General features: G+C 34.1%; 5 protein-coding genes and 1 long non-coding RNA gene across 32 annotated transcripts in view; 4 read left to right on the forward strand and 2 right to left on the reverse strand.

Annotated features, from left to right (window-relative positions):
* Positions 1-22,347: 22,347 nt before the first annotated feature.
* LOC107954598 (ethylene-responsive transcription factor ERF096) lies at positions 22,348-23,056 on the forward strand. The gene has a single exon (XM_016890202.2). It carries the CDS (start codon positions 22,348-22,350, stop codon positions 22,804-22,806), a length of 459 nt encoding a protein of 152 aa, XP_016745691.2. The 3' UTR covers positions 22,807-23,056.
* A 223-nt stretch (positions 23,057-23,279) lies between these two features.
* Positions 23,280-24,244, reverse strand: LOC107954599 (ethylene-responsive transcription factor ERF098). The gene has a single exon (XM_016890203.2). It carries the CDS (start codon positions 23,786-23,788, stop codon positions 23,381-23,383), a length of 408 nt encoding a protein of 135 aa, XP_016745692.1. The 5' UTR covers positions 23,789-24,244; the 3' UTR covers positions 23,280-23,380.
* An 11,382-nt stretch (positions 24,245-35,626) lies between these two features.
* Positions 35,627-36,808, forward strand: LOC107954600 (uncharacterized). The gene is made up of 2 exons (XR_001699614.2): positions 35,627-36,167; positions 36,473-36,808. It is a non-coding gene; the product is annotated as an uncharacterized lncRNA (long non-coding RNA).
* Positions 36,809-39,832: 3,024 nt separating this feature from the next.
* LOC107954601 (uncharacterized) lies at positions 39,833-49,250 on the forward strand. 22 transcript variants are annotated; one of them, XR_005915868.1, is made up of 6 exons: positions 39,833-40,317; positions 40,426-41,351; positions 41,440-41,551; positions 46,909-46,977; positions 47,085-48,080; positions 49,013-49,250. XR_005915868.1 is itself a non-coding variant. In XM_041096908.1 (6 exons), exons 2-5 carry the CDS (start codon positions 41,243-41,245, stop codon positions 47,362-47,364), a joined length of 555 nt encoding a protein of 184 aa, XP_040952842.1. In that variant the 5' UTR covers positions 39,833-40,317; positions 40,426-41,242; the 3' UTR covers positions 47,365-47,384; positions 47,465-47,746. The 22 variants fall into 22 exon arrangements, 13 of the variants coding, with proteins under 13 accessions (XP_040952842.1, XP_040952847.1, XP_040952841.1 ...); XR_005915870.1 differs by lacking the exon at positions 46,909-46,977 and having other exon boundaries at positions 47,308-47,384; positions 47,465-48,080; XM_041096908.1 differs by lacking the exon at positions 49,013-49,250 and having other exon boundaries at positions 46,701-46,977; positions 47,308-47,384; positions 47,465-47,746.
* Positions 49,251-50,850: 1,600 nt separating this feature from the next.
* LOC107956729 (ethylene-response factor C3) lies at positions 50,851-52,031 on the forward strand. The gene has a single exon (XM_016892280.2). The coding sequence runs from the start codon at positions 51,038-51,040 to the stop codon at positions 51,722-51,724; it is 687 nt and encodes a 228-aa protein (XP_016747769.1). The 5' UTR covers positions 50,851-51,037; the 3' UTR covers positions 51,725-52,031.
* A 17,785-nt stretch (positions 52,032-69,816) lies between these two features.
* The window catches only part of LOC107954602 (mRNA-decapping enzyme-like protein), a 3,153-nt gene continuing 880 nt past the window's right edge, over positions 69,817-72,089 (reverse strand). For 3 of the 6 annotated variants that reach the window (XM_016890208.2, XM_041096924.1, XM_016890209.2), the window contains exons 2-9: positions 71,995-72,089; positions 71,827-71,914; positions 71,667-71,731; positions 71,354-71,394; positions 71,212-71,261; positions 70,856-70,999; positions 70,643-70,699; positions 69,817-70,102 (exon numbers count right to left, since the gene is read on the reverse strand). The exon at positions 71,995-72,089 is cut by the window's right edge. In XM_016890208.2, coding sequence (XP_016745697.1) covers positions 69,894-70,102; positions 70,643-70,699; positions 70,856-70,999; positions 71,212-71,261; positions 71,354-71,394; positions 71,667-71,731; positions 71,827-71,914; positions 71,995-72,027 — 687 coding nt within the window. In that variant the 5' untranslated portion in view covers positions 72,028-72,089 and the 3' untranslated portion in view covers positions 69,817-69,893. Of the gene's footprint in view, positions 70,103-70,642; positions 70,700-70,855; positions 71,000-71,211; positions 71,274-71,353; positions 71,395-71,666; positions 71,732-71,826; positions 71,915-71,994 lie in introns of all 6 variants that reach the window. The other 3 variants (XM_041096922.1, XM_041096921.1, XM_041096923.1) reach the window with 1 other exon arrangement.

Consider the following 72,089-nt stretch of genomic DNA (forward strand, 5'->3'; position numbering starts at 1 on the left):
AAGGTGTTTGTTGCTATAAATGTCTAAGTGATAAATTATGCATAGAACTCATGAAAAAGTAAAAATTGGTAGTGAATCAGTTTTGAGACAGCAGTAGTGACATGATTTTGAAAAATCACCAAGGATAGTAGAAAATGAATTAGAAGGTTTATGAGATATATAATTAAATCTTGTTCAGTCTATTTTCATAGAAAAATAACGGCGCAGACAAAGGAATTATGTATTCTAAGATATTTGCATTTTAGTTAGACAAGGTCAAAGTGGTTTTCGGAATCCCCTGTTCTGACTTTGAAAAATAATTAAAAATTGTAAAAAAATATTTATGAGTTGTAATTTATATGTCTAGATTCCTTATTTAGTTTATTTTCTGTAGAAACAAGTGAAAACATCATATGAAGTACGTACAATTAGATAATTGAATTTTAGTGACGAGAGGTCAGGACAGTCAATTAGTGAAACAAGGGAGACTTTAACTAATAAACTGTACTAATTTAATGAACCAAAAATTCTGAAAAATTTATGGTAAAAATATATATGAGTCTAGTTTTAGAGAAAATTTACGGATCTAAATTTTTAGTTTCATATCTCGAGTTATAATTGATTTAGTGACTGCTGCGCAGGTGGACAGTCTTAGTATGAACAGTGAAATAACTTTTAAAAGTAAATTTTTATGCCCCGAACTTTTAAGTTAAGTCAAGTAACGCCTCATGCTCGAATCCGGAAACGGTCTCAGGAAAGGGGTGTTACAATATCATTTTATAATGGTGGATATTTGATTTTCATACAAGCCTATGGTAATGACTTTTCTTGTTTGACTATTGAGTGCTTATTCGTGAACCTTAAACACTTTGACTGATTTGAGTTAATCTTTAGTGAGGATGTCAATTCTTATAGATTTTGAATTAAAGGTAACTACTTAAATAAGGGGTGACACCTATGTTTTCGTATTTAAAAATCTTAGCTTGGATTGTTTAAAACTTTAGTGCTCTTTTGGTTGAATTGTCAATGCATGATTATTTGTGAATTATTTTGAGACATTATTGATGGGAATTACAAGTTGAGAAATATTAATTTTAATGTGAGTTGAGGATTTTGCTTAAGGATAAGCAAACGCTTAAGTGTAGGAATATTTGATAAGCTATAAAAGTAATATATTTTAATCCAATTCTTCATGCGTTTTTGGATGATTAATTATAAAAATTAGTAAATTTGATGCTTCTAATCCTTTAAATTCATGTTTCTATACTTAGGAGAGCATTTGCGAGTGAAATGAGCAAAAAACAAGCCAAAATTAGACAAATATAGCTATTTTCAGGATCCACATGGCCTGGGCATCTCCACACGGGCTGGCCACACGCCCATGTGTCAGCCCATGTCAATTTCTCACATTGCTTCCCAAGTATGCCAAAAAAAACCCAAATTTTAGGCTTTCTGAGCATTCTAAAGTCTATAAATACCAATTAGAAGAAGATCTAATGGGGAAATAGAGAAGATCGGAGAAAACACTCGAAGAACACCATCAGAATCAACTCGGAAGTGGATCTCCCTCAAGATCGAAGATCTCCATTTAATTTCTTTCGAAGTTTTATTGAGTTTCTCTATGTCTTGTGGTTATCCAAACTTTGAGATGTTTCTATTCAGGATTATGAACTAAATTCCCTAGATAACTAAGAAAGATGAAACCTATGACGAATCTTATTATTTGATTTCTGATTTATATGATAAATACTTGATTCTTGTTCTCAATTATGTATTCTTATTTCTTTTTTTAATATTTCTGGAATATCAATTCATGTTTAATGTGATTATTTCAGTGGAGAAAAAGTCCCTATTTAAGAGTAGTTCTAGCATAATTGAGTGGAGTTGCATGCAATCCTAGAAATAGGATGACATAAATCTACCAAATTAGAGTCAAATCTAATAGGGAAATACATAGATCGAGTTAATGCGATGATAAGGGTTTTAATTAGAAAGAGATTTCAATTAATCAACCTAGAGTCATTTGTTCTTCCTCTCGAAAGAGATATTAACATAATCTAGAGATTTCTACGGATCAAGACACAAGTGAATAAATCGTTTAATTCAGATTCATAATAATAGGTGAAATATAGGTGGATTCTTTCTTGGGTGTTGTCTATCTCATTGGTTATCTTTAATTATTTTCCTATTTCATTCTATGTACCGTTATTAGATAAATTAGTTAGTTTGACAGCTAGATAATAAGAAGACTGTAGTTATTAGTACTTTTAGTCCTCGTGGGTACGATATTCCCTACTCACCATAGCTATACTATTATTCGATAGGTGCGCTTACCTTTGTCGTATTTATAGTTAGTTTAATGACCATCAATTATAAAAACGATCCAATCTGCCCATGTGTTTTTATAAAAAGGTATGGATCAAACTTTGTGATAATTGCTATTTATGTTGATGATCTAAATATTATTGGAACTCCTGAAGAGCTTCAAAATGCAGTGGATTATTTAAAGAAAGAATTTGAAATGAAAGATCTTGGAAAAACAAAGTTTTGTCTTGGCTTGCAAATCGAGCATTTAAAAGATGGAATTTATGTCCATCAGTCAACTTATACGAAAAAGATCTTAAAGAAATTTTATATGGATAAAGCACATCCATTGAGTATCCCGATGGTTGTACGATCGTTAGATATGAATAAAGATCAATTTTTTCCTTGCGAGAATGATGAAGAGTTTCTTGGTCCTAAAGTACCATATTTAAGTGACATAGGAGCATTGATGTATCTTGCAAACAACACAAGACCTGATATAGCTTTTGCTGTAAACTTTTTAGCAAGATTTGGTTCTTCTCCAACACGTAGACATTGGAATGAAATTAAACATGTATTTAGATATCTCAGAGGGACCATTGATATGGGGTTATTTTATTCAAGTGATTCAAAATCCCTATTAATTGGTTATGCTGATGCTGGATATTTATCAGATCCACATAAAGGTCGATCTCAAACGGAATATTTATTTACATGTGGGGGTACTACCATATCATGACGTTCGACAAAGCAGGCATTAGCTACTACCTCTTCAAATCATGCTAAAATAATTGCAATGCATGAGGCAATCCGAGAGTGTGTTTGGCTAAGGTTATTAACCCAACATATCCAGAAGATATGTAATTTGCCTTTACAGGAAAATATGTCAACTATCTTATACGAAGATAATTCAGCATGTATAGCTCAATTAAAGGGTGGTTATATCAAAGGTGACAGAACGAAACATATTTCACCAAAATTATTCTTCACTCATGATCTTGAGAAGAAAGGTGACATAAAAGTTCAACAAATTCGTTCTAATGATAATTTAGCAGATCTTTTTACCAAGGCATTGCCAACTTCAACATTTGAAAGACTACGAAACAAGATTGGAATGCGTCGACTCAAAGATATAATGTGATGTTGTCATTAGGGGGAGTCTAAAACACGTTGTACTCTTTTCCTTTAACCAAGGTTTTGTCCTACTGGGTTTTCTTGGTAAAGGTTTTTAACGAGGTAACTTGTAATAGGAGATTGTGTACTTATTTTCCTTCATTAAGTTTTTATCCCATAGGGTTTTTTCTAATAAAGGTTTTAATGAGACACATTTTTCTTTAAAAGACATTCAAAGGGGAGTGTTGTAAATACATTAAATGGATGTCTATAACCCTTTTAGACATATTACAGTAATGAGATAAAACTAGAGGTGCTCATGGGCCGGGCGGCCCGGCCCGGCCCGACGGCCCGCCCGTAATATGGGAGGGTTTGGGTAAAAATATAGACCCGAAATATGGGCTTGGGCAAAAAAACGAGGCCCGTTTAGAAAACGGGCCGGGCCTCGGGCACCACTTTTTCGGCCCGGGCCCGGCCCGGCCTGGCCCGATATAATAAATATATTTATTTTTTTTAATTTTAAAATATTTTTTACATACTTTTTTTAATTTTTTTTAATTTTAAAATATTTTTAAAATACTTTTTTTAATTTTTTTTAATTTTAAAATATTTTTAAAATACTTTTTTTAAAATTTTTTAATTTTAAAATATTTTAAAATATTTTTAAAATACTTTTTTTAATTTTTAAAAATTTTTAAAATAAAACCGGGCCGGGCCCGGGCTTATGATTTTTTTCTCGGGCCGGGCCTAGGCAAAATCTTAGGCCCATATTTCGGGCCGGGCCGGGCCAGGGCCTAGGACTCGGGCCAAAATTTTTTATAGACCCGGCCCGAACCCGGCCCGGCCCGGCCCATGAGCACCTCTAGATAAAACTGTTCACTTCATTTATAATCAGGAGATGATCAAATGGAATAATTAAAAAAACTTAATACACATTTATTGATTGAATGTAATACATTTATTAATTGAATGTAAAGGAGCTTATAAATAGCACATTGTAATTGAAAATTAAACAATGATATTTTTCATCCACTTATTATTGTTGTTTTATTAATTTTTCTATAACAAAGATCATAAAAAATTATACATAAAAATATATTAAAAATTAAAAGATTAAACTAAATTAAGAAATAAACAAAAATTTCTTCATTTTTCCTTCTTCTCTCCGGAAAACCCTCAACTTTCTTAATCTTCTCTTCAGCAAATTGTTGTTGTAGCCGCCTTTATCTTCACTAGAAAACCCCTCTTCACCTCTTTCGATTCCTCCAAGCTCAAAGGTGAGAAACCTCTGGGTTGCTACTGCCGCCACTTACACCGCTGCTGTCCGATGAGCTTTTCCGTTACAACAGCCACTGGAGTCTTTCTCTTCTTCTCTTTAAAACTAAGAGCAATTCCATGGCTACCTGGGAAGCATTCAACACATCCTGTTCAAACGAACAAGTAAAGAATGGAATGGCAGTCGATTTGGATAAAAAGCAACATATGAATAGTCTCAACATTAACACAAAGTAACCACTGTAAAGATCAAGAAAATCCCAAAATGTAAGATAATAAAAAAACGTGAAAATATTGCATCTATTAGCTAAAATTGTATCAAAGAGCTTTATTTACAGTCTAATAAAACCCACTAAATACTAGAGAAGAAGAAAAATCCTATAAATCAAATAAACCTAAATTGCATTATTTTATCATAAAAATCAAAACCCAAAACCTAAAATCAAATAACGCAAATTGCATCATTTTAAAAAAAATCATCAAAGAGAGAAGAAAATAAAAAGCAAAACTCCAAAAACAACAAAGCCGAATAAATATAATGTTGAACACCGAAAACAAAATAGAAAACCCTAGAAGCATGAAAGGATCAACTATTCGAAAAAGGCAACGAAAACAACTTGAAAAGATATGAGATAGAAACGAGAAAGGAAAAAACAAAGAAAAGAAAAGAGAGGCCTTATGTATGTGTCATGGGTTGCGCGGAAGAATGAATAGCACATTTGGTTGATCCATTTTATTCGTGAGGGTCATATGGTCCTAGATGATTTGTAATATTAAAAGATATGATTCTATAAATCTTAAACATTTGATTTTGCAGAACTTTGAGAGCATTCACTCCAACTTCAGTGATTTTTGTTTTTCTGTAGTTTTTCTTTTTTAGTTTTTTCATCTTTTAAGTTGTTTCCATTTTGTATTGATGCTATGGAGGAATTCTGTTCTTGCTTAAATCCTTAATTATTGTGAGTTAGATTGACTTTAACAGTTTTAAAAACCAAATAAATCGTATAACGTCGCACGAATTGCAAGACTAAAAATCTAGTCCCGTAACATATGCACTTCCTAATCATTGTTCAAATTGAAGAGGGATATGAGGTGTTTTTTTTAATCTTTGTTTATTTTTTTATGATTTTAATAAAAAAGTCATTTTTTATATTTTATTTTTAATATATATTTTTAAAAAAATTAAATTATAATATCATTAACTGTTGATGGAATAAAAAATTGAGTACCAACTTAAAATAATATATATATATTAATGCGAAATTCGGTACTAGGCTCCAATTAATTTCCATGATCGTCATCAAGTGACATAAGGGATGGATGGTATAGGCATGATGATCAAAGATGTTGATGCAATCAAATTATCTCAGCCCCCGTTACGAAAAAGGATATATTTTTATATTGAAGTCGTGAGATAAGCCATCTGATATCACCCTGGACTTGAGGAAGATATTAGCCAGATTCAACACATCTTTATATCTATATTTTATTTTTATTTTTATTTCCCTTAGAAAGTGGTCCTTGTAATTTAATTATTCAAGTGGGACTTATAATTTAGTCAATTTTAAGATTTAATTAATGTATTTTAGCTACTTAGTTTAACATATCGAAATTTCAAATTTGCAAATTGTATTAATTATTTCACGTGGCTTTGAATGATAAGCTCATTTATCCATATAAATCACCATTAAGACTTTTTTAATTAATAAATAAATTAGGTTGAAATAAGATAGTGTTATACAACAATAGTCACCAACCCGAAACCCAGATAAGATCTGGGTCACCTACTTGCGACCTGGTCAGGCCCCACCAGATGGATGTGTACGAGGCGTACAGCGAGAGGACAACCAAGGGAGCTTGTGGTATCAGCTCACACGAGTCGAGGGGACTTCGCAGTCTCAGCTCGCATACATTTAAGAAGTTCGTATGTAGGGGGCCACGAGATCTAGCACGCGACCCGAAACGGTACACGTGCCTAACATGCCCTATGCCTACTCAGAATGTCAGTACTATGAATAGTGGGGTCAAGTCATGAACAGTGGAGTCAAATCATAACAGTGATAATATGTATAAATACCCGAATGTTTCCTTTAATGAGACACACAGAAAATTACTCCATAATTTGTGCAGTGAACGTGAATGAATTTTCGATCATTATATTTCTTCAATTTCAAAGAAAAATGGCTCACCCAAATGAGAATTTCTCCTTCAAGCTTTTGGCTGGACAGGCTGGAGCATTGGGTTCTGGCAGTCAACCTAATGAAACAGATTTGTTTACTGGATGGTTCGCCGATGGACAGGAGAATCTCGGCAATGCGGCTCATCAGGGAGTTTTCGGTATATTGGATTTGAACATGTTTACTGGTTAGGGGTTACCACACCTTCCCAACCAAGAAGCATCATTACAACAAGTCCTCGCGCTTTAAGAGCAAATGAGGTTTATGAAGGATCAGATGGCTGCGCAAAAGGCACAGTTCGAGCAGGAGCAGACTTTTCAGCAGGACTTATTGAAACAGAATAAGGAGTTGAGGAGGAAGGTAAACTCCAACACTTCTGATTTTCATGACAATGTGAATGCTTAGGATGAAGCTCCGGGCATGCATGAAAGAGAGTGGCAAACTGATATGGACAAGTTGTGACGAGATGTAAGAGCGTTGCAACTCGAGTCTCAAGACATGGATTGATTGTTCTGTTTTAATAATCCATTGGCCCTTTAGATAGCAACGATGAGCTTGCCACGTGATTTTGAAGTCCCAGAGGACATGTTTGAGGGGAGAAGTGACCCGCGAGCACATTTGATGCAATACAATGATTACATGAACATACTGGGAGCATCAGATTCAGCAAAATGTAAGGTTTTTTCCATAACACTTAAAGGAAGTCCGAATAAATGGTATTTGTCCCTTCCCCAATGCTCAATTCAAAGCTTCTCTCAGTTAGGACAGATACTTTTAGGGGAGATTCATAGCCTATAGAACGATTATGAGCACGCCTATGACACTAATGTTGGTGAAACAGAAGTAGGGTGAGTCATTCATGGATTATGTGAAGTGATTTCATAAGGCGACTCTGAACACGAAGAATTTAAAGGACTAGTGGGCTATTGATGCTTTCATAATAAGGGTACAAAATGACCACATACAGTACTCATTTACTTTTAACAGAGGGCATCATGTGGCATTTTTCAGAGGAAGGACAGGCAATTTAAAAATTGAGAGGGACCTCACAGTAGGCAGGGTCCTCCTAACCAGTCATTACAAGTGAGAGGTGATAGGCAGCAAAGATATCAAGTGCAATGTGATTCTCCTAGGGCTCCCTAGAGATCTCAATCAGAGCATACGAGGAAATATATTCCCTGTGGAAGGTTCAAAGTCTATACTCCTTTGAATGCTACTCATACTTACATTTTGAAATAGGTAAAAAGTCTTGGAATTCTACCTAAGCCATCTCCAATGAGGCACGGCACAAGGAGATCCAACTCGAGAGATAGATGTGCCTTCGACAATGATGTTGGGCATAAGACTAAAGACTTTTTCACTCTGAAGGATGACATCGAGAAAGCATTGAGAAACAGCGAACTTATAGAGTTTGTTTATTAGAGTGTTTCCTAGTAGGGTCAGAGTTCACGTGGTGATCCTAAAGGTAAACAAAAGGATAGGGGTACCATCCGTGTGATAATTGGAACGGTTGAAAAATGGGTGAACTTTAGCACTAAGAGGAAGGTCCACCTCAAGGGTGTTATATCCTTCGGTTCGCCCAATAGGCCACGCCAGCAGGAAAGGTGAAAGGTGGACTTCATGGATAAGGATGAAGAGTTGATATGTGATGATGATGGTATCGGTCCTATAGTGGTGACTGCAACAATTGCTGGTTTTGAGGTAAAAAAGATTATTGTGAATAGTGGGAGCATAGTTGAGGTTCTAACCCGAGAGGCTTTTTAGAAAATGAGGTTAAAGGAGAAGGGATTGAAGAGGGCGAGCCCACTGTATGGTTTCGTGAACCACCCTGTCAAAGTAAAGGGCTCCATTACCTTGCTAGTGACTTTAGGAGATGGAGAGCACACTACCACAGAGTATGTCTAGTTTTTCGTAATGGATCATCTTATGGCTTATAATGCTATCTTTGAGTGCCCGATTATGAGTATGGCAAGGATGATAGTGGCTGCTTCCTGTATGAAAAATAAAATTTCCCACTAAAACTGGGATTGGGTAAATGCAATCAGATTAGAGAGCAGCTAGACAGTGTCACATGTTGTCGGTACAACAGGCTCATAAGTGAGAGCAGCGAGGGCAAGGTTCACAACAGGTGAAACTGGACGAGTAGTTGCTAGATTTGGACAGCCTGGATAACAGATGCGAAGAGAGAGTAAAGAAGCCAAAAGCAGCCGAAGCTATGGAAACTTTGTAACTTTTTAGTGGTAGTATAGATAAGGTGGTTAGAATTTCGTCTGTGTTGACGAGTGAGGAAAAGGAAAATTTGATTCATTGGTTGAGAACGAATGTTGATATTTTTTTTTGGTCTACTGCAGATTTACTACGATGGACCCTCAGGTAATTAAGCACAAGTTGAATGTTTTGTTTGAATCTAGACTTGTGAAGTAAAAGAAGAGAAGGTTAGTACCACATGTTTTGGAGGCTATAAAGCAGGATGTCGTAGGGTTCATCAGGGAAGTTAAATATATAGATTGGATCTCAAATGTTGTGATGGTAAAAAAGGTGAGCAATAAGTGGAGAATGTGTATAGATTTCACCAATCTCAACAAGGCTTGTCCGAAAGATAGCTTCCCCCTCCCTCCGATCAATAGACTTGTTGACATGTCCTTCGGTAACAAATTTATGAGCTTTATAGATGTTTTCTCTGGATATAATCAAATCTCCATGGCTCCCGAAGATCAAGAGAAAATAACTTTTATTACAGAAGAAGGATTATTTTGCTATCGTGTGATGCCTTTTTGCTTGAAAAATGTAGGTGCGATTTACCAGAGACTAGTGAACAACACTTTCAGAGAGCAGATTGGGTGAAATGTTGAGGTTTATGTCGATGACATGTTAGTGGAGGGATCCACTCTCGTCAAACATATTAGGAATCTGTCAGAAGCATTTCCAGTATTACGAGCCCACCAGATGAGGCTAAACCCGAATAATTACGCCTTCGGGGTTAGGGATGGCAAATTTCTAGGCTTTGTGGTCTTGAAGAGAGGAATCAGAGAAAACCTTGAAAATATTCAAGCCATCCTAGAGATGTTACCTCCGAGGACAATAAGTGATATCCAATGGCTGACTAGAAGGGTGGTCATGCTCAACAAATTTGTATTGCAGATGGTTGACAAATGTTTACCTTTCTTCAAGGTCATGCACACATCTTTTTCCTAGACAGAGGAGTGTCAAATAGCTTTTGGAAAGCTCAAAGAATATCTCACATCCCCTCCATTACTAACGTCACCTCGCGAAGGAGAGACCCTTTACTTATACCTCACCGTGTTTGAGAAAATTGTGGCAACTATCTTGCTTAGGGCAGAGGGTGTTTGACAATTCCTAGTATACTACATCAGTAAGGTGCTGCAAAATGGCGAGCTCAATTACGTAAAACTTAAAAAACTCATTTTCATTTTAATCATTGCAACCACGCTTCCAAGCCCATCCCATGGTAGTCATGATGAATCAACCCATCAAAGAAATTTTGTTTAAGCCTAACACCTCCAGAAGAGTGACCAAATGGAGTATAGAGCTTGTCGAATTTGGTGTAGAGTTCGCCCCACGAACTGCGATAAAGAGGCAAATTTTAGCTGACTTCATGGTCGAATGTTCATTTGAGGCACCTACCAACTCATCAGGTGACCCAATTCATAAGTGATTAATTTCATACTACATAATGAGAAAGAATATATTTAAACTATAATTCACTGCAAGTTTAATGACAGTCTTTGATCCACTACGCCACCTCTGTAATGACTTATGACAATTTTCCAATTTGTACTAAAATTTCTTTTCCATTTGTTGCATGCAACATAGTAGTTAGTCTGCCACAGGAAGACACTGTAACCACCGAAAAATCAAAAGATTGTCTGGTTTATGCCAATGGATCTACAGTGATGACTAGATCAGGAGCAGGACTACTCTTAGTGGATCCTGAAGGAAATGAGTGGCAGTATGGACTCTCTTTTGGATTTCAAGCATCTAATAATGCTGCAGAGTACGAGGCATTAATATCAAGGTTACAGTTAGCTCGCCAGCTTAGGGCAAGAGAGCTTGTTGTTCATATAGATTCCCAGTTGTTCGCCAAGTAGTTGAACGACAAATATGAGGTCAATGAGTCAAGGTTGAAGAGGTACCACTCAATTGCAACCCAGTTGCTAGCAGGGTTTGATAAGGTATGAATAAAACAAGTCCCAATGAGCAACAGCACATGTGTGGGTGCTTTGTTCAAGCTAGCATCTTCTATTGTCATCTAGCAGAGGGGAAAGGTTTTGTTGGAGCACAGGGAAGCCCCAAGTTACGATGCACTCCAAATATATACTGTAGATCAAGAAGACACATGGATAAATCCTATAGTTCGCATATTGCAGGGAATAAATGAAAACTCAAATAGAAAAGAGCTCGCAAGACTGCAACGCAAAGTTGCGAGGTATGTATATCTATGTTATGTATTATACGTATCCGAATGCCTTAAGCCTGCGGACTAGATAACTGGATAATGAATGATTAGTCATTGAACTATTTGATTGTGTAGCAACTTAAAATGATTCATTTTGTTCTACAATTGCTAGGTATGCCCTTTTAGATGGTGTACAATATAAAAAGTGATTCTCACAGCCACTGCTGTGATGTCTAATGTCGTCGGAGGCTGAGTATATGATGCGAGAGATTCATGAGGGCATCTGTGGCGATCACCTAGGTAGAAGATTGCTCGCCTAAAAAATCTTTAAGCAGGGGTATTACTGGCACTCAGTTCAGAAGGATGCACATGAGCTGGTTCGCACATGCGATTCTTGCAAAAGGTACGCCTAAGTACAACAATAGCCAACAGAACCTCTTCAAACCATGTCAAGCCCTTTTCCATTTGTGACCTGGAGAGTCGATATCCTTGGCCTATTCCCCATAGCCATATCGTAGAAAAAGTTCATAGTAGTCGCGGTAGACTACTTTACCAAATGGATTGAGGTTGAGGTCCCAAGAACCATCACTGAAAAGCGAATGGAGTCTTTTCTCTAGAAGCCGATCATGTGTAGATTCGGTGTACCACGTCTGATAATCATGAACAATGGCTCGTAATTTTAAGGAAAATTCAAAACTTTTTATGCTATTCTTTATATCGCTTTGGGTCAAAGCTTTGTTAAAAAACCTCAAACAAATGGGAAAGTAAAGGCTATGAATAAAAATATTTTGACAACTTTGAATAAGAAAGTGGGAGAGGCCAAAAGTGCTTGGTTAGAGGAACTACCTAGAATCTTGTGGGCCCTGCGAACATCCCCTCACACTGCAACAGGAGAGACAACATTCTCGATGGTTTACGGCATAGAGGTAGTGATCCTCGCCGAGATTGGCATGCGGTCACATAAAACAACATACTTCGATGAAAATGCCAACCAGGAAGCTAAGAAGCTCAACCTTGATCTCATTTATGAGGTTCGGGAAGCAGCAAAAATAGGAACGCAGTACGCATTCTGCAAGTAGCTCACTACTACAACTCTAAGTTAAAAAAATAGTTCCAAATTAATGACTTTGTACTCAGAAACATTGAAGCCAGCCTCCCAACTTCGCAATAAGGAAATATGGCCCCAGGATGGGAGGGACCATACAAAGTTGTAGAAAAGATAGGCTACAAAATGTACAAATTGGCGAGACTAGAAGGCACAACTCTACCACGCACATGGAACACGCGTCATCTTAAAAAGTATTATGTGTAAATTCTAATACTTTAATAAAAATGTGTTCTTTCAATGGTATGCTTACTTTATATGATCCCTTTCAAAAAATAGGTAGCGCGAGCTCAAGCTCCCAATTGTAACCTTAAGGCTCGTAGGTTCAATATTGCAACCCCCAAAATAGTTAACGCGAACTCAAGCTCCCAATTGTAACCTTATGACTTGCAGGTTCAATACCGTAGCCCCCAAAATAGTTAGCGCGAGCTCAAGCTCACAATTGTAGCTTTAAGGCTCTCATGTTCAATACTACAGCCTCTAAAATAGTTAGTGCAAGCTCAAGCTCTCAACTATAACTGTAAGGCTCGCGGGTTCAATACCGCAACCCCCAAAATAGTTAGTGTAAGCTCAAGCTCCCAGTTGTAGCTTTAAGGCTCTCAGGTTTAATACTGCAGCCCCCAAAAGAGTTAGCGTGAGCTCAATCTCCTAACTGTAACTTTAAGACTCGCAGGTTCAATACCGCAACCCCCAAAATAGTTAGCGTGAGCTCAAGCTCCTAACTATAGCTTTAAGGTTTGTAGGTTTAATACCGCAGTCTCCAAAGTAGTTAACTCGAGCCCACACTCCTAATTGATGTTATAAAGGTTAAATTTGGCTAAAAAATTGCTTAAGTCTATAAAACTTGTTTAAAGTCAAATTTTGGTAGAAGCTTGAAATCTTGCTTAAGTTTGAGGGTTTACTTGAGTTTGAAAATTCGCTTAAGTTAAAAATTTGCTCAAGTTTGCTTAAGCCCGCTAAGACAAAAACATCACGATACCAATAAATAAACTCAAAATTTTTCAAATCCTCAATTTTTCTATAATAAGGGTAATACAGAATTAAAAAATTACAATATATCATTAGCTTTTCCTCATTCCCCCTCAACAACTTCGACATTGCCAATAGTAGGATCAACAGTGGTGTCATCATCAATAGGCACAGCGATTGGTTCAGAAAGATCCTCATCAAGGTAAAAATCCTTTGAGTTATTCCACCTAGATGCGAATTCATCCCAAGCGGCTCCCGAAAGGAAGCGAACATCAAAGGCAGGTTGGTTCACCTTTACCTTAGAGAGAGCATCAAAATCAACCTTGTGAGTATTAAAAGGCCTAGCAGCAACTTGAACATACAGGAAAATATTGGATTTGAGATCAACAGTAACATTACTCAACATTCCTAGAGTGTTCTTCTTAAGTCCTTCAAAAGTTTCTTCTTATTTTTGCTTTAGGCTTACCATTGCAAGCTCATGCTCTACAATCATTCGATTCACAATTTCCTTATGCTCTTCAACAACCCTTTTTAGCTTAGCACCCAAGATTATGACCTCAACGGATAGTTCATCATTTTTCACCTATTCAGCTTCTAACTTCTCGACAAGCTCTTCATTTTGTTTATGGAGCACTTCATTTTCATTCATCATCTTCTGCAATCGCTCGTGAGTGCTCTTAAGATTTTTTTTCAACCGTCCCCTAAGTAGATTCTGCCTCAACAATATTCTCTTCGAGGCCTAAACTGATTGCGGAGTCTTCAGCGAGGAAAGCTTGTAGAGCGAAGCTGAATGTCAATAACATAGACTACTGCGAACTCCCAGATGAGTCGCCAACATATATTTTCCTTTTTGCAGCCTCTGACACTGAAAATTTCCACTTGTCAACAATACCTTGTAGCTCACTAGTGCTTAAATTTTGATGAATTGGAACAAGCTCACCACTGTCTTCAGCAGGTATCTCCTTATCGAGAGGGCAAGGAGGGGGAGAGATACAAGGAGGAGGAGAGTTACCATAAACAACGACAAGAGAACTCTTACGAGCTACAGTTTGTGAGGTCGTTGAGGGAGAAACAGGGGTAGTAGCCACCATGGCAGAAGTTCGAATAGAATCGACCCTCCTCTTGCAACGAGACTCCATCCGGTCACTCTTTGTATCTTCTTTATTGCTACCTAACACATTAATGGCTTTTGCATCAGTACTGCATTCTTGCACTTAGCCCTTAGAGCAGCTCACAGGTCTATAACAATAGAAATTTCCATGGCTTCGTTAATTTCCTATAAACTGCTAGTAGTTTCCTTAAAATCACTTACTGAACTGCGAGTTGTGCCTGCATCACTAACAATACTAACACTAGCATGAGTAATTACCAAATTATTATAGGGATCACTTTTTACCCACGGTGAGGCTAACACCACCTAGGGACGAGGCCTTATCCTGCACTAACTGTAAAAGAACAGATCATTGTTATTACCATAGAGTACGTATAGCTATGACAGCCCCGCAGAGACTGCACCTAATGTCTCGACAACTTCCCTATTATCTCCCCGCCTATATTTCTACAGGGGATATGGCCATCCAAACAGTATAAGAACATGTTCTTCACAATTGTGAGATCTTCAATAACCAAAGAACAGCCAATGCGGAGCCTCTTTAATTGGGCTTCACCACCATCTGTCCTAATAGTTTGCTGGAATAAGCACACATCCCCACTCGGTGCGGACCATTCTGTAAGAAAAATAAACCTATCCACTGAATTCGCTCGGTTTTAGGCCTTTAACAGATACAGGCCGCTAGAAAACTGTAAGCTGTAGTACCTCGTTACGGCAGTGATAATCAATAAAGTAAGCCACCGTAATCCACCAAGAAAATCCACTAAGTTGACTAGGGGCAATTTGGTAATCTTAAAAGATGTAGCAGAAGAATGGGTGCAAGGGCAGGTGAAACCCAGCTTCCAAGGCATGAAGGGGGAGCAAGAAATTGCCATCATTGGTATCTTTGAGCCTATGTGACCTCCCAGGAATGAAGAATTCGTAGGCAAAATTGGGAATTTGAATTCCTCACGCACGTAAGACTCAACTTATCTCTTTGTGTTTTGTAGTGTAGGAGAAGAAGTTGGCTTCGACAGGGACCTTGGAAGCGTGCTCTCGCAGTGAGCAACTTGGAACTAATTGGCCATGAGCTCCTTTCATTCTCGACATATCTCCATGCAAAACAAAAGAAGAAAAAGATAGAGAAAATTTACTACCTAAGACAGGGAGGTACCAAGATTTACCTTGAAGAAAAGCTTTGATTGATTCTAGTTACAAAAATGTTAAGTATGTGAGTTTTAGGGCTTTAGAAACCCCCTTTTAAAGAAGTTTCTTCCTCCATATTTTGACGGTTCAGATAAATGAGGGATACCAATGGTCAGATACACGCAAGAACGATCCACCCATACACATAGCGAAACTAACATTAGATCACAGTAGATGTTGCGTATTCTGCAACATATAATAAAAGAGAAGTAATGGCCCTAAAGAGTGCCACTTTATAACCCTCCTTAGGCCCACTAGGGGGATTAGATTGTTATACACCAATAGTCACCAACCCAAAACCCAAATAAGATCCGGGTCACCTACCTCCGACCTGACCAGGGGAGCTTACGGTATCAGCTCGTACGAGTTGATGGGAGTTCATGGTCCCAGCTCGCATACACCTAAGGAGTTCGCATGTAGGGCATCGCAAGATCTAGCATGCAACTTGGAACGATACACGTGCCCAACATGCCCGAGGTCTACTCAAAATTCCAGTCCTATGAATAGTAGGGCCAAGTCATGAGCAGTGGAGTCAAATCATGAACAGTGATAATATGTATAAATACCTGAATGTTTCCTTTAATGAGACATGGAAAATTACTCAACAATATGAAAAATGAAAATAAAAGTTTTCATAAGGAAAAAGAATAAAAAATAGTGAAAACTGGAAAATGAAAGGAAAAATAATTGGAGTAAAAACAATAACAAACCTGATTATAAAACAAATAGACACATATGATTATAAAAAGAATCTCTTCTTTATAATCATGGTCCTAGAATTGATCCTAACAATAAATCATTTAAAATAATCAATGTCTACTATGTATTGTCGAAACACATCTCAAGCAACAAATTTTCCCTTTAACTTATTTGATCAAACATTTATAGAAGCTGAAGCAGATTTGAGGGAGTAAGCCCCTCAAATTAAAATTTTCAATTCAGTCCTCTTATAAATAAAGAAATTATAACTTAATATATATAAAACTACACATAAGCCCTGAAAATGAAAAAAAATTCAATTCAATCTTTTTATAAATAAAGAAAATATAAATTAATGTTTAGTAAAATTATATTTTTGACCCCTTAAAAATGAAAAATATTGCTTAATCTGTTCAAAAATGATGAAATTATAAATTAATACATGATAAACATATTTTAATCTCTTGAAAATTTATAATTAAATTCCGACCTCACTAAAAAATATTCTAAATTTTCCTCTAAGTTGAAACGTCCTATTACTTCCAACTTCATATTTTTTTCTAACATTATTAGTTAATATTAATTAATAAATATCATAATGTTAGTCTTAATAAAAAAGCAAAGAATTCATGAATAGAAGAAATCTTTTTATTAAGCCTAACCATTGATTAAGCTATACATGAATATATATACAAGAACGAGAGACGGTTAAACTGAAGCTAATAGAAAACTAATCCAGCTAAAACTAATTCAACAAATTTAGTTAATCAGGCTGCTAATATTCTCCCTACGTTTTTCAAAAAAATTGCTTAATAAGATAGCATTGAGATTTTCTCAAAAGTGTTCAAAGGCACCAACAGTCAATGGCTTAGTTAAAATGTCTACAATTTGATCACAACCTGGTACAAAATTAACCTACAGTTGACCACTAGCAATTTTGTCTCGAACAAATTGAAGATTAATTTCAACATGCTTCACTCGAGCATGAAGGACCAGATTTATAGCCAAACATACAATGCTTGTATTGTCACACCAGATGGTTGGTACACCAGCAAGAACAATTTCAAGCTCAGCAAAAAACGACTAAAACCAAGCAAGCTCTAAAGTGGCATTGGTAAGACTTCTATATTCTGGTTCCGACATATTGCTTCTTAGATGACCAACCAATGAGATTGGCTCCAAGATAGATACAATAATCGAATGTAAACTTCCTGTCCTCCAAAGAACTTGCCCAATCAGCATCTGAGAACCCGATTAGTGTGACTCTAGAAGGTTCAAAATACACCCTAAAATCAAGAGTTCCTTTAACATATCTTAAAGTACGTTTAATAGTTGTCTAATGCACATCATGTAGTGAGTGCATATTGACTAACTTTATTCATTACAAATGCAATGTCAAGTCATATCAAAAATAGGTACTGCAAACCTCTCACAACCTTCGTATAGTAATTTCCCATATGTGCAGACAGTGTAGAAGCACTCACCATTGGAGCAGGTACTGGCTTGGCAGCAACCATTCTTGCTCATTTAAGTAGCTCTTTGGCAAACTTCGTCAGAGAAACATGGATGCCATGATCCTATTGAGTAACCTCCAACCCAAGAAAGTAACTTAAATGTCCAAGAACTTTGAAAGAAAATTTATGATGAAGACATTTGTCAATTTCATGTATCTCAGCCTCTAGTGAACCTGTTATTAGAATATTATCTACATATACCAACAAAACAACACATCCAATAAAATTCTTCTTAAAAAACAAGTAAGGATCAACCTTAGAGTTTTGAAATTGAAGATCATTGACTAGAAAAGCATGCAATGTATCAAATCAAGCACAAGGTGCCTGCTTGAGTCCATATAATGATTTTTTTAAGTTTGCACACTTAAAGATGACCTACTGAATCACATACTTCGAATCATGGGGGTTGTTTCATGTACATTGTCTCGAACAACCCACCATTCAAAAATGCATTATTGACATCCACTTGTCGTATCTTCCATTAATGAGAAACTGCAACAACAAGAATAGTATGAACTGTATTAGCCTTGATAACAGGGCTAAATGTCTCATAGTAGTCTGTACCTGCTACTTGTAAGAAGCCCTGTGTAACCAATCAAGCCTTATTTCATGCCACACTACCATTAGGATTGGTTTTATTCTTAAACAACCACTTGTATCCTACCAGATTATGATCAGCTGGTGTAGATACAAGATCCCATGTTCCATTTTTAATTAACGTATGTAGTTCATCATCAACTGCCTTCTGCCAAGAAGGAATGGTCATGGCTTCATGTATATCCCTTAGCTCAATCTGACTAAGTTCGGACACATAGGCTTTGGGCTTGAAGATGCCATTCTTGTTCCTATTTACCATGGGGTCCTGATTACCATATGAATTACCATCTGCCATATTAGAATTACCAGTTACACAACTAGAGGAGAACTATGTGTCATAACCGAAGAAAGAACCATTGACAGACTAGAGACATATGCCATGGGAGAAGAATGTGTTGTGTCAAGAACAAATGGAATTGAAACTACAACACATGGGGTCCGCACAAATACTGGCAAAGTAAGTGATGACTAGGGATTAATAGTAGCTTCATTAGGTGGTTTTGGTGTCTGTTGTGCAAAAGAAAACTCATGTTCATTAAATCTGACATGTCGAGAGATATAGATTCTACCATTTGAATATGCACATATATAACCTCTATACTTACTAGCATATCCTAGAAACACACAGGGAGTGGAACAATATTGTAGCTTATGACGATTATAAGGTCTGATCAATGGATAACAACAACAACCAAATATCTTTAAGTATTCATAGTTTGGTGATTTACCAAAGAGTTTCATGACAAGAGAAATCCCACTTAATGCTTTAGTAGGTAAACAATTCATTAGATATGCAACAGCTTCAAAAGCATAGCTCCAATAGAATAATGGATGTGAAGTTTGAGCTAGAAGTACCAAACCTGTCTCCACTATCTGTTCATGCCGACATTCTACAAGACCGTTTTGCTCAGAGGTATGAGGACATGTCAATCGATGCTTAATACCAAAGTTCTGCAAATGAGAAATAAAGCTTTGAAACTCACCCCCTCAATTAGTTTGCAACTATTTAATCTGACATCCTAGCTACAACTCAACATATCTCTTAAACAAGAGAAACGTAGCCAAAGCATCTAATTTATGTTTGAGAAAAAATATCCATGTATGTCTACTGAACACATCAAGAAAAGAAATGTAATATTTCATTCTATTAGAAAAATAATGTGTAGGCCCCCAAAGATCAACAACTATCAATTCTAGGGGTGCAATGTACACTAATGTAGAAATAGAAAAAGGAAGTTTATGAGATTTGCCTAATGCACAAACATTACACATCGAGAGACCCTTAGTTTTGGAAACTGACAGATTACATAACTTCAAATAGCTAGCTAAGACATTAACTGAAGGATGACTAAGTTGTTTATGCCAAAGATCAATAAGTGTAAAATCTGAAGTGGAGCATGAACTATCCTAATGCATGCTAAGAATAGTGAGACTTTACAAATTTGTATGTGGCTGAAGTTAATACAAGTAGTAAATTCTTATGTATTTGAGGAACATGAAACAAATCTTTAATCATCAAATTGTCATTATCAGACGATAAGAAAGATGTGCCAATGTGCGAAATAGGTATGGACCTATCATCACCAATAACAACTTTACCTGTGTTGTTATAAGGCTGACTATGAGTAAGGCGAGCAACATCATTTGTCATATGAGCAATGGCACCACTACCAAGATACCAAATAGGATCACCAATAGTGTAAGGAGCAGCCATAGTAGATGCAATATGTGACTGGGCCGAATGACAGGTAGGAATAGTGGATGGAAGAGAAGGCATAACTGAAGGCAAAATTGGAGTAGAGAAAGAAAGAGCATTATGAACCGGATTAGTAGCACAACTAAATAATTAATGAGACTGTGATCAACATAACAATGATGAGCTGTTATATCTTGAGAAGAGTGGGCTGAATGAGACTTAGGGGACTAGGTTATACTACCATCATCCTCATATCGATAGAAACATTGACGGGCAACGTGTCCAAGTTTACCGCAGATCTCGCACTTTGGTTGCAAACCTCTAAATCGACCACGACCTCTGTTATACTCCATTGCAAGTTGTGCAGTATTAAATGACGATGAGACGAACCCAACATATGACAATACAGAAGAACCAAAAGAAGGATTATGAGTAGCAAGATTAGCAGTAACCGTTAGCTGTGCTAGGTGAGCATTCTGACGAGCCTCAGCATCTAGCAAGGTAGTTGTGATCCCTTGTAAGCCAAATGGCATTGGACTCGTGATAATAATAAAAGCAATATGATCATACTCCAACGGTAACCCATTCAGAGTAACTGACTTCTGCTCTTCCAAAAGCACTTGTTGTCCACAACCAGCCAAACAGTCATAGAGATGTTTGATTCCAGCAAGGTAATCAGACATAATCATATCATTCTTGCGAAAATTATGAAGAAGCGAACGATACCTCATCATCACCTTTGTAGTAGACTGATGACCAAGTATACGATTCAAGGTTGACCAGAGATGAGCAACAGAAGAAGAATCCCCAATCAACCGATTATACAAAGTTGACTAGTGATAGACAACAACCACACAGAAATGGCAGCATCCTGTTGCTCATATTGGACGAACTCAGGATTCTCCATCGGAGAGCCATTCTGATCAGAAACCGTGGATGAAGGAACAAGAACAGTACCATCAAGAAAGTAGTGAAGACGGTGAGCCTTAATGACAAGCAACACATATTGCTTCCAAGCAAGAAAATTACTATCATCAACAAGTGTAACAACCTTTTGAGAAGCAAAGACAAGGGAGTTGAAAGACTTACTAACGGTGACAGTGGCAGACTTTATCGCAAGCAATAACCAACAGTAAAAGTAGTTACAAGAGCTCTGATACCATAACAGGAAAGTAAAGAATTCATAAATAGAAAGAAATCAACTAATTCAATTAAATTAGTTACTCAGTCTGCTAATAAGTCTATGTGGACAAACAAATCTATCATTTAATGCCACATGAAACTCATTAATTCCTTCATATTTCATCTTGTCATGTCAGTTATTTTCAAATTGAAACACTATAAAGATTCAATATTTACAAATTAAAATATATAGATTAAAATTGTAAAATAGGATAAAGTACAAGGACCATGTCCAGAATTATACCTACCCTTCTACTAAGTAGGTAGAGGTTGATAGGTCGAAATCATAAAAACCTTGTTGAGTGTTCAATTCTGTTACCCTTTGATTCCGTTATACTTCAATTATTTCCCTTCATCATTATCAGGTGACATAAGGGATCGATAGCATAAACATGGTGATCAAACATGTTGATGCAATCAAATTACTTCAGCCCCCTGTACGAAAGTCTGAGATAAGCCATCTGATCGCACTATGAAAATGGACTTCGAAGGAGAAATTTAATTAAGATATTAACCAGATTCAGCATATCTTTTTATTTATATTTTATCTTATTAATTATTAGTTCTTCCCCATTTAATTAATCCAACCATAACTAAGAATACTGTAACCAAGATGACGAGTAATTCAGCTACGTAATGGGATAACATCACTGCTAGCATCACTTATGCTACGCAAAGGCAGAACGAAAGAACAACTATATTTGTTTAATCTCCCAAGGAATAATTAATTGTAGCGTGTCCATTGTGACATCACCGCCTGCTTCAATATGTTAGCATCACCCAGGGCCAAAAAAATAGTGAATTGAAAAAGAAGAATAAAGATTAAACATTTGCAGACAATTTGATATAATATACGTTAAAATCTGTATCTGACCCGAAGGATTTTGGCATCTTTAATAGGATGGTTGTTGACTTATTCTGGATGTTCCTATTAGTTTATATGGGTGGCCAATTGTGTGCGTTTGCCACTGAGTATAAATGTGGAACTGAATTTGATGCTCTGTTTCAAGTACAAACGATGCCAATGGAACAAAATAAGATGAAGAAAGCAGGAGAGGCGGAGTCCAGCCTTCGATATAGAGGTGTGAGGAGGCGGCCTTGGGGGAAATACGCAGCTGAGATTCGGGACTCGACGAGGCAAGGAGGACCTCGGCTGTGGCTGGGAACTTTTGATACAGCAGAGGAGGCTGCTCGAGCTTATGACAGAGCTGCTTTCTCTATGAGGGGTCACTCCGCTATTCTCAACTTCCGAGATGAACATATCATTTCATCCACAGCAGTAAACTCTCCCCCCACCGCTACCCCTTCATCATCATCATCATCATCATCATCATCTTCTTCATCATCTGCTTCTGCTGCTTCTTCTTCTTCGTATTCCTTTGAACATGTGAAAAGCAAGAAAGATGAAGAAAGAATAGTGCTGGAATTGGAGTGCTTGGACGATAAATTGTTAGAGGAGCTTCTTGATTTTGAGAATAAATGAAACCAATAAAGATTGAAGCATTTTTAGCATCTTCTTCAACAGCAAAACAACATTTTTTTTGTAGATATGACTTGCTTTTAGTTACATATTAAGTCAAGGGTCCATATGGAGACTCCGAGTTGATTTTAGGCTGATTTGGGTGAGTTTTAGTTATCTACTTTATTATTCGTTTTTGTTTTGGTCAAAGAGAAATACCCTTCAATTGAATTATATTGACCGTCTAATGTTGATGCACTCACTGTCATCATTATGTATCAACTCTGGCCTTTTTATGTTCCAATCATTTGATTATTATTACTTTATCCACAGCACGTGATTTTGACCTTTGAGAGCCGCCACAACTTACTCTATGAGCTTCAAATCGTCTCTGTTTCATTAGAAGATGTAAAATATAAGATTCCTCTCGATGAAGTTTTCAATACAATTGCAATTTCGATACAAAGATTTTAAAAGGAATGAAAAATCAGAAACGATTAATTGAAATTTCCCTAGTTTATAACATAAAAGAAACATAGAAATTATTTCCATGGTTAACTAATTCAATCCAACAACATTAGAAACTCGATTTTATAATTTATAGGCGATGCCTGTCATCTTGGGTTTGAAGAAGATCCTCCAACAACTTGTCATCCAGGTACTCAAACTCAATGACTTCATTTGCTCCGCCTCTTTGGGGATTCCCTCTGCCAGCTGAGTAAGTAGATGAAGAAACTGAAGATGGTGGAAAACTTGGGTTCTGATATTGGTACTCATTCGGGAAGTTGAGTATAGCTGTGTGACCCCGAAAAGCAAAAGCAGCCCTATCATATGCCCTTGCCGCCTCTTCAGCAGTCTGAAAAGTTCCCAGCCACAGCCGTGCTCCATTCCTCGTTGGATCACGTATCTCCGCCGCGAACTTCCCCCATGGCCTCCGGCGAATTCCCCTGTATCGAACCTCCCCATTATTGTTCCCTCTGTTCTTCCCTTCTTGGGATGCTTCCATTATTTTGTATCGACTTCCGGCAAAAAGGAATGTTTGGAATAATGGAATTGGATAATGGTTATATATGGCAGGAATTATGGTGATTCAAAAGAAGGGTCAATGGGCCGCATGACCACAAGCTTCGGTCATTCCTGACGGTTGGAATATGTTGATTTTCTTCATTTGCTACGAAACTTCCTTGGAGGTACATAAAACAAAAGTTCGATTTGTGCCATGTTATTTTTACGATCTAATGAAAACTACATCTGGATCTGATAATAAAGTAACATTTTCTATCTCTTTGTTTTCTTTGCACGTTAGCAATTACCAAATGTTTGACAAAGTTTGGTGGGTGGGATCAAAATATTGGCAGGGTGCATGCATGAGGATTTGGCGGCTCTATGGTGGTGAGCCTTTTAATTTCAGTCCCACCCTTTTCCAAATAGCTGCCCTTCTTTAGGTTTTTTTTTTAATATTTATTATATGCTTATTCCAGAAGTTATTTTTTAGAATATGCATTTTGGTGTATCTTAATATCTATTTTCAGACATAAATCTCATATCACAAATCGCATTAAGTATGGACTCAAACAGTCATGAATTAAATATAGAATAAAAAATGATTTATTACATTCAGTAGCAAAGTAATTCTTTCTCAATAAAAATCGGTAGAATTGTGATTCCTAATATGATCCTATTTTATCTTATGGTAACCATTACATATTCCTTCGTAAAAAGTAAATTGCTAGCAAATAGTAATAAAGTCATTTATCTTAAAGAGAAACGATCTGTGACCACGTTTACTTTTTCATCTATTATTTATGCCGATTAGAAAATATCATTTACCCTTTAGTAAAACTATGAATTTCACTATTGTAAATTATGTTTCAAACTGCAGAACTCATATACCGAATGCACCAGCTTCCAGTTCATTATCTATCAAAATATACAGATTATGCATGCATAATTCCTCCTCCACTCAATATTAAGGTATGCCACACTATAACTGATTTTTTTTTAAAATTACGCTAATTTTATTTATGTAAAATAGAGTTATTAATTGAATAGATATCTAAGTATCTTAATTATTACTTAATTAGTATTAGAGTTATATTAAAATTGAACTTTAACTTTATAAATAGCATTTAGTAGTTAGGTATATTCAATCAAGTAAAATTTAAGAAAAAAATAATGGTAAAAGAATGAAGATTGTTAGCAATAATAAACTAGAATTAAATAAAAAATGGATCGTTAAAGTAATGATTCTTCGTAGAGGCAAATATTGAATCATATTCGAACAACAATAACACCAAAGAGAGATAAAATATTATTTTAATTGTTGATGAGGTAATATAATATTATGATATTATTTTTAAATTTTTTTTGGTAAGTGATTTATACCATGTGTAGCAAAGGATCTTAAATTTGTTTTTTTATACATTATTTATTTGGTGTAGATGAAAAACGTTTTGTGGATTTATTTTGAAAATAAATTTAAATTTCAACAATTATTTTTTAATCCCTATTATTAAATGTGATCATTAATTTAGTGTAAATATCTTTTGTATTTATTTTTTATATAATTCCAAATCTGTCTATGATTTTAATAGTTCATGTATTAAATTTATTTGTATTTTAATTATTTTTAAAATATTTTCTTATTCTCTCAATTATATTTTCAAAATTAATTGATGATTAATATAAAATAAATTAATCTTCATTTAACTTAAAATTATAAAAATACATTAATTAATAATTAAAAATATATAAAATTACGTAGGACGCTAATTATTAATAAAAATATGAAACAATCAAATTTGAACACTTGGTAATAAAATTTTATAATTTCTTTATATATATAACCCTTCTCACGTGTAGTGAAATATAAAGAGCAACAACAACAAAATAGATATTGAACTCAACTTAACACATAACCTAATCCTGGCCTATTACTTGTAGCAAACTAATTTAATCAGATTAACATCATTTTCTTTTTTAGCTTTTTTTATGCCTTTCTTTTTCTTTTTCTTTTCTTTTTTTTTTTAGTATTTTACAACTTTCAGCATCCAACTTAACACCCATTTTCTTGAATAGTTTTCCACTAAACAAGGATAAACACAATTATTTCAATTATAATTTTTATTTATTTATTTAAGTTGACGGTAGAAATAATTTATTACAAACATTGAATTAAATAAATATCTCAACAAATTAACTCTTATGGATAAACAACTCAATAAATTAATTTAACTCAAACCTAATTCGCTAATACATGTCCCACAAAGGTGAATCTCTCACAATGGACGAATCTCTAAACAAAGTTGGCGAACATCATATCATGGTATAGTGATAAAATTTACATTGGATATATATGGAATGCATATAGGAATTCAGACTCATTAATTACCTAGTTGTTCTAAGGAGTCATATTTTAGGATATTATATGTAAGAAAACTAAGTAAGACCTCATGGTCAGCAGGTTCTAGACATGCGGATACCTTGGCCTATTGGTATATAAGCTCATGATAGCAACTAAAGAAGAGAGATCTTATTCTTCATTCTTTCCTTTCCAAAACCCAATCATCAAAATACCTTACCAAACTTCAGTAGCTCTTCATGTTAACCCAAGGTGAACCACCACCCAAACAACTCTTTTCTTCTCCATGTTAATCTTACTAGTTCATAAGTTTTTATTAGGTAAGACTGAAATTTGAGATGTCAAAATTCCTAATATCTCAACCAACCTTACCATTAATCCAAATTGTCATTTGCATTCTTTTTTTAAATTTCATTAAGATCTCAATCTTACCATTTAATCAAATCATCATTTGCATTTTTTTTTAAAAATTCATTGATTACTATATACTTAAATAAGATTATAACAAGGGTGGATTCAAGGGATAGATCACTAGTTCAAATGGTTAAATAGTAATTTTAGTCCTTCTTGAACAACTTTAACCACTTGATCATATGGGTTGGTAGCCCATTCTAAACATTTTTAATATAAAATTTATGTCTTGTCCCCTAAGAACTTTTAATTTTATTTGGCTTTCTAGTATAAAATTCTTGACTTCACTTTTTATAAAAATATATAAAATTAACACAGGCTAAGGATAGTCTCTCACTCAAATTAATTTAAATCTCTCAACTTTAACTCCTTATCTATTTTGCAATATTAAGATTGCCATTTAAGCTATTTATTATTATGAAATTATTTATGGGCATAAAAAGCTTTATAATATAACTTGTCGTATTTTAAAAAAAACATTTAATCTTTTTGCAATTGAGTTGATGTTTAATTAACTTGTGACACCAACTCAAACAAGAACTATATAAGTATTATTATAAATACAACATTTAGATTGAATATCAATTCTAATGCATTAAATATACATATTTTTCAACAAATTTTTATCATAAATATAACATTGAATGAATTTTGAGTTTAGTTTAGTTTCTCTTTCCTCAATTAATATGATCTTTTATTGAAATTAAAAAGTGATTACAAGGCCTAAACAAAACACCAAAAATAAAGGAGAGCATAATTGAAAATCAAAATACCAAAAACTCACAAATACCATGTTGTGGATGGAAAAGTTCGTGGACTGCAATGGGGAGAGTGTCCTTTACTCAATAGCATGTAACATCGGGATCTTGGCTAGATTAGATGACAAGTGAAGTTAGTAATGAAGAAGAAAGAAGGGTTAATGTTACCTATGTGTGGGACGTGACCTAAGGGCTTAGAAAGGACAACAAGAAGGCCCTAGGAATTGCTTTGTGGACTCCTCAAACTCTTCTAACTCCTCAAGGGAAAGAAACTCCCAAGTGAGTTGAAGAAGAAAAAAAAGAGGTAGAGACTTAAGGATCGATGTTTAGGTGCTAAGGGGGCAGTGAGAGGACTCTGCAAACTCCTCGAACCCCTTCAACTCCTTAGTGGGAGGATCAACGAATCTTACAGTATTTGAAGGAGCTAGGTGCTGAAACTACATGAGAGATGAGTAAGGCATGCTTCGCGGGCTCCTCTAACTTCTTAATGGAAGGATTGATTAATCTTGTAGTATTTGAGGGAGAGAAACCTTGAAGGTGTGAAAGAGATGAGTAGGGCATCCTACACAGACTCCTAGTGGATGATGGGTCTAGGGTTAGGTGTTGAAAGGCCTTGGGGCATGGAAAGGCCTTATCTTAGGGTTATTAAGCAACTTACTATTGTCAAGGACTCCTTAAACTCCTCTTAGGGTGCGAGGAACTTGTGGCTATGGTTTTGAGGTTACCTAGGCATGTAATTTTGAAGCAATAAGAGGCTTGATTTATGGATTCTGTGTGGTTATAAGGGCTTACGGGCTCTTCAGTCCCCTTCTTTGAAATTTGATGAGGAAACTATGGTTATTGTGTGCTGAAAGTTTTACCTTCAGGGCACACTCCAACACTCAAGGCATATATTTGACCAAATTAAAAAATATTATAGAAAGAGAGTATAAAGGGAAACCTTGTGATTAGGTGACTTATAGGATGAGTACAAATGGAAACTTGAGTGTTAGGTGCCATGCTCCCATTGGAGGTTTAGAAGGCATGGCATCGGTGCAAAAGATGCTCTTTAAGTCTTAAATTAAAGGATCTTTACCCCTAACGTGGGCCTTCTTCACCACAATGGACTTCTCCTGTTGATCTTTCGACCATCTTTTGGGTTATTAGTATTTTATTCCTCAATATTAACTCCCTTTTTAGTTTAGAAATGTGTAAATATTCCCGAATATTGTGGCATTTCTCTTCATTTCCTAAGGTAAGGTAGCTTGTTTTTCCTTTGAGGGTAATGTAGGAGACTAGCTTGTTTCTTTCACTAAGGGAAACAACTAATTGGAGTTTTGCTTGTCACGAGGTTCCTTGTTATGTTAATTTGTTTATCTTTGGACTCCCTTGAATTAATGCACGTTGCTTTCTAAAAAAGGTGATCATTGTCATGTAAGGGACTCATTGAATTCATCATTGTCCTTAATGTCCTTTTTGTGTGATTATTTCGTCAGTTGTCTTAACGTTTTTTTTGGCACGAAACTGCAAAATGGATACTTTAGACATAGGTTCTCCTCAAAGGAAAACATAGTGTGATGATTTTTCTTATCATTCATGAATTACTTCTTATATGTCTTCCTACGTTTCCTAGTATGAGGTCATGATGCCTTTGTAGCTTCCTGGAAATGCCAATAGAGGTTCCTTTATAACGACCTGATAAATAGGGGTGTTGAAAAGTATATTTTCGGGACTCCATTTCCGTAAATCGAACTCGTAAATATTTTTAATAAATATTTACAAAGTTAGTTGTGTAGCTAATTAGGTTTCGGTTAAGCGAATTTACTTGAATTAAAAGTAATTAGGTATAAGGGCTAAATCGCATTTGAGTTAAAAGTTGAATTATAGATTAAAAATTAATTAAAAGGCCAATGTAGTAATTATACCTATATATAGGTATAGTGGACGGCATATGTTATAAAAATATGTTATAATATTAAAAAATCTTAACTATTAAGTTAAATGTATATATGTATTATATAATAATAATTAGTATAATAAAACAAAATTGGTATTAAAAGAAAGAATAAAGAAAAAGAAATAGAAAGACATGCAAAATTAAGAAAGAAAAAGAGAAAGAAAGAAGAAAGGAGAGACGCACGGCCTAAGGGTTCAAACTTTCAAATTTCAATTGGTTAGTCAATTTATTCTATTTTCTTGTAATTTTTATATTTTTCGAATCCCGATGTTAAGTACTACTCGAACCATGTCGGAATTTTAGCAATTATTAAGATTTTAAATGTTGTTAATGTTGAATATTTTTAGTATTAGGGATTAAATTATAGATTCTTAAGCTAGAAATGAAAAAGGATTAAATTGTAGAATAAATTGTAAATTTTGAGTAATAGGGACTAAATTGTGAAAAATTTGAAATTTAGGTGTTTAAGTAAAAATAGGGAGTTAAATTTATTTTAAAATGCAATTTGTATGAAAATATAGAATTAAATGTAAAGAATAAAAATTAGTCTCGGTTTAGGGACTAAATTGGAATTTAGGAAAATATTGAGTAAAAACTCAAAAATTCAATATGAAATTGAATTGTGTTGTATTGATGAATTTTAATTGTTTTAATTTCGTAGCAAACATCATACCGGAATTCTCGACTAAAAAAGGGAAGGATAAAATCGACATCGAATAGCTCGAAACTCACAGTTTGTATTTCTATAATCCAAACCTAGTTGTTAATTATTGTAATTCGATTTAATGCATATGGTAAGTGTTTAAGGTGAGTATTTGACATTTTGATAGTTGATTGAAATGGATTGAATTGGTATATAAATTATGAATGTATTAATTATTGAATTGAAAACAATATATGCACTAATGTGAAAGTTGGGTATTTATTATATATTGAATTGAATTTATACGTATATGTGATTATATGAAAATTTTATATTGGATATTGGTTGTTTTTGAAATGTGAAATTAAACCCTATTAACTGTATCGGGCTGAGTCAGATATAGATGGCATGCCATAGAATAGGAAGAGTTCAGGGATTTCTTCAACTTCGAGTCGCTGGGGCACTGGGTGCCAATTTGCTTCAGTTTAACCGATGAGACACTGGGTGTTAATATATATAGCGCTGGGTGCAGTTATTACTTCGGATTTATCCGATTAGGCATTGGTGTCAAACTGGTGTGTTGGTTGAATCCGTGTATCCGTTCAAGTCCGAGTCCGAGTCGTGTTAATAGGGGTAATTAAATAAAACAGTTCTATAATTGATATTGGATGATATTGTATGTGAATTGAAAATGGGATAGAGATTTGAAACATGAAAATGAGATATGTTGTGACTAAATGAGATACATGAGTTATGTACTGATGAATTGAGTATTGAATGGCTAATGCCAATGTATAAACAATTGTGGTTTGATATGTGAATAGCTATTTATATAGAAATTGTGTAAATTGGGACATTGTTAATCAAATAAAAGATGTTAGCATGTGCAATTTGAGTGTAGTATGAAATGATGTTGAAACGATGTGCTAATATGTATGAATTCAAAAGGTTGACATATGATAGTTGTGATCTTAGTCATTAATATGTGTTTATATTTCAATTGTGCATTTTGTATTCTCTTGTCTTTAAATGTTTGGATTATAGAAATATCACTGAGTTTTACTTAGCGTACAGTTTTGTTTTCCATGCGCAGGTTAGGTATTTCTCTTTTGATCGCCGATTCAGCATCCAACAACAATCCTGAACTCAAATGTGGTGATATTTATCTTTTGTCGGCATGTACCTAGGATGTCTAGATGATAGTTATTTTGTGGATGGATTGTAAATGAGGTTATAAGTGTAATGTTGGTTTGGTATATATATAAACATGTGTTTGTGTTTGAATCCATAGTATGGTACGACCCTGTGAACCCTATAGTTAAATTTTTTTCTAACTTTTCCTAAAATTTTCAAATGCTCCCGATTTAGTCCCAAATCGTTTCTAAAGTGATTTTAAGCCCTCAAAGGCTTTAATAAGGGATTCTATGCATGTTAATGATAAATTATATTATGATTTTTTTTTTGAAATATTTGGAAATGAATGATTTAGATTACGGTTACTCAGTAATACTCCCAAAACCCTATTCTGACGACGGATATGGGTTAGAGGTGTCACATCCTTAGTTACAACATTTCTTTCCATTTTTTCCCATTATCTCCTCTACCTTTATTTTATCTTTGTGGATCTTGGTACGTGACTATGTGAAAGTGTGCATTCCTCATTGCTAAGTTCACATGTGTTTCTTTGAAGGGATTCTTTAAACTCCATGAATTCTTAAGACTCCTTTCGATCTTTTGTGTCTCTGAGGAGGATGACACATTTTTTTATTTTGGTGTATTAATTGGAGGTTAGTATGGCAAATGAACCTCCAAGAATCACGATATGCGAGATGTCATCATGTAGAGTGGGGTTTATAACAACATGATTTTCAATGATGCCGAAAAAGGCAGTTTCAGAACTCCATTTTCGTAAATCAAGTCCGTAAATATTCATATTTAATATTTACAAAGTTAGTATAAAAGTATATTAAAGTTTGGTCCAGTAATTTTTTTGAATTAATTTTTAATTTAGGTGTAGGGACTAAATTCTAAAAGTCTAATCGCTATAGATTTTTAATTAGCTAAAGGTTTAAAATGGTAAATAAACCATTTTGTTACATCAAATAGCGGATGATGATGTTAAATTCCGCTAATTTTAATTAATTGTGATTAATTTTTAGTTAATTAAATTTTAATTAATTTAATTAAGTTAATTAAGTAATTAAAGATTTCATTAACGTATATAAGATAAATTTTAATGGGATTTTCCCCTCTTCTTCATTTCACCTAACTGATCATGCTTTGAAAACCTAGGAAAAATCATTTTTGAAGCTCAAGCTATTTAGTCCCTAATTGGTAAGCATTTTAGCCATTTTCTTGTAATTTTTATGTTTTTGAGGTCATGAGAACTTGATTTAGCTAGCCTATGTACCAATTTGCAAAACTGCTAATGTTTTTGAAAGTTTTCATTATTGTTTTCTAGAAGATTTTGGTGTTAAATTGATAGATTTTAAGCTTTGATTATGAAAAATGACATTGTAAAGTTTAATTGTTAGTTTTGCATATAGGGACTATAGTGAATAAAATGTAAAATTATTGTAAAATTTAGATATAAATAGAAATTAAAGGGTTCCTAAATGATGTAATTGAATTCAGTTTTTAAATCAAGGGTCAAAATTGAAAGATATAGTTATTTCAATTTTAGGGACTAAATTGAATAAAATATAAAAAATTAGGGTTATTGAAAAATAATATTGTATAGCTTCATTAATGTCACGGAATATTGTATAAATGTTTGGTATTGATGAATTGAATGGAATAATTGTATAAATCAAGAATTGGATCAAATCGAAGATAATCGAAGAAAATCTAAAATTATCAATTAGTCCTTGAATATTCAACTTGTTTTCTATTTTGATTAGGAAGGTCATATGGTATTTAATTATATAGGTTGTTATGTATTTGGCTTACAATTATATAGGTGTTTGGATGTGAATTGGTTTAAAAATGCTAGAATTGGACTGAATTGTAAAGAAATGTTTATACATACAAAAGTTGCCCATATGAACTTAGTAAATGTTAGGATATGATTAACATGCCAATAAGGTTCTGTGTGGGCTTGTATACCAATAAGGTTCTGTGTGGGCTTGTATAGGATTGATTACAGATATTATCGAGTTTCAACATTTGTTGCGGACTCACATGTACATGTGACACAGGTTTAGCTCGGACAAGTAACCTGATGCCGTTTTAAAGGTTTAGCCCGGACAGGTATCTTGACATAAACATATTCAACTTGGAAAAGAAACTAGTGTGGTGTGAATACCTATATTTCTAAGCCTATTTACTAGGGTTCATCGGGTGAAACAATTATATGAAACGAGAAATTAATATGGAATGATATGAACTTCATGTACAAATGGATAAAAGTTGAATTGAGTATGAATAATGCATCAAAGTAATGACTTTGATATGTATGTGACTGAATCATTCCTTGATTGATTGTTGGATTCCATTTGCCTTGTCTTTATTGTAAAAAAAAAATTCATCCTCAAGAAAAATGTTGGTGGTGACCAAATGTGAAATGTGACACATGTGGTAGACAAGCACATGGAAAGAATTTGTAGAATCAATAGAAGGAGGAGGAAACTAGCATAGTGGCTGAGCCATACCAAGAGGAGAAATTTTTTGTTGCAACATGTTTTACAAGTAGAAGCACTTTCAGGAGTTGGCTGGTGGCTGGTGGTTGTACAAACCACGTGACAAATGATCAAGATCTTTTCAAAGAAACTTGATAAAACAACTATGTCCAAAGTCAGAATTGGAAATGGTCAGTATATTCCAATAAAAGGAAAATGAACAATAGCCATAGAAAGTCAAACAGGTTTAAAGCTCATTTTTAATGTTTTATTTGTGCCTAAAATTGATAAAATTTGTTAAGTGTTGGACAACTAATTAAGAAGGGGCTCAAAGTCTCTTTTGAAAACAAATATTGCTTAATTAGATATACTGAAGGCAAAGAGGTGTTCAACATAAAAATAAAAGGCAAAATTTTTACTGTGGATATAGTGGAAAATGAGCGAGTTGTCGTTTCACAACAAGAAAGCAATACAATGCTTTGACACAAACAACTTAAGCATTTCCATCATAATTTTTTGCACTATGTGCAAAAAAAAAAAACCAAATTGTTCTTGGGCTTCCTGACTTAGAAGAAGAGTTTCTTCTATGTATATTATGCTAATATAGAAAGCAAACAAGACTCCCTTTCCCAAAAGAATCAACTTGTAAAGCAACATAAAGATTACAGTTGGTCCATACAGATGTTAGTGGACCTAAAAAGACACAGTCCTTGAAAGGGAGTAAGTACTACATTGCCTTTATTGATGATTTTACAAGATTTTGTTGGATTTATTTCATTGCTTACAAATACAAAATTGTTGATGTGTTTTGGAGACATAAAACTTTTGTCGAAACCATTTTTTTGAAAACAAAAAATTTAGTTATCGACTTTAAAAATAAAAGTTTGGAGTCGCCACCGATCCGTGATTTAGGTGTGATCGGCTCACCTTAAAAACAAAAACTTAGTCTACGCAATTTGAGAAAACAGGGTCGGGAGTCAGTTACGCACGAGGCAGGGTTAGCACCCTCGTAATGCCCAAAATCGATACCAATTTGATTGTTTAATGTCTTGGTGTCGAAAATTTAAAAGATTTTGTTAAACTCAAATATTAAAAAAAACTGAAAAGGATAATCAATTGTTCAAGTCATACGAAGAAATTGAGACCCAATACGTTAGGATACAATTTCTCAAAATTCCCGAATTTTGAATATCACTTTTACTTTATAAGTAAATTCTCATTTCGAGGAAGCAATTATACCATGCTCAATACGTTAGGACATAATAAATTAAATTCCCAAAAATGACTTGTACTTATATGCTTTAAATAACGAATATTCTCGGTTATTTGGAATTAACAAAGAAAATCGGAACCCAATACGTTAGGGATCAATTTTCCTCGAAAATCCCTAACTTGAATATCATTTTTATTTTGAAAACCTTTGAATCATAAAAAATGATTTTAATATTTTGACAAAATCAAAATATATTTTGAAAATATGTTAAAAATGTTAATGCAATACGAAGCAAATATTTTAATTTAAATTATACGTATATATGCATCCTCAAAATATAAGTATGATACATAAATAGATTCTAAAACATGTATATTCATATATTGGAACAGGTATATATAATATACATATATAAGAAAATAAAATACACCAACCAATCAAGCAAAACCTATAATAATTCTAGAAAGTACATATATATATTATAAAGAATGTATAAACATATATAGATTATAAAATATGAAAATATAAACATTATAAAAATATAAATGTATATAAAAAAAACTACGAAAAGAAAAGAAAATATAACATATATACATACTATGTCTATGAATTTAAAACGTTTAAAATATACCTTCATATATTAACATATATATATGCAGGTATATATAAGAATAATAATAATAATATACGATATAATAAATAATATAACAAATATGTATATATATATATATATAAAAGGAGAGAAAAAAAATATAATTATGATATGTACATAGTATACATTTAAAACATTAAAAAATATATATATATAGTATATATTCAAAACGTTTCTTTAAAAAAAATATATGAATATTAATATGCATACGCATATATAAATAAATACAATAATAATACTATATAATATAATAATAAACTAACAATGATGTAAACAAACAGTATTAATAATTTAATTAAAAGAAAACCTAAAATAGTAAATTAAGGAGTAAATTTGAAATAAAACAGAATTTGAAAATAAAATAAAAAACAAGAGGAGAAGTAATTTAAAACATGCGCAGCAAGGGAAGGGTCGGAGGAATAAATTTCCCAAAAATCATTGCGCAATGTGAGACTAAATCAAAACAATAATAAAAATTTAAAAACACTTCAAAAGAAGGGACCGATTTCGGAAATATCTCATTTTAAAGAAATGCGCGGACCCTCCCTGGGTTGGATCGGGTCGACGCCCGGGCATTTGGGTCCATCAATACGGCGCCGTTTCTGAAATGCAATAAAACAAAATTTTCTTTTAAAAAAAAATTTTCATTTTTCATTTTAAAACAAAAGAAGAGGGGCTCTGCTAGGGTTTTCCTTAACCCAGGCCATCCCCAAGCCGCCGCCTCCTCCACGGCAGATCTGAGGTCCCTCCGACTTCGACGGCGATGTGATGGCACTCCGACGACACCCCCAACGGTAAGTTTCTCTTCTTTCCTCTCTTCTTTGTTATTTTTATAACAGAAAATAAAAAAAGAAAAAGAACAACAATCCCACAGATTCTAAAAGAAACGAGATACCTTCAAAAATATTTTTTTTGCTTTTCTGTTTCTTTCCCTTTTGTATTTTCTTTGATGTTTTTCAATACAGAATTTTTCTCCCCTTGATACAATTTTCGTATCCCCCTTTTGCTCATTTCCTTTTCCCTTATATTCTACCCTTATCTTTTTATTGCTATCCCCTCAAACACTATTTGTTTGCTGTTTTAATCTGTTTTTTCGCAGGTGCAGAGGTCGTGGAAGAGGCATGCGACGTGGAGGCTTGCACAACTTGCGTGGAAAGTGACAACCGCTGGCACACACGCGCGGTGAGGACCCGATCATTGCGGCGCGACTGAAACTGCACTAGGGCTTCTCTATCCTTCCTCTGCTATTGATATCAAGCTATTGTTTGGGCTCATTTAGTAATGGGCTGTTAATTATTTGTTTTTGTTTTAGCCAGGCCAAAATTGGCCTATTACAGCTTTGGTTGAAAACCAAAGTGAATGCAAGATACCATAGAACAGAGTACACATTTGAAGAATTTAACAAATTCTATGAAGATGTAGGCATTGGTCATCACCTCACTGGACCGTACACTCCACAAAAAATAGGGTCGTGGAGAGAAAAAAAAAGAACCATATTGGAGATGACAAGATGCATTTTACATGAGAAAGGGTTGCTAAAGAATTTCAAGGCTGAAGCGGCAAATACAACAATATATCTACTAAATAGATTGCCAACAAAAGCATTAAAGAAGCAAACACCATTTAAAGTCTGATTTGGTTATAAATCTTTGCTAATGAGTTTAAAGACATTTGGTTGTTTGTGTTTTTTTTTATGTACCTCATATGAAAAGAGACATGCTGGATAAAAATTCAGAACCAGAGGTCTTTATTAGATATAGCAACACTTCAAAAACTTATAGCATCTACTTGCCACATACTAATAAAATTGTTGTCAACATACATGTCAAGTTTTTGGGAAAAGAGAAGTGGGTTAGAATGAGTTGTGTCAGCAGTATTTTGATGAAGTCATTGATGATCTCTTAGTTAGAGACATAAGGACACTTTCTGATATTTATCAGAGGTGATATGTAGTTGTTTTTGAACCAGTCAGTTTTGTTGAAGATGTTGAACATGAAAAATGGAGGGTTACGATGCAGAAGGAGTTGAATATGATTGAGAAAAATGGTACTTAGGAGCTAGTGGATAGATCTTCCCACAATAAACCTATTGGGGTTAAATGGGTTTACAAAACCAAATTCAACTCTGACAGTTTTGTAAACAAGTGTAAGGTGAAGATGGTCATGAAAGGATATACATAAATGTTTGGCATAGATTTTTCAAATACATTCACACTAGTAGCTTTTTCGGATATTACAAGAATGTTGCTAGCTCTTTTAGCTCAAAAAGGATGGAGGATTTATTAACTAGACATCAAGTCAGCTTTTTTGAATGGCAACTTGAAGGAAGAGATTTTTGTCGAGAAATCTGACAGTTTTGTTGCGAAAGGGAAAGAAGATAAATTATATCTCCTTAAAAAGGCCTTGTATGGTTTAAAACAAGTTCCCAAAGCCTAGTATAACAAGATTGACATTTGCTAACCTTGGCCTTTCAGAAGAGTTTGAGTGAATTTACACTCTATGTTAAAAAGGATGAAAGAGATTTATTAATTGTGTCCTTATATGTTGATAATTTGCTTGTGTTAGGGAGCAATGTAGAGTTGGTGAATAAGTTCAAAGCTGAAGTAAAGCAAGCTTTCAAGATGATCGATCTTGGTGAGATGACTCACTTCCTTGGGATGGAAGTCACCAAAAGTAACATGATATTTTCTTATACCAATAAAAAAATGCCAAAGAAATATTGAAAAAATTCAGAATGGAAGAATGCAAGCCTACATCCACTCTTATGAACTAGAAAGAGAAAATCTGTAAAGATGATGGTGTTTAAAAGGTAGATAAAAGACTTTATAGAAGTATGATCGGATGCTTGATGTATTTAATTGCAACAAAGCCAGATATAACATATGTCGTAAGTCTACTTTCAAGATACATGCATTGTGTTAGTGAAATTCATTTACAGGCAACAAAATGCGTGATAAGATATGTTAAAAGGCACTATTGACATTAGCATTAAGTTTAGTCAAGTTCAGGATTTCTTTTTTCATGGTTTCTCTGATAATGATTGGGCTGGATGTGTTGATGATATGAGAAGTACTTTAGGTTACTATTTTAGTTTCAATTACGGTGTTTTCTCATGGTGTTCAATGAAGCAAGACATAGTAGCTCAATCTACTGCTAGGCAGAGTATGTTGCTACTGCCACAACCGTAAATTAAGCTTTATGGCTTAGGAAGTAGCTAACAAATTTATATATGAAGCAAGAACTGAGTACTAAGGTACGTGGTCATAAACAATCAAGTTGCTATATCCATTGCAAATGATCTGTTTTTTCATGGAAAAACAAAGCACTTCAAAATAAAATTGTACTTTCTGAGGGAAGTTCAGAAGGAAGGAGAACTATAACTTGTCTACTGCAATACCAAAATTCAAATTGTAGATATTTTAACTAAAGCTCTTTCTAGAACAAGATTTGAGTTTCTATGAAAAAGACTAGGTGTTGCATCTTCTGAGTTAAGGAGGAATGTTGAAAGTTATGCCTAAGAATCTGCTAGGAATCAGTCAAAGATATGCGGTTGTAACAAGATTTATTTTCAAAATTTAGATTTGATTTCAAATTTTTTAAAAAAAATTTGTTAGTATTTATAAATATAGCTTTGATCTTTCAATAAGATGTGTATTCACTAAAAAAATACATAAAATTTTCTTGATTACTGAGTGTTTTTTTTTACCAACACTTCCCATATATTGTGATAATTTTGTTCACATTTTATGATAATTTTGTCTTCATCGCAGAACGTATGCATGTTTTTTTGTGGGGTTAAAAAAAAGTTGCAGTCTGAGAAATTATATATAGAGAGAGAGGTGCACATGCAGAAAAACAACTTGGATTATAATAACATAGTGAATGCATAAACTACTGACGAAGTTTCTAATTTAGAAAAAATCTATGAGAACTCATCCTAAAGTGGAGTATTCTGTATCCAAAAGTTAGCTTGCAAACCCTATTTAGGTTTTTTTTTTATGGAAAAGCTAGATAACCTATTTATTTCCAGCTATTTAACAATGGTGAGTCCAATTACTATAATCTAGATTCTAGGCTAAAATTAGTCTATGCTAACCCTAGCTCTTACTATTGCAGATCGATAGCCTCCACCCAAACTGCCCAAAAAAATATCTAAGAGCCTACGTTGGTAATTATTTATCACCTCTAAGGTTCATCCAAAATAGACAGCTTAATTCAAGATTGGTCAACTATATATTATAAATTTCAACACCTGCATCAGCCAAATATCTCTACTATTGAATCTTTTAATGAGTTTGGTTATTACATCTTTATATATAATTTTATCATTCTTCAATTAGTATTTATATCAATTTTTTTTATAAATATATTTGTTATATAATTTTGATTTTTACTCACTTAGTGAGCAAGGAGTTCATGTTGCACAATTTGAACTCAAAATAATTTTTTTTTTGAATGAAATAGACTGATATTATGTAAAAGAATAGCTCATGACAACAGCTTCTGAAAAGTCAAAAGAAAGAAAACAGAACCGACAAACTGGACAGTTGGCAAGCACCAACAGAGAAAAAACAAAAACAGAGCAAAATAAAGAAACAAAGAAACAAACAATCAAATGCCTAGAAACTATCGAACCAACCCATCAGAAGCCAAAACTTAAGCCAAGAAACCACTGACCTACCCTCAATATCAGCCATAGCTCTCCTCATCATCAGCATCTGGAATAAGAAAGAACAAGAGAACAAGCCCCACAAAGGATCCACTTCCATTTTCAAAGCACAACAACAGAAACTCAGTTCCGTTGGTCCCAAGCCAAGCGATCTTGTAAAGCCGCAACACGGACAGAATCTGGCACACCGGTGAGCCAATCTCCAAAGAACTTTCGTCTACGACCCTCCAGTGCCAGTAAATGAGCCGCTTCATTAATCGATCGAGGCACTGCAAGGTAAGAAACCTCCTCAAAAGCCATACCTAACATGTATATATGATGTGTAATCGGTCTGAGCACCGATTTGTCCTTCCCCTTCCTTTGAACATTATTGATAACTGTCAGCGAATCGCCTTCCACAATCAGTCGTTGGAAAAGCATCCTCTTCGCGCAAAGATTAACGCCCTTTCGCAAGCCCTTGCTTCAGCCACAAACGCATCCACAACATCAGAAAAAAGATAAGTTTCTGCCCCTATAATCTCACCCTGTGAATTTCTGGCTAGGACAGCTGTAACAGCAAGCATTTCCGTATTTAGATAAGACGCATCGAAGTTTAACTTAGTAACACCCAGATCTGGTGGTCTCCATATCTCCTTAGTCAGAGATCTAGGATAGGAACAGAGAGATATCGAATAAATCCGATTGTTGTGCACATATCCCCGAATAAACCCCAAAGCCTCCTGCAGCAAAAAAATAACCCCTTCATGGATAAGTTTGTTTCTATAGAACCAAAGACTCCAAATAGAAATCACAATTAATTGTTTTTGATGTTCCTCAGCTACAGAAAACATTTGACAAAACGGAGCGAGTGTCCCACTGAATCATCGAAAAGAGGAATCTGCACAGATAACGACACCCACACCTTCTGCAAAATACGACATGACCACAACAAATGATCAGAATTCTCCAGCTCTTCCTTACACAGCGGGCACAAAGCTACTGCACACAAGGACCCCCTCGCCAAGTTACAAAAATGAGGCACCAAATTATTCACCGACCTCCAAATATGTATTTTAATTTTCCCTGGAATGTTTAAAGACCATAATGCAGTGTAAAATACTTTGTATTCCTCACCACAAGAGGATTTGTACTTAGGATCACGTAAGTAGTCAGAATTAAGAACCCGATATCCACTCTTAACAGAGTATTCCCCGGAACCCTCATGCTTCCAAACCAACCGATCCTCCTGACCCCATTCGGAGACGGGGATAGTGAAGATACGATTCGCTGTACTCTCATCCACCAGGTCATAAACCAGCTCCCTATCCCAGGTATTAGTAACATTGTTGATTAGCTGATTGACAGTAGTCCAATTAGGCCTGATCATCTGCACTGAAATTCGATTATTCTCTCTTCCAGGTAACCAGAGATCATTCCAGATATTGATGCAATCACCCTTTCCAACCCGCCACAACATCCCTTCCCTGACTACCTCACGAACATTACAGAGACTTTTCCAGGTAAACGAGGGGTAAGATCCAGTTTTCGCTGAAAAAATATCAGAAGACGTGAAATACCGGGCTTTAAAAACTCTGGCTAACAAACAATGAGGTTGATCAAAAATACGCCAAACCTGTTTAGCTAATATGGCTTTATTAAACAAGAACAAATTTTTAAAACCTAACCCCCTAAAACACTTCGGTTTGCAAAGCATCTCCCAACTGCTCCGATGTATACCTTTCGATGACTTATTATTTGTCCACCAAAATCTGTTCATAATTCCTTTAAGATTACGGCACAACAATTTGGGCAATAAGAAGCATTGCATAGCATAAATTGGGGCAACCTGAAGAACCGATTTAATGAACACCTCTTTCCCTCCCATAGACAAATAGCGTAACCTTCAACCTTTCACACGTTTTCTGAGTCGATCCTCAAAACTAGCAAAAGCCCACCTTTTCTTCTGGCCTACCATCATAGGTAATCCCAAATACTTTTCCGGATTCTCAGCCTCCCGAACTCCTAACTGGCTAACAATATCCATCCTTACCTCGGAATTTACATTTGCCCCAAAATAAATAAGAGACTTATCAAGATTCAATCGCTGTCCTGAAACCACTTCATACTCCTTTATTATATCCCGAACCACTCTTGCCCCATTATACGAGGCATCTCCAAATAGGATGCAGTCATCTGCAAAAACAGATGATTGAGGGTCAACCGCTCCCTACCAACAGATGCATCTATCATTTGACCCGCTCGTTTTGCTTCCTGTAAAAGCGTGGAAAATCCCTCGGCACAAATCAGAAAAACGTATGGACTAAGAGGGTCACCCTGTCGTAGCCCTCTTGAAGGAAAAAACCAGTCACTGTTTACTCCATTGAGACTAACTGAATAAGAGACAGAACAAACATACCTCATAATAAGCACAATCCAATCAACATGAAAGCCTAAATGCTTCATCATTCCAGCCAGAAAATCCCATTCAACATGATCGTAGGCTTTACTCATATCAAGCTTAAGTGCAAAATTCCCCTTTTTACCTCTTCTCTTCATTTTGAGTGAATGGAGGATTTCATACGCGATCAACACATCCGATATAAGTCTTCCAGGAATGAAAGCTCCTTGAGCTTCATTGATACAGCTCCTCAAAGTATCACTCATCCGATCCACCAAAACCTTTGCCACAATTTTGTAGATAACAGTACAAAGGCTTATAGGCCTAAATTGAGACATATTCTTAGGCTTATCCACTTTGGGAATCAATACAATACGCGTTTTATTAATATCACCAATCTCAGTCTGACCATGCAAAATAGATAAACAATACGTTGAAATCTCCTTACCAATAATGTGCCAGTATCGCTGAAAGAAGATAACTGGAAACCCATCAACCCCAGGGGCTTTCAACGGAGTCGTTGACTTAACTGCATTAGCAACATCCGTCTCAGTGAATTGTTGTAACAATCTAGCATTCATGCTATCAGAAACTCGCTTCTCTACTAGACCAAAAAGATGCTCGTCCGATCCCATTTCTGATGCAAAAAATAGCTTACCAAAATAATCTGAAGCTATCTTGATAAACTCTGAAGTAGAATAAACTCGTCTACCATTCTCGTTTTCTAATGCAGAAATTCTACCACGAAGATGGCGTTGTACCGCAACCGAATGGAAATACTTGGTATTTCGGTCACCATTCTTCAACCAGTTAACACGGGCTCTTTGCTCCCAATATATTTCTTCTTTGTCCACTTCCAAATTAATCCCTAGCTGAACCTCCATAATTTCCTCAAGGGTTTCGTTAGAAACTTCCCGTTGATAAAGACTGTTCAGTTTTGCTTCTAGATCTACACGAGTCTTCTTCTCTTCTCTATCCTTTAACTTACTCCACTTTTGCATTTGGAGGCCAATTCTCTCCAACTTATTCGGAACACAACTAAAAATATCCTCCCACCATCTTCGAACCCTTCCTTCAAAAGAACTATCCAAGCACCACTTAGCTTCAAATCGAAAGGGCTTAGCTTCATTACTTCTCCTCCGGACTTCCCACCTCGCTCTTATGGTGTCAAGAAGAATGGGGCAATGGTCTGAAAAGGAATGACACAAATGTTCAAGTTGGTAATAAGGGAAAATACTTACCCAACCCAACGTAGCAACTCCCCGATCCAGACGTTCACGAATGTTCGTAGCAGCAAATCTACCTCTTTCCCAAGTGAACCACCTTCCAATAAAACCCAAGTCATTGAGACCACAATCTTCTAAAGTTGTACGAAAGTCCTTCATCTGACGTTCTGATCTAAGACGACCCCCTTTCTTTTTAAATGACTTGGTGATTTCATTGAAATCCCCCAAAACAACCCAAGGAATTTCTTGCTCATTGCTCAATTGTCGAAGTAGATTCCATGAATCAGCTCTACTCCGTTCATCCGGATTCCCATAAAACCGTGTTAATCTCCAACAATTACCACATTCAGTATCATTAACCTCAACATCAATATGGAAAGAGGAAAAGCTCCTAAGCGTGATCAATGCATTACCATTCCAGCCTAGAGATAAACCACCTTTAGAGCAGATAGATCCAATATCAATTCCATTCGCAAAGCCACACTTTTGTCTGACTAACTCCATCTTCCTAGAACTTAATTTTGTCTCCATAAGAAACAAAATTCGGGGATTAATGGCCCTCAACTTATTTCTGAGCCTCTTTATTGTTCGTGGTCTCCCCAAACCACGAACATTCCAACTTAAGATTTTCATTGATCCCGGCTGCTCTGATCACCAGAGCTAGCCGATAAGGACATAGACCTTGAGCCTTCCTTTGATCCCAAAGAATCAGCTGGAATTTCCATTACCCTCTGTCGCTTCTTTCCTTCCACCAATGCTACAACATCATTTTCCTCCTCCAACACCATATCCATAGGCCCCTTCCCAAATCCATTGATAGCGAAATCCTCTTCACCCCGTTTACTCCAATTGTATTGCTCACCAGAAACCTTCTGTAGTTTATCAGCAAGATATAGTGAACCATCAGCTTCACGTAACCATCTACTCACCTCCAAATTCCTTCGACCCACCACTGCACGCAACGATAAATCCCAACCAAAAACAATCTTCGAAGGTTCAATTCTTAGTCTAATAGGGCAGAAACTCTCCCCATGTCCTAATTTTCCACATATAAAACAGAATAGACTTAGTTTTTCATACTTAAAGTGAGCATAAACAGTCATTGTCGTCCCAAATTGAATTTTCTTCTTCCTTTTCAGCGGAGCAGCCACATCCAAACAGACCCGAACACGCATATACTTCTTAGAACCCGAAACTAGTGTAGCAGAGTCATACCCAATAAATCCCCACAAAAATTCCCTAACCGTTTCGCCAATTGTTCAGACAGCAACCCCGGAGGCAAATCATGAACTTGTACCCAAAATTCCGTGGAGTTTAAATCCACCGTCGCCGGGTTGTCCTCGTACTTTATTCTTTTCAATATAAGCAAATGATTATTGAAAAACCAAGGTGTGCCAACAATCACCCTAGTAATGTCAACTTCATTAAAAAATTAAAATAGGTACCGTTTTTCTCCTAGATCCGTAATGCAGATTCCTCCAATAGGATGCCAGATATCAGCCATTGTATTTCGTAGAGAGGGAAAATAAACAACACTGTCTGTCAAACAGCGCCCCACAAGGAAAAATTGGGAAATACTTTCCACTGATGCTGCATCTTCTTGGATCGCATCTTCCTCCTCATCCACTAACCTTAGATTTGCCAGATCATCTTCCATGTGTAAAGTAATCAAAAACAACAGCCAACAGTACTGGGAAAATCAAAATCAGAGTCAACCAAATAAAGAGAAAACCAAAGAAGATACCAAAGAAAACGTGCCAGGCGGCAGACAGAAAAACAAACGTGCCAACCGGCAGACTTTAGGGTTTTTTTAATGGAACAAAAATATTCGAAGAACCACAAGAGTTTTTTTTTACTCTTAAAGGACAAAAGGAAATATATTATATTTCAATGGAAATAGTGAAGTTGGTGCAATTTCACTAACAAAAAAGAAAACATATAATACAAAATATAAAAATGGATTAATTACTGTACTGATCAACTGACAGAGCCGAAAACCATACTTAAAAGTGACCTTAAACACATTAACTTCAAACAAATCAACCTTATTATCACAATCAAAACCACATTTTTATTTTACATCAATTTTTATATAAATATATTTTTCATCCATAATTGACATAATCTAATCCCTTTGTTTATATATGAATAAATATTTGATGCATTAAATGGGGTTAAAAATGAACATGTGTCTCATTTTTTTTTATACATCAATTAAAAAGCTTCACCACCAATATATTATAAGGATATCTGTATCATTTTATATAAAATCTATAAAAATAGAAGAAGTTTAAAAAGGTATATTGTGATATTTGAACATAAGACATTATCATTTTCAAAACTTTTAATTTTATTATTTCAACAAAAACCTTATTTGTTCTTAGCATTGATATTTTATAAATATATTTTTTATATTATTTTTTCGCCCTAGACCTATTAATTCTTACTCAAGCCCGAAAGTTGACCCAATCAACTTGTACCTAAACCTGATCCAACTTGATTTGACCATAAAATGTCAACAACCCGAACTTGTCCAATTCGAATTCAAATATGCCCAAATCTAAAATTGACCCAACCTAGAATGATTTAAACAAAAAACTTAAAGTGACACAAACTTAAATTAAGCATAATTTTTTTAAATAATAATACATATAACCTAAATTTGAAATTTATTTTAATTTATAGCTTCTAAATTATAATCATCATTGTTTATTGTCATAGAATTTGCAATAACTCAAAAAAAATATTTGAATTTAATTTTATTCGAGTTCAAAGTCTTTAAAAATTTTGGACCTTATTTCATTTTATCTTGATTTGGGTTTATTTGAAAATCCTAAAAATATTTTTGATTAAAATTTCTTTCAGTTTTTACATGGGTTTTAAATCTTAACACCATGTTTGGTTGGGTGTATTGGCATAGCCATTACACCCCTAATCGTGGGCCCCACTCAATATATTGTTTGGTTGGGTGTATTAGCCTAATACGGGTCTATTATATTACTAATCTAATCCCCAAATTCCACTGATTTCCAATCCCTTCCTTGTGCTCAGTTTAGGTCCGGATTGAGTTTTGGTCCCTGTTTTACCCTCCTGATTCACGCTTCTGTCTTACCCAAAATCCACCGTCTTTTGTTTCTTCCTTCTACCTTTCTTCTCCACTCTCCTCACCTTTCTGTCTTACCTTTCTATCTCCACCGATTCACGCTTCTACCTTTCTGTCTTACCTCTCTTTGGCGTCTCAACTGGACTTCGAACACCGATCAGAAAGCAGCCTCCTTCTCACGTTTTCCATTCCTCTCCATCGGTGAAACTGTGTTCTGTCCATTGGAACCGGTAAGGAAGATACAACCTTATTTTTTATTTAAAAATATGTTTTCCCAATGATTATTGGATTCAATTTCATTCTTTTAATAGTTTTGTTTCTTGGTTTGGAGATTTAGAAATTGGATTAAAGGAAACAATGGAACACGGGTCTTTCACTGATAATAGTGTTGCCACTTTTTCTTTAACTGATGAGGATCATACCATAGCTAACGCTGTTAGATTCACTTTAAATCAAGAGTCAGTTCACTCACCTCTGTTTTTGGCTTTGATTCATGCTGGGTTTTCTTTGTTTTAAGTGATTGTATTGAAAGTGGAAGCTATCCTTTTTATGTTGTGCAGCCCAAGGGTTACATTCTGTGGCTACAATATTCCTCATCCTTGAGAGGCTCGAGTTAATATTAGAGTTGAAACCACTGGTCAACTCAATATAACACTCTTTTTCAAGTACTTTGGTCGGGTTCAAGTTCCTTTAGTTGTTTTATGTGAAAATTTGCAGGTGATCCAGCAAGAGAGGTATTGAAAGATGCATGTCAAAATCTGATGTTGATGTGTAGGCATGTGAGGTGCACTTTTGACAAGGCTGTTGAAGATTTTAAAGCAAGCAATGCTGTGAAGGCTATGAAAATTGATTCACAAGACAGTAGTGGTGATGATTCAGAAGAGAGTGAATGAAAATGATTTCCTACCATCTATCTTTCACATCTTAAGACTATCATGTGGTCATTAGCTCAATCTGAATTACTTCTTTTTGTTATCATATCAAAAGCTTTTCATTTGATATCTCATTTATCATCAACTATTTTCATTTGATTTGCAAACTAGAGTTGCCTATGCAAGCTATTCGGTTTACCTTGCTTGCACAAACCTATTTATATTTAAGGAATGAGTTAGGGAGAATATAATAGCATGTTGTTAGCATCCACTATTTCAGGCTGTGGGGATTTTCTGTTTGGTTTCATCAAGTTCGAAGTTTTTTCTCCTGGCTTCGACAAATGTGGTATGGATCTCCAACAGCGCTTTTGAACTCTGATTATCTTCTTGGGAGCGTCCTCAGCCTGCTTGCTAGCCTGCATTAAGCATCGATAAACATCAACTCAACCATTTTGTAACAGGTAAATGCAGAAATCATATCTATTCCTTGAGTTATCAATTACAAATTCTGGGATTACTGTGCATATGCTCCACAATCAAATACAACAACAATACACAATATTCTTATGCACATTTCCGCACAAACTATAATATTTCATGTCTTCTACATTAAGATTGCCTCACGGTGGTTTGAACACTTCTAAAACCAAAACAAAACCACACAATCAACTAACCGAATGATTGAGTTTCGGTTTGCATTTGTTTTCCAGAACCTATAAAATCTTTCACTGCTTGCTAGAAATCTCTGAAGTTATTTGAAATTGTGTTTAACTTCATTGGGCTCATTGCTTCGGTTGTCTCTTCCGATACCAAATCATTATACATTTGTTTCTTCCATTGACAGAGCTCCTAACTCAACAAAAAACCAGTAGTTTTCCAACCAGTATGACACTGTCTACCAATATAAATATTTCCTCCTTAGTGATTATAGTGAGGGGCATATTTGTTGTCAATGTCCAACTTTGATGCAACATGCTAATGTGGAAAATAAATAAAACAAAGAGGACATATGATAGGGCACTATGTGAAGATTGTTTTAAAAAGTATGATCTAGATGTAAGATATGTTTTTTAATAGCTGCCATATCTTCCTTTACTAACTCAACTTTGTTGTTTAAATCAGTTTATTGCCCAATTGTTCAATTAAGAAAAATAATGTGCTATGTTAGTGCTGAGGCAATGGGATGTCGTCCATATACTTTGGGTGGAATTGCAATAATAATTTTATTGCTGCTGTAGTAGTTTGTATTGATGATCTTTTTTCAGTTTCATGTTGTCCCTGAATTGTTCTCAAGTCATAGTACCATTACTTGTGTAATAGTTACATAAGTCATATATTATTATTCTGACCACTGTTGTTCCAGTAAATTGATGTTCTATGTGGAATTTTGTAGGTATTGGACTGTTAGCTACCGATTTGCTCCAGACATAAATCGTTGGCAAGCTGAAGTTGTAGTTGCAATTCAAGAGGTTTGGTAACTTATCAAACCTTCTAAACTAAAGAAAAATTGTAAGACATATATATGTTCTGTTTTTTTTTTTGTTTACTCCATAGTAATATTTGGAGAGTTATATTTTGCAAGTGGTGATGTAGTAAGTTGATTTTTATTGGTATATTTAATTTGAATTTGGGATCGAATTTCTTAAGTTGATGTAGTTCGAAAATTTTAATCGAATTTTTTAAAATTGGAACATTAGATATAATCAAGTAAAGAACTTGATTAAAAAACAAATATTCAATATATTAAAATTGGATCAGTAGATATAATACAATGAATAAATTGTAAGGTGATTAAAATTGAATGAATAAATTAGAAAAATTTTATTAAAATAAAACTAATTAAATGTGTATATTCATATACACCGCATTAATTAAAAATATTTTAAATAATTAAAATAAAAAATATTATTTTAATAATATTACATATATATCGACTTTTGAACCAGTGGCAACTACTTCAGTACAAAATAAAAAAGGTAATTAATAAGCATGCTCATTCATAATTTTTTCCCCACAGAATGAATGATGTTATTTACAAACAAAAGCAGTCCTCAAAAATCTTCTCCCAAATTTTTTGTGCCATTGATATAAATATAAACCGGTTAATGTGGTATATTAATATATAAAAGGAAATGAGTATATAAATTCATATAAGAATATTGATTATTAAAATTTAAATAACAATAATAATAATCATTTACCAAAATAAATTTATGCTAAGGGTATTCTAGTCATTTTAGTTTTTTCCATTATGCTATTACACCTCTATTCCATTCAACCAAACACAATATTATTATTATGCCTCTATTCCATTACATTCAACCAAACAGTTGATTTGCTATTACACCTCTATTCCATTACACCTCTAATCCAATACAGCGAACCAAACGTGCCCTAAGATTTTTATTGAAGTTTGCTTAATAATTAAGCATAAATTAGGTAACTTTTTAACAATAAAATTATCAAAATTTTAGATTAAAACTACTATTAACAATAAAGTTATCAAAATTATTGAAAAAACGTAAATAAAAGTTGTGTTATTAATGTAAAATAGAGTTATTACTTAAATAAAACTCCAAACATTTTAATTATTACTTAATTAATATTAGAGTTATATACCACTTAAAATTTATGTTTAACTTTATAAATAGGACTGAGTGATTAGTCATATTCAATCAATTAACATTTAAAAAATTATCAATAAAAATAGAGTTGGTTAGCATTAATAAATTAGAATTATATAAAAAGGAATAAAACATTAAATTAATGGTTCTTTGAAGAGACAATATTAAATCAAATTTGAACAATAATGACATCAGAGAGTGACCGAAAATTATTTTAATTGATGTTGAGGTAAGCTATTTATAATGTGTGGAGTAAGCACTCTCAAAACAGTCCTTTTTTTTTTTATCTATCTTAATTGATGATGAGATAAGTTGTTTATACTGTATGAAGTAAGCACTCAAGAGAAAAATGTTTTGTGAGTTTATTTCGAAAAAAATTTAAAATTTAACAATTAATTTTTAGTCACTATTATTAAATATGTTTATTAATTTTTTATAAATATCTTTTGTATTTGTTATTATAAATATGGTATGTTGCAATACTTAATTTTATTATTTTTTAAAATTAATATTATAACTTACTTTCTTATATAATTTTAAATTTCTATATTATTTAAAAATTAATAGCATGCAATGACTTATAAACTAGTTATATTGAAAAGTATGTGAAGCACTGATTAGGAAAATAGGAATTCTAATTAACTAAAATTGATGGTTGAGGCTCCCATCACACATATTAACGTGCTTCATGGGAGATTCTCGGTTGTGCTTTCTGTCAAGAAAAACCAATACAAATACAAAGCCGAGCAACATAATTCATAAAGTCGGTGAGAACAAAAAAGTTGAGCCAAACTATGGATCCTTCCTTCCTTCAAGCTCTAAATTCGGACATGTTGCTTCAATCTCCACGAAGTTTGCTTGAATGTTTCTCGTCAAATAATAAGCTTTTTCTCGACCAAGATTTCCTTTCATTCGACGACATTCTACACCCCAAAAGCTTGTCTCCTCCTCAACAGAGCACCTCTCTTTCTTATAATGATTGGTCAACCGAATCATCAGACTCTGCTTCCTGTGGATTGTATCATTCCAGGTCCAAGAAACGAGAAGAAAAAGAAGAACCAAACAAGGAAAAATCATATAGAGGTGTTAGGAAGCGACCGTGGGGGAAATTCGCGGCGGAGATAAGGGATTCAACTAGGCGTGGCGTGCGGGTTTGGCTTGGAACGTTCGACAGTGCAGAGGCAGCTGCTTTAGCTTATGATCAAGCAGCTTTATCGACACAGGGTCACAAAGCAGTGCTCAATTTTCCCACTGAAACAGTCCGAGAATCTCTTCAAAACATGAATTACCACTGCCAGGAAGGTGCCTCACCAGCCATTGAACTAAAGCAGAGGAATAATTTACAAAGGAAATCGTTGGCCAAGCAAAACAAAAAGCAGCAGTCCTTGCAGGCAAAGAATAATGTGGTGGTGTTGGAAGATTTGGGATCTGATTACTTAGAGCAACTTTTGACCACGTCTCAAACTGCTAGCTCTTGGTAAAAAAATAAAATAAAGTACAACAGCCATCATAAAATTTGTTTCTTCTTTTTCTTTTCTTTTTTTTTTCTCCATTATCAAATAAACGTCTCAAACTGCTAGCTCTTGGTAAAAAAATAATTGCCATGGTAGATGTAATGTCATGCGGGCTTTCTCCGGCAGGTGCGCTCTGTTTTATTTCATTCAAATATTGCTGCCTGAATAAATTGTTTAAAGCTTAGCCGCAATCCAGGGAATGTTAAGTTGAATGCATTCAATATTCCGCTGCATTTTATTAGGCAACTTCGATTTGGAATGTAAATTGAAAGAGGCAAAACGTCACACTCGATATACTGCATTTTACTGTTCTTTTGTTTTTGGTATTTTAAAGTTACAGATCATTTGTGAAAGGAGGACAAGAAATTCAATACCTAACTGGTTTACATGATTATCATAAAAATATGACACCCAACATATCTAAAATTCAAACCATTACATTAATAATCTTTTTCCCTTATCCAAATTGGATGCTGGTATATATAATTTGGTTTTAAAGTGAAAGTATATTCGGGGCAAAATACCAAAAAAAGTCTTTTTTTTTAAATTTATCGAAATGGGCCCGATATTTTATTATTTACCGGAATGGGCCATTTTTCCTAAAATCGCATCCATGTTAGCGCGAAGTCAGAGAACGTGTCAGCAAATCGCGTCCACGTCAGAGCGCTTTGCTGACGTGGCAACAAATCGCGTCCATGTAAGCGCGCTTTGTTGCAGCAAAACGCTCTGACGTTGACGCGATTTGCTGCCACGTCAACGCGCCCCTGGGGATGCGTTTTCCCCGTTTATCCCACGTTAGGTTTTTAGTTTTTAGGGTTAGGGTTTAGGGTTTTTAGGATTTTTAGGGTTTTGGAGAAAAAAGTAAACAAATAAGGGATTAGGGTTTAGGGTTTCCTAATTAAATTAATTATAATTTATTCAAAATTAGATTACATTTCGTGTTTATGGGTTTTTAAGATAAAAATCAACGCAGGATGCTTTATCAGAAGAATTTCTAAAGCCGCGCCCACGTGTACGCGTTTTTGCTACAGTAGATCTTGGAAGAAATAATTTCGACTTGACGTTTCTGAGCAAATAATATAAAAAACGCTTCAAGCAGGATGCTTTATGAGAAGAATTTGTGAAATCGCGCCCTCGTGGACGCGCTTTTGCTACAGTAGGTCCTGGAAGAAATAATTTCGACTTGACGTTTCTGAGCAAATAGTTTAAAAAAACGCTTCAAGCAAGATGTTTTATGAGAAGAATTTGTAAAATCGCGCCCTCGTGGACGTGCTTTTGCTACAGCAGGTCCTGGAAGAAATAATTTCGACTTGACGTTTCTGAGCAAATAGTTTAAAAAAACGCTTCAAGCAGGATGCTTTATGAGAAGAATTTGTGAAATCACGCCCTCGTGGACGCGCTTTTGCTACAGTAGGTCCTGGAAAAAATAATTTCAACTTGACGTTTCTGAGAAAATAGTATAAAAATGCTTCAAGTAGGATGCTTTATGAGAAGAATTTGTGAAATCGCGCCCACGTGGACGCGCTTTTGCTATAGTAGCATGTTTGGGCTGAGGCTATAAATGAGACAAAAAATGTTCTCAGAATGCATAAGTTACAGCAGAAACAATTTAGAGAGGATAAGAATGTTAGAGTTTCAAATGTGAGTGAACATATTAGTTTCAAATACGGCTTGCCATGAATCCTAAACCATGGCATGTATTCCGGCACGCACGCTAACTCCGGAACGATGATCGGTTCCCGAGTAGGTATATAATCATACCGACCTTCCCACATTTGGATGTACTCGGACCAGTATCTCGGTCAATCCGTATTCAATTGCCGTAGGTCAATTTTGTGTTCATTATCAAACACCTCAGGTTCCACGGGAATCGGTTGTCTACATCTAAATTGTCGTAACACTCTGTTTGACTAATGCATCTCTACGGTCGCGTAGCTGATCAGCGCGACTTTCGCGTGCCAAGCGTTTGGATTTTGTAAGAACTCATCCGGAATTACTGCCCGAATTGCCGGATCCTCGTATGGTGTCCATTAAAACTATATGAACATGATAGAAATATTAGTTATATACATAATACATAATACTAAATACTAAATACCAATCGACTAGCGAATGATGGAAATATCAATTTTATTTAATACTTACATGTGCTTCCGACTGTTGGTCTAATAGAAGCTGTATATCTTCAAGAGAAATAGGTAATCGAGCATGACTTGCCGGATGGTTCCACCTAATTAAATAAATTTTTAGCATACTATTATTTTTAAAAATCTACATAATAATTGTAAAATCTAATATAAAATTTACCTCGTTATGAGTGTGAATGTATATGGGTGATCCACTCGAGGACATAAAAATGGAAAGCGAAACCGTGCCCATGACTGCAGTAGTGACAGGCAACCTCCGATTTTTGCTTTACTCGGTCGTGTCGCCCCGCACATCTCCCGATATAATGTTGCCAAGACGGTAGACCCCCAACTCAATTCACCAACTGCTCTAAAATCAACGAGTTTCAGTAGCCATCTGAGATGTATGCGGCTCCGTGACAAGTCCGGCATCAGATAACCTCCAATTATCTGAAGAATGTATGCCCGAGCATATCGGATTCTTTCTATTTCAGTTGAATCATCATTCGGATCCAGGAATGTGTCTCGTAACTAGCCCATCTCGATCTGACCTCCATTAATTTTCTCCGGAATAGCGCCTAAAAGCTCGTAGCACACCGCTCCCCAATCGCCAGATTGAACAGACCCGATGATTGGGTACCCGTCTACCGGCAATCCCAATTGCAGACTGACATCTTCCAAAGTGATAGTGCACTCTCCACATGGAAGATGGAATGTGTGCATCTCGGGTTTCCACCTCTCGATCAACGCACTGATAAGTTTCGGGTCCAACTTGCATCCCCGGCCTACCGTCGCCACGTGCCAAAAACCCGCTTCCCGCAAGTAGTTCTCTACCAACGGTGATGGAGGAGCATGCATATTATGGATATAGCATTCCAATATCCGATCTACAGACTTTTATAACAAATAATAAATTAATAATTATCTAAAAATGTATAAATAAAAAAATCTTAACTAATATTTAAAAATTAAATTTAACACTTACCATTTTTATTTGTTCGACGGATATGTGCTGATTATCAAGACGAGTCAATTCTCCGGCCATTGATTTAATAATAAACACAAATTTTTACGATTTAAAAAAATTTTAAAAAAATAATTCTTTTTAAAATTATTTAAAAATAGGGATTTAAGAGAAATTTAAGAGGAAATTGAGAGCAAATTGAGATTAAATATGGATTTGAGAGAAATTTGGAAGGAATTTGAGAGCAATTTAAGAGGAAATTGAGAGGAAATTTGAGAGAGGATTAGTTTGTGAAAAAAAATAAAGGGTGGGGGTATTTATAGATTTTTTTTTACCGTTGGGGGGCAACGGTCAAAAAAATGACCGTTGCACTGTTCACGCGCGGGGAAATCGCGTCCCCGGGGGTGCTCTACGTGGCAACAAATCGCGTCCACGTCAGCGCACTTTGCTGACGTGGCAACAAATCGCACTTACATGGACGCGATTTGTGTCCACATCAGCAAAGCGCGCTGACGGGGACACGATTTGCTAACACGTCCCTTGACTTTGCGCTGACGTGGACGCGATTTGGGAAAAAAAGGTTCATTCCGGTATATAATAAAATATCGGGCCCATTTCAATAAATTTTAAAAAATTAGACTTTTAATGATAAATTACCCGTATATTCGGTTTGTTTATAGCTGATGCAATGACCTTTAAGGCTCTATTTCCGGCTAATGCCTATAGCAGTTGACGTTGATTATTTTTGTTAGGTGAGCTCTCTGATTCAATTGTAATAGGTATTTCTTTTTTCTGAAATTACCTCTTTTGTAATTGTTCTCTAATTTTACAAAATTTCATAGGCCTAGAGATAAGGCTTTGTAGTTGGAGTCTGGCTTTGGTCATAATTTGTAATCGTAGAATTCAAAGTTCAAAACGTGGCACCTTGAACTGGTTTTTCATTTTCAAGGTGGAGGGGGTGGCGTATTTGAGAGTACTTCCAACGTGTCAGGAAAACGGGATAAGTATGAAAGCCAAATCGAATGGGAATTTTGACTATGAACAATATCATGCACGTAAAATCAGTTGTAAAATATAAGAAAGTTGCATCTTACTATCTTTTCAGTAAAAAGAAAAAAAAATAGTGAAGGAATATTGTAGAACTGGAAAGATAATAAAGCATCAATCAAGTCGTTTGAATTCTCAATAAAAAGATGTACCCTATAAATTTCTTTTCGTAAGCTTGACTAAGTTGGTTATGGAGCAGCAGTATTCATGCCAGGTGTGCTTGTTAAATTATGACATCCGAAAAGAAAGCAATGGGATTTGGGGATGTGTATATAAAACGAGAAGCTGGCGTGGAATTCGACACGTCCTCTGCTTACTGTCATAGATACATAGCTAAAACTTGTGAATCTGGATTTTTTCCATCTTAATAGTACTGTGGATTTTTTTATAAGAATTAACTTTATATTTCATATTCGCCAGGTTTAAAAAATATCTCTTCTTATAACCATCCCTTGGGACTAAGGATATTTTGGGTGGGTTTAAAAGTGATATTGGGTGCAGTATATTTAATTTATTTTTATCTCATTTTATAATATTTAATTTTATCGTTATCGTTATTTTATATTAGTCATAAATAAACATATCATTCATCCAAATTCACTCTTTGAAAGGTAAATTTCTTTCAAGTGGCTCTCTCTTTTATCCTTTTTCTTATTTGTTAAGTTAAAACTTATTTAAGCATAGAAGATTGATGGATGTGAAAACCAATAAAAATATATTTCTATTCAAAAATAAATTTGTAGATAACGATGTGTTAAATTTTTTAAATTAAATAATTTAGTTTATGATTGTTAAAGTTGATTTAACATTCAACATATTTAAATATTTGTAATTAAAATAAAAATATATATATATAATATTAAAGTTGAATTAGAAACCACAAACTTGAAAAATTAAAATGTCAAAATCTATTATAAAAAAAATTAGCAATTAATGAAGAAAATAACGTAAAAACAAAATAATACTAAATATGATCATAAGTTTTTTTTTCTCTCATACATATGAAAAGAAAAGTTATTTAGCAAAATATGTCGGAAAGTCAATTATTTGGAAAATATAGTTGAAGTTGGGACCTTGAGATAGGTGACTTCAAATATGAACTTGAATAGGGGCGAAGTTAGAAAAATTTGTAGAGGGTCAAAATTAAATTATAAGTTTTACGATAGTAAAAAATGTAATTTTTAAAGGATTAGATCAAAATTTGATCATTTTTAGGGGAACAAAGTGCAATTTTACCTTTACTAATTTAAAATTTTTAAAAATTAAAAAGTCCAAAATAGAAAATTTTCCATTTTAGGGGGGTTGGGGCCCCTGCTAGCCCCCTAGATTCGCCCTTGAACCTGAAGTAACTGACTTCCATCGTAACAATTTTAGTTAATTTCAATTCTTTTTATCTTTTAAAAATTCAAAATACTCTTCATATTTCTCCAGCAACATATATAAAAATAAATATATTATTAGGAGATATTATATTATTATGAGATATAATCTTTTAGAAATATATAAATATATTATATATTATTGTATTTCATTTAGGCATATATTTAGGAATATATTATATATATTTTTTATTTCTACGTGACTATTGATGTATAAATATTATGTATACTTTTAATATCTATGAAAAAGATTAAAAGGGATTACCCTATTCTTTTCATGGTATCTAGAGCTTAAGTTCCCCTTTTATTTATTTACTTTTTTCTCCAAGTTGTTTGCTTCTTATCTTTTGTTTTGCTCGGCGGCGCGACGGTGTCAACTTTCGGATTGGCTATTGCCCGCCTTTTAACACAAAATTTTTAGGAACGAAATTCTGTATTTCATGAGTGTACTAAACTTATTGAAGTGGATTGTCACTTTGTTAGGGATGCAATTCGGGATAGGTTAATTACACCTGCTTATGTTCCGGCCTCCGTTCAGTTAGCTAACATTTTTACAAAGGCATTTGGTAAACCGCAATTTAAATTCCTTCTCAACAAGTTGGGCATTTATGATCTACATGCTCCAACTTAAGGGGGTGTTAGGATATTATTATGAGATATTATCTTTTAGGAATACCTAAATATATTATATATTATTGTATATATTTAGAAATATATTATATATATTTCTTATTCATGCGTGACTACTGTTGTATAAATAGTATGTATACTCTTAAGGTTTATCAATAAGATTAAAAGGGATTATCCTATTCTTGTCATATATTCTATTATGAACTTATCATAAAAATATTTAAAACAAACTATATAAGAGTTTCACATTAGTTTTCTAGGCAAGAGATTGATTATTCAATGGCTTTTAATAAACCCTTCTTCTTCTTCCTCCTCTTGTTGTTTCTCTTGTTGAAGTTGTTGCAGAGCTCAAGCTCACAAACATGGATCAAAGCTGATATCTGGATATTTATCTCATCCCTTCATGTTTCTGATATAAGCTCTGCTCTTTTCACTCATCTTTTTGCCTTTTTTGCTTTTATAAAAAAAACCTCTTTTTTTAAATAATTTATCTTGAAATATTGATAAAATTATGAGCTACCATTTTTTATATTATTCCTTTTTTATGCTCAACTAAAAATTTAAATGATATAAAAAATTATCTATCATAATTTTATTAATATTTCAAGATAAATTATTAAAAATAATAATAAAATCAATGTTACCTTTTGCCTATAGATGTCAACTTATATCAACTATGTGGCTAGACTAGCTTAGGTTAGAAAATTAGGTTCGTTTAGGTTTTCATTTTCCTTCTCTTCTTTTTCATTTTCTTTTTTTGTTGTGAAATTTTTGTTTCTTCACTTTTGCTGGAACCTTGTAGATGGAAAGGGATTAAACCTTTGAGCTTCAATGAATTTCAATCTATTAATAAGCATTTTCTCAAACTCTTCTCTTTTATAATTTATGTCTACCATGTGTTTATTAAAATGCTAGTTTGGAATTCGAGTTTAATCATGTGTTGAATCGTTTTATTAGTTGGTTGATGAGTGGGCTACTTAACTAAGTTATTATCTATGTCTTGATTAGTTGTTTGTTTAAGTCTATTAAATTGCATATTACACTAGAATTGGTGCCTCTAGTGGAAGCTCTAGATAGACGAGACTGAGAGAAGACTCTATCGTGTAGGACTTTGATACATTTGTGCGAAATAGTGAGACAAAGAGGGGACCTATATACCTAAATGAGACCAAGAGAATAGCTTAGGTAATATCTTTTAGTTTAGGATGAGACCAAGAGGAGATTCGTAGCTAAGAGTGACAAACAATCTATTTGGACTGTTCTGGTAAAAAGGAAGAAAGTTGATTTGGTATTTTTATTTGTTAATTTAGAATTAGTTTAAATATCATTTTATTTGGTTGTGCTAATAATTCCCAACTCAACTATATTAGTAATAGCTTAACTCGCAATTAACTTGATAAACACACTTATCAATTTGACAATCTCTTGGGTTAGATCCTTGGAATACTTTGTGTGTTCCATTATAACACTATAAATATTACAACTGACTTGCCGAATTTTCAATAAAAGCATATTTTAAATCCTTATATTTTGTGTTAATTCTCTGCTCGACGTTCGTATGTCGTGGTGCAGTCAACAACCTCGCGCATTGTTCTAACATTTTGCACCACTTTGCCCTACTACACTATTTTCATCAATTTTGGATTTCGAGGGCTCGTTTTTGACCTCGGACACTTCCATTCACCTACTAAAAGATTATAAATGGATTTAAATTGATTTTAGTGCATTCAAAATGATTTTTATCTTGTTTCTATAATTTTATTTAAATTATTTTAAGTTTTAAATTATTGTAAAACTACTTCTTTTTCAACCTGAATGGTTTCGATTTGAGCTAAAGGACTACAAACATTTGTATTATGATTTGGGCATGACTCTATATGTACACAATGACTCAAAATTATTTGTAATCATATTTGAATCTTTATAAACTTTGCTAATTTGATTTGAAATACATTCATATGTTGAGAAATGGATACCTTTATAAAAAAAAATTTTGGTTTCAGCTTGCAAGTGTCATTGTAGCATCTCATATCTATTTCAATCATCGGAATGGGTAAGGGGTGTTGCAAATTCAATTTGAAAATGTCACATTCAAGGAATTATATTTTTTTCAAAGACTTGATAGAAAAGTGTGTCTCATTTTTGAACCAATCTCCAAATATGCTTTCCCAACACAGTTATGTTAAACAATCTCACATATTGGAAACCTAATCTACCCCATACCCTTCGGAATCCTGATCTTATTCCATTTTGACATTGCCTATCCATGGTCTTTATTCTTCCTAGAGTACTAAAACATTTGAATAGTAGATACAATATGTAACACCTTATACCCAACCTAATCGTCGGGTTCGGATACCAAATATCACAATTACACCGGGTTACTTAAAAGACTTCCTAACTTTATTTAGTTACAACTTACACCACACCAAAATTTTCGTGCCTAATGTAATCCATGCAAATTTATTATTTACTTATTAGATGGTGACCTTTCACAGAATTTAGAAATTCAATTAAATTTCTCTATTATATACCTATTAAAATACTTACAATTATTATGCCCTAATAGGCTGATATGTTTATAATTACAACGACCTGGAACTTAAAGTTTCGAGTAGTTTAATCTCATTTATACCTCGAGGTGTTGTAAGAACGTTTACATTGCGAGAAAGAGAACTTACTTCAATACATAATCTAATGAGTTTATAATTCCATAAAAGAATCAAAATGATCATTTGATTCAAATGCTTAAAAGGATTATTATATCGTTTACAATTCCAATTAGGGAGATGGCTAGTTTTGGCTATCGGAACAGTTGACTCCACAAGTAGAGACATAGATGTATTCATTGGAAGAATGATACATTCGACTGGACTCAAGATAAATTAATTCTAAATCCATTTGTGAATTAATTCACTTGTTATGTCCATGGTGTGATTTACCTAAATCCAGAGTTAGTCATTGATCATGCGTATGTAACTCATGTGCTTTGATATAAGTGGAGACTTATGCTCTAAATATGATCGAACCCAAAGTCGGTATGTTGGGTACATGACTTTTGCATGACATGTCTTTACTAGCAACAATGGAATTTATAGCTCGATTAAAGAGTTAACGATATCCTCTCATTGACATTGTGTGGATTGATAAATATGGAATGTGACCACAAGTTGCTTGTTCTCGACTGAACCATTTATCACAATATTTGTTGAAGGTGATCATATTAATCATTAAGAACATATTAATCATTAAGAAGACACGGTGGTGAAAATGAGATAAAATAAAGATTGTATTGCGTGAACGGATTTAACTCATAGGAATCAATGATATCATATGAGAGTAACACACACATGACGAGGTTATTGGACAAAAATAGTTGGATGAATTGCTTTCGTAAAGAATATATAATAAGGAGTTTTCAATCATCGTATTTCTTCTAGACTAACACCATGATTAAATAAATTGCAAATTATTGAAACGATGCTTCTGGACATAATTGCAATTAATCGAGCCTAATTGTATATATCCGATTGGTCCCTCCACTAGCTCAACAAAAGCTCGATCGGACTGCATTTGTATCAGAAGAAAATTTTACGACTTTGGAAATAATTTAATTGAGTTGATTTATTTGATGTGGATTTAAATTAGGTAGTAGTGAGAATTGTTCAACTAGAGAATTTGATTAAATAATTTTCTTGAAAAATTAATTTTGGAAAAAATCTCAGTGATTTTTGGGAAAATTAATTTTGATCAAACAAAATTAAATTAACCAAATTAATTAGAATATGATATTTTTGGAAATTAATTTTCAAGTCAAACAATTAGCCAAATGAATAATTGAACTTGAAAATTAGACCTAAGATAAAAAAAATTGGGCTCGAAAATCCAAAATCGAGACCGAGACAAAAAAATTGGTCGAATCAGGCCTAGTATGAGAAATCGAGCCGACGGTCTAATCGGTGACTAGACTGGATCGATCGAGCCTTCACTAGCCTGAACCAAACCGACAACAATTGAACCGGCTCGAGGTGTCGCAAGGGTGTTTCACCAATGATGGCACCACCAGACACAATGGTACCGGCGATGGAGATAACAACATTCTACTGGCCGACGGGTGGTCCTTCGACAGTTGAGTAGTGGAGGAATCACACTCTTAATGGGACTCTACTGGATAATTTGATTTCAGATTAACTATTTCAAAATAATATTATTTTAATATATTTAATTTTAAATTTAATTTAATATTTATCTTAATAGTATTTTATTAATTTAATATTAAAGTAATTATCTTAATATTAAATTTAATATAATATTTATCTTGTAGATAAATATTCTATTAATTTAATAAATTTAATATTAAATGTAATCTAATATTTATCCTAATAAGAATTATGTTAATTTAATATTAAAGAGATTAAGTTTAATCATAGTTGAATTCTCTAAACTCTCCCTACATAAACAGAACTTCGAGTCATTATTTTATACACATTTGAATTCAAGAGAAAGTTGTAGAGAGAAAATTCTCTGAAGAAATTATTTTAGAAGAATTCTAGAGATATTTTTCTTATTTACAACTTGACTCAGAAGTTTAGAGAAATTACAAAATTATCAATGGGGTAATTTTGTGAAAAAAATTTATATTCAAAGCGAGCCCACACTTGGCAAACGTGAACTTGAGGATAGCGAAGAAGATTACTCGATCGAAGTGTTCATCCTAGACGAATAAAAAGGTAAAATTTTAATTAAATTTTTATAACTTTAGATATCACAACCAAATTCTAGTTTTGTAAATAAAACTTAAAGCTCTGTTTTTCCCTTAAACTTATTTTCTGCCAAGTTTTCCAAACCTGATTTTCCAACTATTAGTATCAGAGTCAAGTTGTGCTCTATCTATAAGCATAAACATGTCATCAGAATAGATTTCTCTTCTTTTTGAATGATTTGATTATATAGAAAGTGACATTCTTTAAATCTTATGCATATTTTGAGTTACATATGAGAATAGATGTGATATTATATATTTGTTATATAATTGTTATTTTTTTGCCAAGGTTGTAGTTATTAGGAAATAGACCGTGGACTATCACCTCCACGTAGGAATTTTTTTTAAATTCATTGAATTCTTGTAAGCCAGAAGTGGACATAAGACTTAAATGTAACTTTTCCAAAAGAAGTCCATGGCGAAGAATAGATGGAATGATGACAATTGAAAACCCAAGGCATGCCTTGTGGTGAAAAACTGTGTAATTTTTTGTTTTTCATTTATTTTCTGGAAATAGAACTATAGAAATCTAGACTAACAATTTTTATTTTAATTACCCATCTCCTTATATATCTATTTTATAATTGTTTATATTTTTTTGTTTTTCATTTATTTTCTAGAAATAGAAACACAGTTGATCGATTAAAAAAATAATAAGTGTGATAATGAGAAAATACATGTGTTGTATTGTTTCATTCATTTCTTTAGGTTATTCGATTGTTGTGAGAAGTGTGGTAATGAGAATGTGCATGTCTAGGATTTGCTTTGGAAAAAAATTGGTTTTTAAGTGTTGAAATATTACTCACCTCTCTTTCCTAGATATTATTTATATTATGTTATATTATAATGTTGATATATATGTATGAGATGATCCACAATTGGTCGATTAAAAAAATAATAAGTGTGGTAATGAGAAAATACATGTGTTGTATTGTTTCATTTACTTCTTTAGGTTATTTTATTGTTGTGAGAAGTGTGGTCATGAGAATGTGAATGTCTAGGATTGGCTCTGGCAAAGAAAATCTTGGTTTTTAAGTGTTCAAATATGATTCACCTCTCTTTCCTGGGACCATACCTGGGGCACGGTTCACATCCACTTTTCCAGTTTTTCCCTTAAAAGGAAAATTGTGGAGAATCAAAATAGGTTGTTTTTATGATTGATTGATTCTTGTGAATAAATGAATGTGAATATTATAAAATTTTCATAGCATGTCATGCATATATTGGAAGCATGTCATATAGATTAGGTAAGAATGCCACTAGGACTATTGTATGATCATTCTTGAAATTTGGGATAAAAACCTTGCATATTTTTAAAATATTGAGTGAGAGAAGGTCTTTGAACTAGACCTACAACCTCCATTGATGGACCCTAAGTGATAGCATGATAAATTTTTGAGCCAGTTCCTACCCTAACTGCACCCTAAGGTGAACTTTTTCATGTGGGTTTGCTAGATGAGATTTTCTTTTAAGGATAACTAGTCATGCATGACTCTTAATGAGATTGTCCCAAGATGACTCACAAATGAAAGCATGTTCACGATGAGTGTTAAGTCAATGATTATACACTCAAGATCATCTCTTATTAAATAGTTTCCCAATAAACGATATTTAAGCTAGAGATGATGGTCAAATGTTAAACGGTCGTTAGTTCGTGTGTAGTCTTAAGAATAAAGATTCACAAACTGATTTGATGTAATCCATATTCTTGTTAGTTAATCGTAAGACCCTAATGCGACATGATTTATAGGTGTGAAAATGATCGTAGAAATGGAAAATTTTATTTCAAGGTTTTAATACAAGACATATGTATCATACTACATTTTTATATATTGCTGAAATGAAAATATTTGCTTAATGCAAAGATAGTAATTAGTGAAACTTTATTTTTTTTCATTTCAAATATGTCTTCTAATCCTCTTGTTAGCATTCTTATTGAGAATAAATTGAATAAGGATAACTTTCTAGAATGGAAACGGAACTTGTTGATAGTTCTCAGCTGCGAGAAACACAAATTCATCCGTGACGAACCTTGCCCACCTGAAGCTTAGCTTAAAGCGAGAAATTACTGAGAGATTTTGACTTGATTGCTCAATGCTATATGTTAGTGAGCATGAGTAGTGTGCTATAAAAGCAACACGATAATTTTTGTACTGCTAAATAGATCATGAAAAATTTGGAGGATTTGCTCAGAGGCCAAGTCGCATTGGCTAGACAATCTGCTATTAAAAATTTGATGAACTCCCAGTAGCAACCCAACACTCCGATCAAATAACATATGCTTAGCTTATGAGATTATTTGTGGAAGTGAAGGGAAATGGGCCTGAACTAGACGAGAATACTCAGATTGAAATAATGTTCAAATCTTTAACCAAAGAGTTTGCTATCTTTAGGGTTGTTTAGAACTTGAGGAACAAGGCATTTACCTTGACTCAGCTAATGAAGGAATTATAATCTTATGAGTTGATGCTGAATGGTGGTAAGCTGATTTGGAAGAAACCTGAGGCAAACTTAACTATGGGATACTCGTCCTCTAAGGGGAAGCAAAAAACTAAGGGAAAGAAGAAATCAACTAAGTCTTCGGCTCCACCTCCTGTGGATAGGAGGAAGGCTAAGAAGTCAAAAGATCCTAAAAAGATCAAATGTTTCTTTTGCAACAGGAAAGGTCACTTCAAATTAAATTGTAAGGAGTATTTGGATTACCTAGTCGAAAAGGGAAAAGGCATGAAACTTTTTGTGGTTGAAGCTTTCTTGGTGGAGGAATCAATTGATAATTGGGTTATTGATTCTAAAGCCACTAACCATGTGTTTCTTCACAGGGGGTTAGCGAAACAAGAAGTTTGTGTGACAGGAGCCTCTCCTTACGAACTAGAGATGAGGGCTATGTTTTAGTCGAAGTAGTGGGAGAAGTTAATTTACATTTTGATAATTTTAGAAAGATTGTTTAAAATGACGTGTTTTATGTACCTCATTTTAAGAGGAACTTAATTTCTTTAGCATATTTATTTAATGGTGGTTATTTTGTGACATTCAATAAATAGATTTTTATTCACAGAAATCATTCTTTGATTTATAATGGATGGATAGAAAAACAATCTCTATTATATCGAACCAAATAACTACTCAATGCTTCAAACTGAAATGGTAAATAAACTTAAAACTTCTCACTTCTCACTCTAATGAAGGGTACCTGTGACACTTAAGACTTAGTCATATTAACCAAGAAAGAATTACTAGACTCGTGAAAGATGGTCCCTTAAGTATGCTTAAGGAAGTTAGTCTTCCATAATGTGAATCTTGCTTTTAACCTAAAATGACTAAAAGGTATTTTAATGCGAAAGATAAAAGGGTCTACCAACCTTTAGAACTTGTGCACACTGATGTATGTAATCCCATAAGCATCAGTGCCTTAGAAGGTTATGATTATTACATGACTTTTACTGAGAGTTTCTTATGGAAGTGGAAAAATAATTAAGTTTATCCATAAAGAATATTCGGTTTGACCGAGATGGGGAATACTTGTCCAACAAGTTCCAAGGATACCTTATAGAGAATAAGATTTCATCTCAATTGACTGCACCAGGTAGTCCACAGCAGAATGATGTAATTGAGAGAAGGAACATAACCTTGCTTGACTTGATTTGTTTAATGTGAACCTATTCACAACTCCCTACTTCCTTGTGAGATATACGATAAAAACGACTTGTTATATTTTGAATGATGTGTTAACCAAGTCTGCTTTTTAGGCACCTTATGAACTGTAGCATGGAAAAAAACCTACTCTAAATCACTTTAGAATATATGGTTGTCCAACACACTTTCTGGATAAGGACGCAAAAAAATTGGATGCAGGGACAGAATTGTGCATGTTTGTAGGATATCCAAAAAGAACAAAGGGTGGATTCTACAATCCAAAAGATAATACGATTAAAGTTTCTACTCATGCTACTTTTCTTGATGAAAGCTACATGGATAACTTTAAGCCTCGAAGTAAAGTGGTACTCGAGGAACTTTCGAGAGTTGTAGAACAATCACCAAGTTCAATTCTCGAGAAAGTTATAGAAAAACCTACAAACAATCAACAACATAGGGGAATTCATCGTAGTGGAAGAATTTATAAGAGATCGGACTTCTTCATTTATGATGGTAGCATTTATAATAAGAAAGCCAATAATGAGGATGATGATCCACTCATTTATGAGAAGGCTATGCAGGACATTGATTCTAAGCTATAGAAACAGGCTATGGATACCGAGATGGATTCTATAGAATCCGATATGGTGTAGGAAATTGTAGACTTGCCAGTGGGGATTAAACCCATAGGGTGTAAGTGAATCTATAAGAAGAAGAGAAATGCGAAAGGGAAAGTGGGAACATATAAAACTTGACTTGTAGGGAAATGCTACACAAAGAAAGAATGCATCGATTATGATGAGATTTTCTCTCCAGTAGCCATGCTTAAGTCTATCTGCATACTCTTATCCATTGTTGCTGCTCTCCATTACAATATCTGACCAATAGATGTGAAGATAACATTCTTGAATGACTATCTTGATGAGATTATTTACATGTCTCAACCCACTGGTTATGTTGTCAAAGGAAAAGAGTAGAAAATTTGCAAACTACTAAGATCCATTTATGGACATAAGTAGGCGTCCCGCTTATGGAATAAAAGATTTAATCAAACGATCAATAATTTTGGGTTTGAATAAAACGTTAATGAACCTAATGTTTATAAACTTATTAAGGACATAAAGGTGGTCTTTCTCGTTCTGTATGTCTATGATAATCTACTTATCGAAAATTATGTAAGAGAATTGTCATTGGTTAAACTGAGGTTATCTCAACAAGTTTAGCATAAAGGACTTGGGTGAAGCTACTTATATTCTTGGAATTTGAATCCTTAGGGATAAAAAGAATAAAATGATAGTTCTATCAAAAGCTTTATACATCGATAAGGTATTAGAACGATTTGCAATAACCAATGTGAAGCCAGACACTCAGCCGACTGCATCGGGTTTTTTATTTCTTTGGATGACTGTTCTAAGACAGCAGAAGAAACAGAGCATATGAGTAAGGTTCCGTATGCTTTGGTAGTTGGAAGCCTTATGTATGTGATACTTTACACATGTTTAGATATTTATTTCATAGTGAGAATGGTTAGTCGATATCATGTAAATCCTAATCTCAAGCACTGGCAAGCTGTAAGCATGTATTAAGGTATCTTAAAAAAATCAGGGATTATATCCTTGTGCATTCTAGGGAGAACCTTACTCTTATTGGATACATAGGCTCAAACTTCCAAACCTGTAAAAATTCAAAGAAATGACATCCAGAAATGTATTCATCCAAAGTGGTGGAGTCATAATATGGAGAAGTGTAAAACAAACTTTCACTGCTGACTCTACTATGGAGGCCAAGTATATGGCTGCTTCTGAGGCAACGAAAGAAGCGACTTGGCTTCAAAAGTTCCTAATTAATTTTAAAGTCATTACTGGTATGAGAAAAGCTATAACATTTTATTGTGACAATAGTGCTGTAATAGCTAATACCAAGGAAATGAAAAGTCACAAGAGGACAAAACACATTGATCGAAAGTATCACTTGATACGAGAGGTAGTAGCCAAAAGAATTGTAGATGTGGTGAAAGTAGCTTCTAAAGATAACCTTATGGATTAGTTTACTAAGACTCTTGTAACTAGGAGTTTGAACAAACACATTGAGGATATGTGAAAGTGAAACATAAAATATTTACTTCACTAGGGCAAGTGGGAGATTGTTGGGAAATGTGCACATATTATAGTAAACATGTAATTATTTTTTATGTATTTTAATTATGAATAAATAAATAAAGTTAATTTCATATTTCATTATTATGCCTTTTGTGTTTTTGACTTTCATGTTTTGCATGCATAGCGAAATTGTGACAAACAAATATTAGCTCATTAATTATCTAAGTTCAAACTAATAATTAGTGGCACTGTACAAACGTTTACATTGTGAGAAAGAAAACTTACTTCAATACATAATCTAACGAGTCCATAATTCCGTAAAAGAATCAAAAAGATCATTTGATTCAAATACTTAAAAGGATTATTATGTCGTTTACAATTCCAATTAGAAAGATGACTAGTTTTGGCTATCGGAGCAGTTGACTCCATGGGTAGAGACATAGATGTATTCATTGGAAGAATGATATAATAGACTGGACCCAAGATGAATTAATTCTGAATCCATTTGTGAATTAATTCACTTGTTACGTTCATGGTGTGATTTATCTAAATTCAAAGTTAGTCGTTGACCATGTGTGTGTAATTCATGTGCTTTGATATAAGTGAATGCTTATGCTCTAAAGATGATTGAACCTATAGTCAGTATGTTGGGTACATGATTTTTGTATGACATGACTTTACTAGCAACAATGAAATTCATAGCTCGATTAAAGAGTTAATGATATGATCTCATTGGCATTGTGTGGATTGATAAATATGGAACGTGGCCATAGGTTACTTGTTCTCGAATAAACAATTTATCACAGTTATTTGTTAACAATAATCATATTAATCATTAAAAAGACACGATTGTGACAATGAGATAAAATAGAATTGTATTGAGTGAACGTATTTAACTCAAAAAAATCAAGAATATCATATGAGAGTAACACACATATGACGAGATCATTGGACAAAACAGCTGGATGAATTGCTTTCGTAAAGAATACATAATGCGGAGTTTTCAATCATGTAGCGACATTTTAACAAGCACAGAAAAAAGCCACTATAGAACATGATCTTTAGCGACAATTTTATAAAAAACGCCGCTAAAGAACATGACCTTTAGCGGCGCTTTACTCACAAATCCCACTAAAGAACATGATCTTTAGCGGCGCTTTTTTCACAAACGCTGCTAAAGAGCATGACCTGTGTTTGTCATAGTCTTTAGCGACACTTTTATGACAAACGCCGCTAAAGAACATGATCTTTAGCGTCGCTTTTATCACAAACGGCATTAAAAGCAGCGTTCTTTAGTGGTGTTTATGTAAAAACACCACTAACTTTGGTAGATTTGTAACATTCAATTTTCATCTATATACAATCCTTCCTGTAGCATGAAATCCATTCAAAAACAGCAAATCTAAATGATACTTCAAATTCAATGAAAGATATATGATATAAATTGATAACTGAAGTATAATACAAAATTTTCTTACAATAATGTTAAAAATATTCTAAATGTACTGGAATGTATTGCATGTAATCAGTGGGCAGAAGTTGAACAGAAAAATGCATACACTGAAGAAATTCACAAAGGCAGGATCATCAGGGATATCTGCGGCACTGGGTGCAGTTGATGATGATGGCTCCAAGGGTCCATCAATGATGGCCATTGTTGAGACAGCTTCCAGTTCTTCAATTGCATTTGTGATTAATATTGTTACTTGGAAATTGGCAAAAAAAGGAAAGAAACCTGGATCAGATTGGAAGCTTACAAGAAAATATGATAACATAACAATTGGAATAATTACCACTCATCATAGTTTAAATTTTACCAGTTAAAAAGAAAGAAAGCTTGAAAATTGGGCAGAAACTCAAATACTAAACAAAACCAAAACAAACACTGAGAATAACAAAAAAATACAATAATCCAGCACCTATTTAGTAGAAGAGAATCGAAGGGTTGAAGTGTCCACTACGAGAATAGACTCAAGTAAGGCAATTTAGAAAACATCAAAAACATTAACATCTCTTATGGATGGTGATAGATATGGTCAAAGAGCATCAAATAAGTTAAGTAGTGGCAGAATATAACTAATGAAGTAATTTCTAGTGCTTGAAAACTGCAATGTTGATTGAAGAACTCAAATATCACAATTATAAGGTACTAAAAGTCGAGAGACATTTCAACTCGATGATGTATATACTGATAACTAAGCAAAATGCTATAGAAAAGCGGGGAATATATTACAATAATGCTTACCCTTTTGTTGATGTTGCCTTTGACTTCTAGGGCACCTTTGAGTATGCAGTAAGAATCCTGAAGATGCCAAAGCACATAAAATGGCACAAATAAGCAATAAAAAATATCATAAATTTTTCATCAAAGACACACACACACACAAAAACAACCAATGACCCGAATTTGGGAACCAAAAACATAAAAAGCAAAAGAAATGACAAAAATTATCAGTACCTGCTAAAAAGATTCGCAACCTCCTCGAGTTCATGTGCATCATAGAACCAAATACCATTTTTTCCTGAGAAGCATTGTGGTATAGTAGATATTTATCCTGAACTTCATACTCGAAATCTCCCAAGAGGTTTTCCACCAAATTATCTGTTTATAAAAACTTTCTTAAGAGACTATTTTTCTTAGTTTAATCATCATTCTAACCAAAATTTAAAAAAGAAGATCGATTATAGAACATATTATATAATAAATCAAGAAACTAAAAAAGGCAGTAATTGCAATTTGTAAAAATCAAATCAAGCAATTTTCACGATTTAAGTTCACCGATACAATAAGATTAAGAATCGCATTAAACTAACCAGTATTGCGTCTATTCATCACAATAAACTGAAACCTAGGCTGCGTATTCCTGAATTGCAAACCGAAATAAATATCTTAAATTAAAAAAATTGAAAAAGTAGAAATTTAAAATATATAAAAAAAATTCGCTTTCAAAGTTACCTCTTGACAACAAAAAGAGATCCTTTGACATCTTTTCGAATCTGCAGAAACAACAAAAGAGAAGCAAAATTTAGTGTTTAAATTAACAAAAAGGACTTTAAAAAAACTGGAAATTAGCCTATTACCCATTGGCTAAGGTCGATGTTGAACTCATATATTGCTTGAATGAACCAATAATGCATGACACACAGTTAACAAAGTTCACGATTACCATTAAGCATTTTATCATACAAGCATGTAAAAAAACCAGATCAATACTAAGCTAAACCAGATCAATACTAAGCTAAACATATATATACATATACACACAAACCTCCAAAGCAGCATTGGCATCTCGAATAGCAGCATTGGGCTTTTTCATCTTAATGTAAACACTGGCTGAAAGGAGAAAAAAGAACACTAAGCAACTGAATCATTCTATCAAATATAAGAAATAAAAATAAGTAAATAAATGGTAAGTTGTGATTATTTACCTTCAGAAATGGCATCCATGGCTTTGGCCTTAGCTGAATGGGAAGCATCACGGTTATCATCGGTAAACTCCACAGAAGGGTCTCCCATCTACGAGCACCAAAAACAACACAATGAGAAATAAGTTAAAAGAAATTAAACCAAAAATTAATAGAAAGATAAGATAATACCTTCTGTAGAGGCTCATTATCAGGCTCAACCATGTCACCTTCGAGCTCGATATCCGATTTGACAATCTCATCTTCCTCTTCCTCTTCTTCTATAT

Source organism: Gossypium hirsutum, chromosome D07 (genome assembly GCF_007990345.1).
Source record: "Gossypium hirsutum isolate 1008001.06 chromosome D07, Gossypium_hirsutum_v2.1, whole genome shotgun sequence".
NCBI lineage: Eukaryota > Viridiplantae > Streptophyta > Magnoliopsida > Malvales > Malvaceae > Gossypium > Gossypium hirsutum.

Coding starts and splice junctions, on each gene's coding strand:
- LOC107954598 (XM_016890202.2), top strand. CDS start 22,348: ATGGAACAAAATAAGATGAAGAAAGCAGGAGAGGCGGAGTCCAGCCTT.
- LOC107954599 (XM_016890203.2), bottom strand. CDS start 23,788: ATGGAAGCATCCCAAGAAGGGAAGAACAGAGGGAACAATAATGGGGAG.
- LOC107954601 (XM_041096907.1), top strand. CDS start 41,243: ATGCTTCCAAACCAACCGATCCTCCTGACCCCATTCGGAGACGGGGAT. Junction 41,352..41,439: donor AAACCAGCTCCCTATCCCAG/GTATTAGTAACA, acceptor TCTCTCTTCCAG/GTAACCAGAGATCATTCCAG. Junction 46,978..47,307: donor TGTTCTGTCCATTGGAACCG/GTAAGGAAGATA, acceptor TATGTTGTGCAG/CCCAAGGGTTACATTCTGTG.
- LOC107956729 (XM_016892280.2), top strand. CDS start 51,038: ATGGATCCTTCCTTCCTTCAAGCTCTAAATTCGGACATGTTGCTTCAA.